This window comes from Moschus berezovskii, chromosome 23 (genome assembly GCF_049115385.1).
Source record: "Moschus berezovskii isolate FMDL1 chromosome 23, NW_MosBer_1.0, whole genome shotgun sequence".
NCBI lineage: Eukaryota > Metazoa > Chordata > Mammalia > Artiodactyla > Moschidae > Moschus > Moschus berezovskii.
The window spans coordinates 363,106-435,194 of record NC_142482.1 but is presented as its reverse complement, the minus strand read 5'-3'; positions in this window follow the sequence as shown (position 1 = coordinate 435,194).

The following is a 72,089-nucleotide window of genomic DNA, read 5'->3' as shown; positions in this document are numbered from 1 at the left end:
AATGGAGGATTTCTCTTGCTACTCTGCATGGGAAATTTTCCTCATCCCACCTTTAGTGTAGAATCTTGTGATATTTCTCGAGTTGCGGTGGGAAGCTTGGGGTCATTCTTGAGTGTGTCTGAGACCTCAGGAATTCGCTCGTGTAGTTCCTGGGAAGTCACGTCTCCTTTCGTTTTGGTAGGGGAACATCGAGATTACTCTCGAGGCATGGAATAGGAATAGGGTCTCATCTAAATCTCAGTCCATAAATTGTGTTTTCCTTTCAACTGGGGAGAGATATGTCAGTGAATATCTTGGGTCACATAAAGTGTGTGATGTACCCATTTGACTTTCAAGAGGGAATGTGGGATTTTCCTTGAGACTATGCAGGGGAAATTTTCCTCATCTCACCCTGAGTGCAGAATTTAGTGGTTTTTCTCGAGTTGCGGCGGGAAGCATGGGGTCCTTCTCGAGTTGCCGCATGGACCTCCGGAAATCGCTCCTGTATTCCCTGGGTAGTCAGGTCTCCTTTCGTTTTGCTAGGGGAAAAAGGGGATTACTCTCGAGGCGTCAAATGGGAAAAGGGACTCATTGAAAGTTGATTCCATAAATTGGAATCTCCTCTCAAATGGGGAAAGCTATGTCAGGGATTGTCTTGGGTCGTCTAAAGTTTGTGAAGTACCCGTTCGAGTTTCAATCGAGAATGTAGGATTTCTCTTGAGAATCTGCAGAGGCAATTTTCCTCATCTCACCTTGAGTGCATAATTAGGTTGTTTTTCTCGAGTTGCTGCACGAATCTTGGGGGTGATTCTCGAGTTGCGACAGGGACCTCAGGAACTCACTCAAGTAATACCTGGAAAGTCAGGTCTCCATTCGTTTAGGTAGTGGAACGTCGGCATTACTCTCAAGGGATGGAATGGGAATAGGGCCTCCTCTAAATTTGAGTCCACAAATTGTGTTCTCCTTTCAATTGGGGAGAGCTATTTCAGTGAATGTCTTGAGTCACATAAAGGGGGTGATGTACCCATTCGAGTTACAAGCGGGAATGTGGGATTTTTCTTGAGACTCTGAAGGGGAAATTTTCCTCATCTCACCCTGAGTGCTGAATTTCGAGGTTTTTCTCGAGTTGCGGCGGGAAGCAAGGGGTCTTACTCAAGTTGCGACAGGGACCTCAGGAGCTCGCTCGTGTAGTCCCCGGGAAGTCAGGTCTCCTTTCGTTTTGGTAGGGGAACATCGGAATTACTCTCTAGGCGTGGAATGTGAATAGGGCCTCATCTAAAGTTGAGTCCATAAATTGCGTTCTCCTCTGAAGTCGGGACAGCTATGTCAGGGAATGTCTTGAGTCGTCTAAAGGGTGTGAATTACCCGTTGGAGTTTCAAGAGGGAATGTGGGAATTCCCTTCAGACTCTGCAGGGGAAATTTTCCTCATCTCACCTTGAGTGCAGTATCTTGTGGTTTTTATCGAGTTGTGGCAGGAAGCTTTGGGTCCTTCTCGAGTTGCGACAAGGACTTCAGGAACTCGCTCGTGTAGTCCCTGGGAAGTCAGGTCTCCTTTCGTTTTGGTAGGGGAACATCGGAATTACTCTTTAGGCGTGGAATGTGAATAGGGCCTCATCTAAAGTTGAGTCCATAAATTGTGTTTGCCTGTCAAGTGGGACAGCTATGTCAGGGAATGTCTTGAATCGCATAAAGGGTGTGAAGTTCGCGTTCGGGTTACAAGCGGGAATGTGGGGTTTCTCTTGAGACTCTGCAGGGGAAATATTCGTCATCTCACCTTGAGTGCAGAATCTTCTGATTTTTCTCGAGTTGCTGCAAGAAGATTGGGGTCCTTGTTGAATTGCGACAGTGAACACAGTAACTCGCTAGTGTAGTCCCTGGGGAGTCAGGTTTCCTTTCATTTTGGTAGGGGAACATCGCGATTTCTCTCGAAGCATGGAATGGGAATAGGGCCACATCTTAAGTTGAGGCCATAAATAGTTTTCTCCTTTCAAGTGGCGACAGCTATGTCAGGGAAAGTCTTGAGTCGCATAAAGGTGTCAAGTACCCGTTCGAGTTTCACGCGGAAATGTGGGATTTCTCTTGAGACTTTCCCGGGGAAATTTTCCTCATCTCACCTTGAGTGCAGAATCTTGTGGTTTTTCTCGAGTTGCAGCGGGAAGCTTAGGGTCCTTTTCGAGTTGCGACAGGGACATAAGGAATTTGTTCCTGTAGTCCCTGGGAACTCAGGATTACTTTCGTTTTGGTAGGGGAGCAGCGGGAGTACACTCGAGGCATTGAATGGGAATAGGCCCTCATCTAACATTGAGTCCATAAATTGTGTTCTCCTCTTAAGTGGGAAGAGCTATGTCAGGAAAAGTCTTGAGTCGCATAAAGGGTGTTCAGTACGTGTTCGAATTTCAAGCGTGAATGTGGGATTTCTCTTGAGAATCTGTGGGTGAAATATTCGTCATCTCACCTTGAGTGCAGAATCTTGTGGTTTTTCTCGAGTTGCGGCGGGAAGCTTGGGGTCCTTCTCAAATTGCGACAGGGACCTCAGGAACTCGCTCAAGTTATACCTGGGAAGTCAGGTCTCCTTTCGTTTTGCTAGTGGTCACCGAGATTACTCTCGAGGCATGGAATGCGAATAGGGCCTCATCTAAAGTTGAGTCCATAAATTGTGTTCTCCTCCCAAGTGGGGAGAGCTGTGTCAGGGAATGTCTTGAGTCGCCTAAAGGGTGTGAAGTACCCGTTCGAGTTTCATGCGGGAATGTGGGATTTCTCTAGAGATTCTGCAGGTGAAATTTTCCTATCTCACCTTGAGTGCAGAATTAGGTTGTTTTTCTCGAGTTGCGGCAGGAACCTTGGGGTGTTCCTCGAGATGCGACAGGGACCTCAGGAACTCGCTCAAGTAATTCCTGGGAAGTCAGGTCTCCTTTCCTTTAGCTATCGGAACATCGGAATTACTCTTGAGGGATGGAATGGGAACAGGGCCTCCTCTAAATTTGAGTCCATTAATTGTGTTCTCCTTTCAATTGGGGAGAGCTATTTCAGTGAATGTCTTGAGTCGCATAAAGGGTGTGATGTACCCGTTCGAGTTACAAGTGGGAATGTGGGATTTTTCTTGAGACTCTGCAAGGGAAATTTTCCTCATCTCACACTGAGTGCAGAATTTAGTGGTTTTTCTCGAGTTGCGGCGGGAAGCATGGGGTCCTTCTCGAGTTGGGACAGGGACCTCAGGAAATCGCTCCTGTATTCCCTGGGTAGTCAGGTCTCCTTTCGTTTTGGTATGGGAACATCAGGATTTTTCTCGAGGCATGGAATGGGAATAGGGCCTCATCTAAAATTTTGTCCATAAATTGTGTTCTCCTCTGAAGTCGGGACAGCTATGTCAGGGATTGTCTTGAGTCGTCTAAAGGGTGTGAATTACCCTTTCGAGTTTCAAGAGGGAATGTGGGATTTCCCTTGAGACTCTGCAGGTGAAAATTTCTTCATCTCACCTTGAGTGCAGAATCTTGTGCTTTTTCTCGAGTTGCGGCGGGAAGTTTGCTGTCCTTCTCAAGATGCTACAGGGACCTCAGGAACTCGTTCATGTAGTCCCTTGGAAGTCGATCTCATTCCTTTTTGGTAGGGAACATCGGGATAACTCTCGAGGCCTGCAATGGGAATAGGGCCTCATCTAAAGGTGACTCCATTAATTGTGTTCTCCTCTCAAGTGGGGACAAATATGTCAGGGAATGTCTTGAGTCGCAAAAGGGGTGTGAAGTACCCGTTCGAGTTTCAAGTGGGAATGTGCGATTTTTCTTGAGTCTCTGCAGGGGATATTTTCCTCATCACACCGTGAGTGCAGAATCTTCTGGTTTCTCTTGAGTTGTGGTGGGAAGCTGGGGGTCCTTCTCCAGTGGCAACAGTGACCTAAGTTAATCGCTAGTGTCATCCCTGGTAAGTCAGGTCTCCTTTCGTTTTGGTACGGGAACATCAGGATTACTCTTAAGGCGTGGAGTGGGAATAGGGTCTCATCTAAATTTGAGAGCTAAAGTCTGTTCTCCTGCAAAGTGGTGACAGCTTGTCAGGGAATGTCTTGAGTCGCATAAAGGGTTTCTGTACCCGTTCAAGTTTCAAACGGGAATATGGGGTTTCTCTTGAGACTCTGCAGAGGAAATTTTCCTCATCTCACCTTGAGTGCACAATCTTGTGGTTTCTTTCGAGTAGCGGTGGGAAGCCTGGGGTCGTTCTCGAGTTGCGACAGGGAAATCAGGAACTCGCTAGTGTAGTCCCTGGGAAGTCAGGTCTCCTTTCTTTATTGCAGGGGAACATAGTGATTACTCTCGAGGCGAGGAATGTTAATAGGGATTCCTCTAAAGTTGAGTCCATAAATTGTGTTCTCCTCTCAAGTGGGGAGAGCTATGCCAGGGAATGTCTTGAGTCACATAAACGGTGTCAAGTACCCTTTCGAGTTTCAAACTGGAATGCGGGATTTCTCTTGAGACTCTGCAGGGGAAATTTTCTTCATCTCACCTTGAGTGCAGAATCCTGTGGTTTTTCTCGAGTTGCAGCGGGAAGATTGGGGTCCTCCTCGAGTTCTGACAGGGACCTAAGGAACTCGCTCGTTTAGTGCTGTGAAGTCAGGTCTCCTTTCGCTTTTATCAGGGGAACATCGGGATTACTCTCGAGGCGTCGAATGGGTATAGGGCCATATCTAAAGTTGAGTGCATAAACTGTGCTCTCCTCTCAAGTGGGGACAGCTATGTCAGGGAATGTCTTGAGTGGTATAAAGGGAGTCAAGTACCCTTTCGAGTTTCAAGCGGGAATGTGGGATTTTTCTTGAGACTCTGCAGGGGAAATTTTCCTCATCTCACCTTGAGTGCAGAATCTTGTGCTATTTCACGAGTTGTGGCGGTAAACTTGGAGTCCTTCTCGAGTTGCCATAGGGACCTCAGGAACTCTCTTGTGTAGTCCCTGGGAAGTCAGATCTCCGTTCATTTTGGTAGGGGAACATCGGGATTACTCTCCAGGCGTGGTGTAGGAATAGAGCCTCATGTAATTTCAATCCATAAATTGTGTTCTCCTCTCAAGTGTGGACAGCTATGTCAGGGAATGTCTTAATCGCAAAATGGATGTAAAGTACCCGTTCGCGTTTCAAGGGGGAATGTGGGATTTCCCTTGAAACTCTGCAGGGGAAATTTTCCTCATCTACCTTCAGTGCAAAACTTGTGGTTTTTCTCGAGTTGCAGCTCGAAACTTCTGGTCCTTCTCGAGTTGCGATAGGGACCTCAGGAACTTCTGATAGTACCAGGGAAGTCAGGTCTCCTTTCCTTTTGGTACGGGAACATCGGCTTTACTCTCTAGGCGTGGAATGTGAATAGGGCCTCATCTAAAGTTGAGTCCATTAATTGTGTTCTCCTCTCAAGTGGGGACAGCTATGTCAGGGAATTTCTTGATTCACATAAAGGGTATCAAGTAGCAGTTCGCGTTTCAAGTGGAAATGTGGGATTTCTCTTGATACTATACAGGGGAAAGTTTCCTCATCTCACATTGAGTGCTGAATTTTGTGGTTTTTCTCGAGTTGAGGCAGAAAGCTTGGGGTCCATCTCGAGTTGTGACAGGGAACTCAGGAACTCGCGTGTGTAGTCTCTGGGATATCAGGTCTCCTTTCGTTTTGGTAGGGGAACCTCGGGATTACTGTTGAGGCGATGAGCAGTAATAGGGCCGAATCTAAAGTTGAGTCCATAAATTGTGTTCTCCTCTCAAGTGGGGACAGCTATGTCAGGGAAAGTCTTGAGTAGCATAAAGGTGTCATGTACCCATTCGAGTTTCAAGGGGAAATGTGGGATTTCTCTTGATACTCTGCAGGGGAAATTTTTCTCACCTCACTTTGAGTGCACAAATTGTGGTTTTTAACGAGTTGCGGCAGGAAGCTTGGGGTCCTTCTCGAGTTGCAACAGGGACCTCAGGAACTCGCTCGAGTAATCCCTGGGAAGTCAGGTCTCCTTTCCTTTTGGTAGGGGAACAAGGGGATTACTCTCGAGACGTTGAATGGGAATAGGGACTCATTGAAATTTGAGTCCATAAATTGTAATCTCCTCTCAAATGGGGAAAGCTATGTCAGGGATTGTCTTGGGTCGTATAAATACTGTGAAGTACTCGTTCGAGTTTCAATCGAGAATGTAGGATTTCTCTTGCGACTCTGCATGGGAAATTTTCCTCATCTCACCCTCATCTAAAGTTTTGTCCATAAATTGTGTTCTCCTCTGAAGTCAGCACAGCTATGTCAGGGAATGTCTTGAGTCGTATAAAGGGTGTGAATTACCCATTCGAGTTTCAAGAGGGAATGTGGGGTTTCCCTTGAGACTCTGCAGGGGAAATTTTCCTCATCTCACCTTGAGTGCAGAATCTTGTGTTTTTCTAGAGTTGCAGCAGGAATTTGGGGTCCTTCTCAAGTTGCGACAGGGACCTCATGAACACGCTCGTGTAGTCCCTGGGAAGTCAGGTCTTTTTTCGTTTTGGTAGGGGAACATCGGAATTACTCTCTAGGTGTGGAATGTGAATAGGGCCTCATCTAAAGTTGAGTCCATAAATTGTGTTCTCCTCTCAAGTGGGGACAGCTATGTCAGGGAATGTTTTGAATCGCATAAAGGGTGTGAAGTTCACGTTCGGGTTTCAAGCGGGAATGTGGGGTTTCTCTTGAGACTCTGCAGGGGAAATTTTCGTCATCTCACCTTGAGTGCAGAAGCTTGTGGTTTTTCACGAGTTTTGGCAGTAAGCTTGGGGTCCTTCTCTAGTTGAAACAGGAACCTCAGGAAATCACTCGTGTAGTCCCTGGTAAGTCAGGTCTCCTTTCATTTTGGTAATGGAACATCGGGATTACTCTCGAGTCGTGGAATGAGAATAGGGCTTCATCTTTAGTTGAATCGATAAACTATTTTCTCCTCTCAAGTGGGGAGAGCTATGTCAGGGAATGTCTTTAGTCGCATAAAGGGTGTGAAGTATGTGTTCCAGTTTCAAGCGGAAATGTGGGATTTCTCTTGAGACTGTGCAGCGGAAATTTTTCTCATCTCACCTTGAGTGACGAATCTTGTGGCTTTTGTCGAGTTGCGGCGGGAAGCTTGGGGTCTTTCTCGAGTTGCGACAGGACCTCAGGAACTCGCTCGTGTAGTCCCTTGAAAGTCAGATCACCTTTCGTTTTGGTAGGGGAACATCGGGTTTACTCTCGAGGCTTGGCATGGGAATAGGGAATCATCTAAAGTTAAGTCCATAAAGTGTGTTCTCCTCTCAAGTTGGGACAGCTATGTCAGGGAATGTCTTGAGTCGCATAAAGGGTGTCAATTATCCGTTCGAGTTTGAAGCTGGAATGTGGGATTTCTCTTGAGACTATGCAGGGGAAATTTTCCTCATTTCCCCTTGAGTGCAGAATCCTGTGGTTTTCCTCGAGTTGAGGCAGGAAGCTTGCGGTCCATCTCAAGTTTCTGCAGAGACCTCAGGAACTCGCTCAAGTAGTTCCTGGGAAGTCAGGTCTCCTTTTGTTTTGGTAGGGGAATATGGGATTACTCTTGAGGTGTGGAATGGGAATAGGTCCTCATCTAATGTTGAGTCCATAAATTGTGTTCTCCTCTCAATTGGGGCGAGCTATGTCAGTGAAAGTCTTGAGTCGCATAAAGGGTGTGATGTAACCGTTCAAGTTTCAAGTGGGAATGTGGGATTTCTCTTGAGACTCTGCAGGGGAAATATTCGTCATCTCACCTTGAGTGCAGAATCTTCTGATTTTTCTCGAGTTGCGGCGGGAAGCATGGGGTCCTTCCCGAGTTGCGTCAGGGACCTCAGGGAATCGCTCCTGTATTCCTGGGGAGTCAGGTCTCCTTTCGATTTGGTATGGGAACATCAAGATTATTCTCGAGGTGTGGAATGGGAATAGGCCTCATCTTAATTTGAGTCCATAAATTGTGTTCTCCACTGAAGTGGGGACAGGTATGTCAGGGAATGTCTTGAGTTGCATAAAGGCTGTCAAGTACGCTTTCGAGTTTCAAGCGTGAATGTGGGAATTCTCTTGAGTCTCTGCAGGGGAAATTTTCCTCATCTCACCTTGAGTGCAGAATCTTGTGGTTTTAAAGGAGCTGTGGCGGTAAGCTTGGGGTCCTTCTCGAGTTGCCATAGAGTCCTCAGGAACTAGCTAGTGTAGTCCCTGGTAAGTCAGGTCTCATTTCGTTTTGTTAGAGGAACATCGGGATTACTCTTGATGCGTGGAATGGGAATAGGGTTTCATCTTAAGTTGAGTCCATAAAATGTTTTCTCCTCTCCAGTGGGGAGAGCTATGTCAGGGAATGTCTTGAGTCGCATAAAGGGTGTTCAGTACGCATTCGAGTTTCATGCATCAATTTGGGACTTCTCTTGAGACTCTGCAGGGGAAATATTCATCATTACATCTTGAGTGCAGAATCTTGTGGTTTTTATCAAGTTGCGGCGGGAAGCTTGGGGTCCTTCTCGAGTTGGACAGGTACATCAGGAATTCGCTCCTGTAGTCCCTGGGAAGTCAGGATTACTTTCGTTTTGTTAGGAGAGCAGCGGGAGTTCCCTTGAGGCATGGAATGGGAATAGGCCCTTATCTAACGTTGAGTCCATAAATTGTGTTCTCCTCTCAAGTGGGGAGAGCTATGTGAGGGAAAGTCTTGAGTCGCATAAAGGGTGTTCAGTACGCGTTCGAGTTTCAAGCGTTAATGTGGGATTTCTCTTGAGACTCTGTGGGCGAAATATTCGTCATCCCACCTTGAGTGCAGAATCTTGTGTTTTTTCTCGAATTGCGGCTGGAAGCTTGGGGTCCTTCTCGAATTGCGACAGGGACCTCAGGAACTCGTTCGTGTAGTCCCTGGGAAGTCAAGTTTCCTTTTTTTTTGGTAGGGGTCACCGGGATTACTCTCGAGGCGTGGAATGGGCATAGGGCCTCATCTAAAGTTGAGTCCGTAAATTGTGTTCTCCTCTCAAGTGGGGAGAGCTGTGTCAGGTAATGTCTTGAGTGGCCTAAAGGGTATGAAATTCCTGTTTGAGTTTCAAGCGGGAATGTGGGATTTGTCTTGAGACTCTGCAGTGGAAAATTCCTCATCTCCCATTGATGGGATAATTTTGTCGTGTTTCTCGATTTCTGGCGGGAAGCTTGGGGTCCTTCTCACATTGCGACTGGGATCTCAGGAACTCGCTCGTGTTGCCCCAGGGAAGTCAGGTCTCCTATCTTGTTGGAAGGGGAACTTCGGGATTACTCTCGAGCCATTAAATGGGAATAGGGCCTCATCTCGAGTTGAGTCCCTAAATTTTGTGTTTCTCTCCAGTGTGGACAGCTATGTTAGGGAACTTTTTGAGTCACATAAATGGTGTCATGTACCCGTTCAAGTTTCAAGCGGTAATGTGGGATTTCTCTTGAGATTCAGCAGAAGAAATGTTCCTCATCTCGTATTGATGGGGTAACATTTTCATTTTTCTCGAGTTGCAGCAGAAAGTTAGGGGATCCCCTCGAATTGCGACGGGGACCTCAGGAACTCGCTCGTGTTGCCTCAGGAAAGTCAGGTCTCCTGTCATGTTGGAAGGGGAACCTCGGGATTCCTCTCGAGGCGCAGCAGGGGAATAGGGACGCATCTAATGTTGAGTCGGTCAACTGTGTGTACCTTGTTTGTGACGACAGGGATCTCGGGGTTGGTCTCAAAATTCACCTGGGAGGTCAGGCCTCATCTCATGTTAAGATATCGAACTGCACTTTCTTCTCGAGTAGTAAAACGGGTGTTAGGTCACATTAGATTTGAATTTTTACCTGGAGATTTTATCGTGTATGCTCTGCGAGTCAGGTGTCCACTCATCCTGTGAATTGATACTCGAGGATACATTTGAATCTGTGCAGTAGAATCAGACAATATCTCGAGTTGGTGTTGACATACATAACTTTTCCATTTCTGTTTTGAAAACCTGGGGATCCTCCTGAGTTTCAACGTGGTACACGCCTCCTCGTACTCTGTGACTGGAACATCTGAATTCCATTCCAGAGAAAGCAGAGGAATCGACTCTCATCTGGAAATGAGGACTGAAAAACAGGACAAGTTGTCAGTGTGGCAGGTAACTCGGTGTTCCTCTCGATTGGGCTGTGCATGTCGGTTTAATTTTTGAGTCGTATAAAGGATGTTAAGTAATAACCTGTCGAGTTTCAAGCGGGAATGTTGAATTTCTCTTGCGAATCTGTAACGGAAATGTTCTTCATTTCGCCTTGAGGGCAGAATCTTGTGGTTTTTCTCGAGTTGCACGGGAAGCTTGGGTTCCAACTCGCGTTGGGCCATGGACGTCTGGAACTCACTCCTGTTGCTTCAGGGATGAGAGGTCTCCTTTGTGTTGGAAGGGGAACTTCAGGATTACTCTGGGGCCCTTAAAAGGGAATAGGACCTCATCTCGCGTTGAATCCATAAACTGTGTGCTCCTCTCCAGTGGGGACATCTATGTTAGGGAACTTTTTGAGTCGCATAAAGGTTGTCAAGTACCCATTCGAGTTTCAAGCGGGAATGTGTAATTTCTCTTCAGATTCTGCAGCAGAAATATTCCTCAACTCCAATTGATGGGGTATTTCTCGCTTTCCTCGAGTGGCGGCAGAAAGCTTGGGGTTCCTCTCGAGTTGCGACGGGGACCTTAGTAACTCGCTCGCGTTGTCCCAGGGAAGTTAGCTGTCCTTTACTGTTGGAAGGGGAACCTCAGGATTCCTCACGAGGCGCCGGAGAGGAATAGGGTGGCATGTAGTGTTGTGTATGTAAATTGTGTGCTCTACTTCAACGTGGACAGCTATGTCGGGGAAGTTTCTGTGTCGCATAAAGTGTGTCTAGTACCCGTTCGAGTTTCAAGTGGAATGTGGGATTTCTCTTGAGACTCTGCAGCGGAAAAGATCTTCATCTCGCATTGAGGGGAAATTTTGTGGTGTTTCTCGATTTGTGGCTGGAAGCTTGGGGCTCTTCTCGAGTTGCGACCTCAGGAACTCACTCATGTTCCCCCACAGAAGTCAGGTCTCCTATCCTGTCGGAAAGGGAACCCCGGGATTCCTCTCGAGGCGCAGCAGAGGAATAGGGCCTCATCTAGCTTTAGGTCGGACAACTGTGTGTTCCTTGACAGAGGTGACAGGGATTTCGAGGATGCTTTCAAAATTCACCTGGGGAGTCAGGCCTCGTCTTTTGTTCAGACATGTGACTGCGCTTTTTCTCGAGTTGTAAAACGGGTGTTAGGCCACGTTAGAGTTGAATGTGTACCTGGAAATTGTATGCTCGGCGTGTCAGGTCTCCACTCGTCTTGTGAGTTGATAATCGAGGACACATGTGAATCTGTTCAGGAGAATCAGACAATATCTCGAGTGGCTGGTGACATCCATTCCTTTTCCATTTGTGTTTTGAAAACCTGGGAATCCTCCCGAGTTTCAGCGTGGTACACGCTTCCTTGTACTTTGTGACTGGATCGTCTGGATTCCATTCCACAGAAAGCAGAGGAATTGACTCTCATCTGGAAAAGAGGACTGGAAAACGGGGTAATTTGTCAGTGTGGCAGGAAACTCAGGGTTCCTCTAAATTGGTACTGTGTATATCAGTTTAATTTTTGAGTCGCATAAAGGATGTTAAGTAACCTGTTGAGATTCAAGAGTTAATGTGGAATTTCACTTGCGAATCTCAAAGAAAATGTTCCTCATCTCGCCTTGAGGGCAGAATGCTGTGGTTTTACTTGAGATGCGGCGAGAAGCTTGGGCTCGCTCTTGAGTCGAGCCGGGGCCGTCAGGAACTCGCTCGTGTTGCTTCAGGGAAGTCAGGTCCCCTTTGTGTTGGAAGGGGAACTTCTGGATTACTCTCTCGAGCCATTAAATGGGAATAGGACTTCATCTCGAGTTGAATCCATAAATTGTGTGCTCCTCTCCAGTGGGGACGGCTATGTTGATGAACTTTTAGAGGCGCATAAAGGGTGTCAAGTACCCGTCGAGTTTCAAGAGGGAATGTGGAATTTCTCTTGAGATTCTGCAGCATTATTGTTCCTCATCTCTCATTGATGGGGGAACGTTGTCATTTTTCTCGAATTGTGGCTGAAAGCTTGGGGTTCCTTCGAGTTGCGTCGGGGATCTCAGGAACTCGTTTGCGTTGTGCCAGGGAAGTTAGGTCACCTTTCGTGTTGGAAGGGAAACATCGGGATTCTTCTCGAGTCACGTTAGAGGAATAGGGCCACATCTAGTGTTGTGTATGTAAATTGTGTTCTCCTCTTCAATGTGGATGGCTATGTTGGGGAAGTTTATGGGTCGCATAATGGGTATCAAGTACCCGTTCGAGTTTCAAATGGGAATGTGGGATTTCTCTTAAGACTCTGTAGCGGAAATATTCCTCATCTCGCATTGAGGGGATAATTTTGTGGTGTTTCTCGAGTTGCGGCGGGAATCTTGGGGTTCTTCTCGAGTTGCGACGGGGACCTCAGGAACTCGCTCGTGTTGCACTAGGGAAATCAGGTTCCCTATTGTGTTGGAAGGGGAACCTCGGGATTCCTCTATAAGGAACAACAGAGGAATAGGGCCACATCTAGCGTTGATTCGGTCAACGGTTTGTTATTCTCCAGTTGCGACAGGGATCTTGCTGTTGTTGCGGGTGAAATGACACAAAGACAAGACACACAAAAGACAGACAAAGACACAACTCCGGCCAGAGGAAAAATTCTGATCAAGCCCCCTTGCGGTTTATTTTTATACCCCGGTAGCTGGACACATACCAAAATCTAAGCAATGCATTTTTCTACCAAATAAGGACAAAAAGCCAAGCACATTTCAAGGACGGGAGGAAGAAAGGGAGGAAGTGACAACATCATGTTTATTACGAAGCCTGCCGAGAACTCCAGCCTCTTCCTTATTTTTAAGGAGCTCATGTTCCCTCGTATGCAAGCGGACCATTAACCTTGGATATTGTGTGCAGGCTTCCTGACAGAACATCCTGTTTCAAGCATGCTCTGCCCAAGCAGAGAGTCTTGTTTGCAGGCTTCCTTAACCATTCTTTCTCGTGGTCACTGTCGGGCTCCTACATTTCCCCCTTCTTTCTGAGAGGCAGTAGCAAGCTGTAAGGTGGCAATAATGCATTGTCTGTCCTTTTTTAGTTGTTGCCTTCTCCACCAGCACCGGAAGTCTCTAATAATAACACAGCATAATAGTATTATGAACAAAGTATTCCCAAAGTAGTTCCAATTAGAGTAGATACATACCCAAAAAGATTCAAATTTTTCATCCCTTCCTGCAAATCCTTTAACAGGTTGGACCCAGTAATATCAGGTAGCATTTTGCTAAATGTATGCAAAATTTGTTGCTCTAATTCCATAATTTCCCTGGTTAGGTTTTGATGCCCTGTTAAAGACCGTTTCACCTTTTCCCAACCCTCACTCATGTTGAAAGTCACAGGTGTTATACATAATTGAGAGGATTTCCAATCACATTTCAACACACTTCTTGTGGATAAGACAGTTAATTGATCCCCAAGCCAAGAAACAGTATGTTGAAAATTGTGCACATAATTTGCAAGTTGGGTATCCAAATCTCGTTGTTGTTGCCATAATAAATGAGAGTCTTTATGCCATTCCCACACAAAGTCTGCTGTTTGGATTCCTTGATGCAAAGCAAGTCCAGCCGTGGCAGCGGTTGTAGTAACTGAAGCCACTGCAAGAACTGAAGCTATGATTACTCCAAGCATGCGTCGGGATGAATGAAGCAAAGTCTGTACAGCAGTCACCAAATGAGATACAGCAAAAGAGTCTGACCAAGATCTTGTCAAACTTACAGGTTTGAGTTTTAACAACCACCATAGAAAACTTAGAATTGCGATTTTGTATGTCAAAATTTTTCTACCATGATTGATTTACACATTGTGTTAAATTACAATGATTACATGATATAGATCCCTCAGTTGCATTTCAAGTCCAATTCCCATACAACAATGCAAAGGTGTATTTTAAACAAGCCGTAGCAGAATAAGATTTATTACTATGCAAGTTAACATGTAAGGGACCTGAACTGTCACTTGTATCCAAAGTGTAGTTTTCCGACCATATAGTGAGATTCCCGGAAACTGCCCACAATTTCCAATATTCCCTTGGAAGTGGGGATATCCTAACAATTGCAACTGAGGGGGAATGAGTGCAAACTGCTGCCATTTTACGGTTTCATTACTGTTACCCATTAAAGTACCAATAATTCGATGCCATTTGAGAGTTTTGTTAGACCGTTTTTCCAAAATTTGGCTATGATCAGGGCTCTTATCTACAATAACAAATCCAGAATAGTTCATGATTTTGAAACGCCAATGACCTTGGCAACTTTCCCATTCCAAAGATTCTAGAGAAGAAATAAAATATTTAGAAGGGCATAATGGTATAAAAGTATCAGAATGATGACTCATTGGTGTCTTAGAGGTTTTGAATCCCCTGGTGGAAACAAGCACAGTAAAGACAGCAGGATGATAATTACTATAATATACCCTCCAGGTATTATAAGACTGATGATTGTGCTTTTTTGTAGAAAGGCAAAAGAGATGTCCTCTAATGCACAAGGGGAGGCCCTCCATTGCAACAGTAACATTATTTATGTTATTTTGATTATTATGGTGATACAAATGCTCAATTTCTCCACACGCAGGTGGTGGGAAGAATGCAGTTTCATTGGTGCATACCTATACTTCAGGTTCACCCCAAGAGACAGCTCTCACAAGAGGAGAATTAGGAACATAAGCCAAATAAGTATATTCTATCGCTTGCGCATGCATTACCTGAGAGATAACCACAGCCATCATAGCCAACAGCCAATTAGTAGGATTGAGAGGTTGACCAGCATTAACGAGGGTTTTTTTCAGCCTCCTGTGTAAGCTTCTTCAGTTGCCCCCATGTTGGAAGGGACGCAGATAGGGTAGGGAAAGTAAAGCTCCGCTGTGCAGAAAGCTCTTCAAATTTTCTCACAAAGTGGTCATCCATGATGAATCTTGATCAACCGAGTTGGTGTCCAAAACCTAAAATTATCAACAGATATGAAAGCATAACCTCGTCCTAAATATATCAGTGATGCTGGAACCCAACCTTTTTATCTTTATACCAAAGGAGTGTATTCAAGATCTTCTTATCCTCATCTTTTCTTCGAAAATGCAATTCTGCTGCTGATAGAATTTCTTTGGGTCAAATATTCAAAAAATTTAAAGTAAGTAAGGTTTTATTCAAGATATCTTTTGGTTTCATAAATCTCTCCTGTTCCCCTTTTTTTATTTTTTCAATATATTTACGTAAAATACGATTAGCTCTTTCAATGGTAGCTTGTCCTTGACTATTATAAGGGATGTCAAAAGTATGAGTTATATGATATTGGGATAAAAAGTGAGCTAATTTAGCCGATAAGCAAGTGCATTATCAGTTTTTAATTCAATTGGTATTCCCATAATTACAAAACAAGATAATAAATGAGTAATAGCAGCGTCATCTTTTTCAGAATGTAATGCAGTAGCCCATTGGAAATGTGTGCATGTATCTATAGTATGATGGACACATTTTTGTTGCCCAAAAGATGAAATAAGATCCATTTGCCATATCTGATTTGCTTGTAGTCTTCTTATGTTGACACCTGGTTGGGTAAATGGTAAAGTAAAAGGCGCACATTTGGGACATGAGCGAACAATATTTTCAGCTTGTTTTTGAGCAATATCATAAGATATTTTTAATACTTTAGAGTTAGTGTGTGGCAGATGATGCTCTTGTTTTGCTACTTTTATATGATAAAGTAATGCATGAATTGCAGCATTTCCCAGGGAAAATGGTCCAGGAAGGGCAGAATGAGCATGGATATGAGTAAAGAAAATTGATTTTGAATGTTGTAGAAGCAATTGCTGCACCTGATAAAACAATTTATCAATATCTGTCTTAAGAGTTATAGGCAGGGAAACTTGAGGAAGTTGAAGACAAGAGAGAACAGCATATCGAGAATTTGAAACAATGTTAACAGGAAGTTGAGGAAAATCTTGCAAAACTAAATAAATAGCCCACAACTCAGCAGGCTGTGCAGAGGAGAATGAATGGGGAAGAACTTTAGAACGTTCAAAAGTAAAATGTCCAGCGGTGTTTTTATTTGCATCAGTAAAAACAGTGGGTCTTTTAACTGGAACATCTGAAATCGGAGATTTCATGGCGTTGGCTCGAAGAAAATCAATCAGTTTACATGACGGATAATGATTCGAAAATGAACCAGGAAATGAAGCAAGGGAGATTTGCCAATTTTTATTAAATTGTAAACATAAAGATATCTGAGCATTTGTTAATTGAATGAAAATTTGGTGTTTTTTTTTTTCTGATAATTGTAAAATACGATTGTGACCCTTTTGTATAAGAAAGGCTAATTTATCCATATATATATAGTTAATTTTTTAGAGAAACTATTAGGTAAAAAAAACCATTTTATTAATCCTTTTCCTTGAGCAATTGCACCAGATGGAGAATGAGTGGTATGAAATATTACGAATGCAATAGGTTGAGACGCAGAAATATATGTTAAAAAACCACCATTTAATCTTTTTTCAACAAACTGAAGCTCTTGCAAAGCCAAGGGGGTTAAGATTAGGGGACTATCTAAAGCTGTGTCTCCTTTTAAAGTAGAAAATAAGTGTTGTAATTGATAAGTAGGAATCCCAAGTACCGAGTGAAGCCAATTAATATCTCCTCATAATTTCTGGAAGTCATTTAAAGTTTTTAAATGGTATCTTTTAATTTGCAAATTTTGAGGCCAAATTTGGTATTGTTCTAATATGGTCCTTAAATAAAAAATGGGAAAATCCTTTTGAATTTTCTCTGGCGCTATCAGCAAGTTATATTATTTCAAAGCCTCCTGTACTTTTCAGAAGAGTTTATCACGTTCAGCGATACCGGGAACTGCCAATAAGTGATCATCCATATGATGATAGAGAATATAATTAGGATATTCTTGACGGATAGATTTTAAGGAATGAGCTACAAACTCTTGATATAAGGTAGGACTATATATCATTCCCTGTGGCAAGACTGTCCAATGGTAGTGCTTAACAGGCTGAGCGTGATTAAGAACAGGAACCGTGAAAGCAAATTTATCTCTATCTTGTAATTGTAAGGGAATAGTAAAAGAAAAAAACAATCTTTAAGATCTAATACCATTAAAGACCAATTTTGTGGAAAAAGAGCAGGAGAAGGAAAGCCGAACTGTAAGGCTCCCATGGGTTCAATACATTTATTAACTTCTCTTTAATCAGTCAACATTTTCCATTTTTCAGATTTCTTTTTTATAACAAATACAGGAGAATTCCAAGGGGAAGTAGAAGGCTCTGTATGGCCAAGTTGAAGTTGTTTGTTATTAATTACTCTAAGGCCTCGAGCATCATTTTTGGTAATGGCCACTGCTCAACGCATTTAGGAGTATTAAATATCCATTTTAATGAGAGTGCTCGAGGAGTTTGAGCAGTGGCGATTAGTTTCCCGACAGAATGCTTACAGAGGCTCCCATGGGAGAGAGAATATCTCTTCCCCATATATTAATAGGTATACTAACAATATAAAAAGTGACAAAAACTGATTTTCCATTATGGAACTGGCATTGTAAAGGACGAGTACTTTTTCAAACATCTGCAATGGAGCCTATTCTGGTCAACATTAGAGGACTCTTTTCTTTGCTCCAGTCTTGGGGCCGTTGCTGGGAGGATATGACTGAAACATCTGCCCCAGTGTCTATTAGCCCTTCGAAGTTCTTTCCTTGTATGGTCAAGGAAAGGACAGGATGAGAATCCTTGATGAGCATCTCCCAAAATATATGTTGCCCAGTACTTCTAAAACCTCCTGACCTTTCATAAGGAAGAGCAGAAAATGGTAGATAAGATAAAAGAAGTACTTGTGCTATACGTTCTGCAGCCAATAGTGAAATCGTAACAGAAGTAGAGTCCAAAATTAAAGTTTCTTCAACAAAATCAGAGTCTATTACTCAAGGAATTATGGTTAGGCCTCTTAGAGCGGCACTATTGCGGCCCAATATTAAGCCAAATGTGCCTTTAGAAAATGAGTCAAATACGTTTGTTCTTAATTTATAAATGCCACAGCCCAGAGACAAAAGAATATTTTCAGCGAGAGGCAAATCAGCAGCAGCTCTTCTTGAAGTTGCAGAGCGTAAATCTGACACCATTAGAGGTTTGGTTTTTCCTATTGTAGTGGTCATCTCTAAGGGTTGTTGGGAAACAAAGGAGTTACTTGAGGAGCAGGAGGCATGGTTAATTGCATCCCCGGCATTGATCCTGGGACCCAGGGACTGAGGCACGCTAAGTAGTTTCTGAATGTGGGTTACCAATATGATTGCCATATTTATTAGTTTTAGAGAGGCATTCATTGGTTCAATGAAGCCCTTTACCACATTGGCGGCAAAGCCCATGGGGCTTATTTTGTTTTGTATATCCTTGTTTTTGCCTTAATTTTTTTGCTATCCTTTTTCATATGTCCAGGTTTCCCACAATGGTAACAATTTTTGCCCTTAGAGGGCTTCATAGCTTGAGCAAAGGCAGTAGCAAAAACAGTAGCACTATGTTCAGTTCCTCCGACTCCCGAACAAGCTCTAATATATTTAGCTATAGAAGCCCCCTATCCCCTTAAAGGACCTAAAACACGTTTACATTCCGGGTTTGCATTTTCGAAAGCAAGTGTTTGTAAAAGTATCTCTGAAATTTCATCACGTCCAACAGCCCCTCAACAGCCACCCACAATCTAGCAAGAAAATCAGTATAAGGTTCATTGGGTCCTTGTAAAGTTTTTGTGAAAGAAGGCTGAGCTTGGCCAATAGGTACAATATGGCGCCAAGCCCTAAGAAATACTTGGCACACCTGTTGTAAATCCTGGTCAGAATATTGAGCCTGATCTCTTAAGTCTCGAAATTGTTGTTCTCCCATCAATTTATCTTCTAAAGGACCAGGAGGGTTCTGTCCCTCATTAATTTGAGCCTGTGTTTGGGCTTTTTCTTCGCACCAACTCTTTAATTGCAACCACTGGGATCCTTTAAGCAGACCCTGGGCTATGGACTCCAAATCGAAGGGAAGAATCAATTTTGTCTTCTCTGCAGAATCTAACATAGCTAATACAAAACGGGATTGGGGACCATATTGAGTAACAGCAGCTTTAAGATCCTTGAAAAATTTATATTTAAAAGGCGAATATTGAACATTAATCATACTGCTGGGAGCTATTTGCCATTGAATTGGAAATAAATGTGGAGGATCTGTAAAACCACCAGAGGGCACAGGGATATCATCATCATAAAACATGGACTCGGGAAATGAGAAAGAGGGCCCCTCTTGGCCTACACCTGGAGAACTATGCGATACCGGAAAAAGAGAATCATAGGGAGGGGCTATAGGAGTAGGAACCCTCTTTGTTCCTTCATTCTGTGTTTTCCACCACTGTTGAAAATTTCGGGTCACTTTATCAACATCGTCGTTCCCTTTGTACGACGCGGAGAAATCACTAGCACTATCAGATTTGGTGTCTGATTCCCCATCCCTGGAATGCAAAGCAGTGGCCACAGAAGTGTCATTTAAAGCGGCACCATTTGATTTTTTGTTTGTTTGTTTCTCAATAGGACTTCCTCATAAATTATCTCAGATTTTATAGATTTAGTTTCACTATCGGTGGAAAGCAATGCAAGTGCTTGAGTGATAGCACTACATAGAGTCCACAATTTCAAAAGAATTATGTTACCCTTCTGATGCTGTTGCCGTAATTCTTTCTGTATTAATTTCCATTCCTTTAAGCTTAATTGTACTTTAGGTTGGCACTTAAACCAATAACAATGCTGCTCCACAAGGGGAAATAACTCTGATAAACGACGACTAGATGCCTTTACCCCGATGGAGTGGAGAAGTCCTTTGACTAGCTCCATGTATTGTGCCTTTCCTGATGGGGAATTCCCCATAATTTTCCCGAAAGTTCCCCTGCCTTGGACCTACAATGCCCGAGGGGGTACTCACGCTTTCGGTTTCGCTTGGGCCCCACGTTGGGCGCCAGATGTTGTGGGCTAAATGACACAAAGACAAGACACACAAAAGACAGACAAAGACACAACTCCGGCCAGAGGTAAAATTCTGCGCAAGCCCCCTTGAGGTTTAATTTTATACCCCGGTAGCTGGGCACATAGCAAAATCGAAGCAATGCATTCTTCTCCCAAATAAGGACAAAAAACTAAGCACATTTCAAGGACAGGAGGAACAAAGGGAAGAAGTGACCACATCATGTTTACTGCAAACCTGCCCAGAACTCCAGACTCTTCCTTTTTTTTAAGGAGGGCATGTTCCCTCGTATGCGAGAGGAACATTAACCTTGGATATTGTGTGCAGGCTTCCTGGAAGAACATCCTGTTTGCAAGCATACTCTGCCCAAGCAGAGAGTCTTGTTTGCAGGCACATTTCTGCTTCCTTAACCATTCTCTCTCGTGGTCACTGTCGGGCTCCTAAACGCGGTTGTTCTCAAAATTTTCCAGGGGATTCATCCCTTGTCTCTTGTTCAAACATGGAACTGCGCTTTCTTCTCGAGTTGTAAAACGCGTGTTAGACCCCATGAGAGTTGATTTATTAACTGAAGATTGTATCAAGTGTGCTCAGGGAGTCAGGTCTCCACTCGTCTTCTGAGTTGATACTCAAGGCTACATTTGAATCTGTGCAGTAGAATCAGACAATATTTCCAGTGGGTGGTGACATCCGTACCTTTTCCATTTGTGTGTTGAAAACCTGGGGATCCTCCCGAGTTTCAAATTAGTACCTGCCTCCTCGTACTGTGCGACCAGAACATCCGGATTCCATTCCAGAGAAAGCAGAGGAATTGACTCTCTCATTTGGGAAAAGAGGACTGGAAAACGGGGTAATTTGTCACTGTGGCAGGAAACTCGGTATTCCGCTGGATTGGGGCTGTGTATGTCGGTTTAATTTTTGAGTCGCATAAAGGATGTTCAGTAACCTGTCGAGTTTCAAGTGTGAATGTGGAATTTCTCTTGCAAAGCTGCAACGGAAATGTTCCTCATCTCGCCTTGAGTGCAGAATCTTGTGGTTTTTCTTGAGATGTGGCAGGAAGCTTGGGGTCCCTCTTGAGTTGGGCTGGGGACCTCAGGAACTCTCTTGTGTTTCTTCAGGGAAGTCTGGTCCCCTTTTGTGTTGGAAGGGGAACTTTGGGATTACTCTCGAGCCATTAAATGGGCTTAGGGCCTCATCTTGAGTTGAGTCCGTAAATTGTGTGCTCCTCTCCAGTGCGGACGGCTATGTAAAGGAGATTTTTTTATTCGCATAACGGGTGTCAAATACCTCTTCGAGTTTCAACTGGAAATGTGGGATTTCTCTTGAGATTCTGCAGCAGAAAATTTCCTCATCTCGCATAGATGGGGGAACTTTGTCGTTTTCCACGAGTTGAGGCAGAAAGCTTTGGGTTCCTCTCGAGTTGCTATGGGAACGTCAGGAACTCACTCGCGTTGTCCCAGGGAAGTTGGGTCTCTTTGCTGTTGGAAGGGGAACCTCAGGATTCATCAAGAGGCGCGGGAGAAGAATAGGGTCGTTATCTAGTGTTGTGCAGGAAAACTGTGTGCTCCACATCAATGTGGATGGCTATGTTGGGGAATTTTTTGAGTCGCATAAAGGGTTTCAAGTACCCGTTCGAATTTCAAGTGTGAATGTGGGATTTCTCTTGAGATTCTGCAGCGGAAAATTTCCTCATCTCGCATTGAGGGCATAATTTTTTGGTGTATCACGAGTGCGGCGGGAAGCATTGGGTTCTTCTCGAGTTGTGACGGGGACCTCAGGAAATCCCTCGTGTTGCCCCAGGGAAGTCAGGTTTCCTATCTGTTGGAAGGTGAACCTCCGGATTCCTCTCGAGGCACAGCAGAGGAATAGGGCGGCATTTAGTGTTGATTCGTTCAACTGTGTGTTCCTTGCCAGTGGCAACAAGTATCTCGGGGTTGCTCTCAAAATTCACCTGGGGAATCAGGCCTCGTCTATTGTTCAGACACCGAACTGCACTTTCTTCTCGAGTTGTAAAATGGGTGTTAGGCCACATTAGAGTTGAATTTGTACATGGAGATTGTATCGAGTATGCTCGGGGAGTCAGGTCTCCACTCGTCTTATGAGTTGATACTCGAGGATACATTTGAATCTATGCAGTAGAATCAGACAGTATCTCAAGTGGGTTTTGACATCCGTATCTTTTCCATTTGTGTTTTGAAAACCTGGGGATCCTCCTGAGTTTCAAGGCGGTACCCACCTCCTCGTGCAGTGAGACCTGAATGTCCAGATTCCATTCCAGAGAAAGCAGAGGAATCTACTCTCATCTGGAAAAGATGACTGGAAAACGGGATAATTTGTCAATGTGGCACAAAATTTGGTGTTCCTCTCGACTGGAGCTGTGTATGTCGGTTTAATTTTTGAGTCGCATAAAGGATGTTCAGTAACCTGTCGACTTTCAAGTGGGAATGTGGATTTCTCTGGTGAATCTGCTACGGAAATATTCCTCATCTTGCCTTGAGGGCAGAATCTTGGTTTTTCTCCAGTTGAGGCGGGAAGCTTGGGTTCCCTCTCGAGTTGCGCCGTGGACCTCAGGAACTCGCTCGTGTTGCTTCAGGGATGTCTTGTCCCCTTTTGGGTTGGAAGGGGAATTCCGAGGTTACTCTTGAGCCGTTAAATGGGAATAGGCCCTCATCTCGTGTTGAGTCCCTTAATTGTGTACTCCTCTCCAGTGGGGACGGCTATGTTAGGGAACTTTTTGAGTTCCATAAATTGTGTCAAGTACCCTTTCGAATTTCAAGCAGGAATTTGGGATTTCTCTTGATATTCTGCAGCAGAAAATTTCCTCATCTCACATTGATGGGGGAACACTGTCGTTTTTCTTGAGTTGCGGCGGAAAGCTACGGGTTCCCGGCGAGTTGCGACGGGGAACTCAGGAACTCGTTCACGTTGTCCCAGGGAAGTTAGTGCTCATTTGCTGTTGGAAGGGGAACCTCAGTATTCCTCTCGGGGCGCGTGGGAGGAAAAGGGCCGCATCCAGTGTTGTGTACGTAAATTGTGTGCTCCAATTCAATGTGGACGGCTATGCCCGGGAAGTTTTTGAGTCGCATAAAGGGTATCAACTACCCGTTCGAATTTCAAGCGGGAATGTGGGATTTCTCTTGAGACTCTGCAGTGGAAATATTCCTCATCTCTCTTTGAGGGCAGATTTTTATGGTTATTCTCTTGTTGTGGCAAGAAGCTTGGGCTCCCTCTCGATTTGCGACGGGGACCTCTGGAACTCAATGGTGTTGCTTCAGGGAAGTCAGGTCTCCTTTCATGTTGAAGGGAAACCACGGGATTCCCCTCGAGGTGCGGCAGAGAAATAGGGCCGCATCTAGCGTTGTGTACCTAAACTGTGTGCTCCTCTTCAGTGGGGACAGCTCTGTTGGGGAAGTTTTGATTCGCATAAAGGGTGTCAAGTACTTGTTCGATTTTAAAACGGGAATGTAGGATTTCTCTTGAGACCCTGAAATGACAAAATTTCTCATCTCGCATTGAGGGGAAAATCTGATGGTTTTTCTCTAGTTGCAGCGGTAAGCTTGGGGTTCTTCTCCAGTTGTGACGGGGACCATATGAAATCGCTCGTGTTGCCCCAGGGAAGTCAGGTCTCCTTTCGTGTTGGAAGGGGAACCTCGGGATTTCTCTCGAGGTGCAGCAGAGCAATAGGGCCACATCTAGCGTTGAGTCTGTCAACTCTGTGTTCTTTTCCAGTGGCGACAGGGATCTCGGGGCTGCTATGAAGGTTCTACTGGGGAGTCAGGCTTCATCTCGATTTGAAGCATGGAATTCTGCTTTCCTTTCTAGTTGTAAAAGGGGAATCATTCTTCATGTCTTGATCAGGAGGTTCATTAGGGCTTTTTCTCTCGGCTGAGCATGGGTGTCAGGTTTCTCATCATGTTGTGAGGGGATAGTCGGTGTTCCATTGGATCTTTGCTAGATCATCAGGACTTACCTCGATTGGAAGTGGATCTCAGAGTCCTCAGCAGCTTCTGCGGGAGGGCACTTGAGTTTCAATAGGAGACAGAGTCCTCCTCTTGTGGTTGGAGAAGAAGAAAGGATACATCTAGAGTTGAAGCAGGGTTTGAATGCTCATATCGTGAGGACGTGGGGAATACAGAGCTCTTCTAGAGCTGTGCACGGAAACTGGGCTTTTCTCTCAATTGAAGATGGATATTCTGGGAGCCCCTTCAATTGTACATAGGGATTCAAGTCTCCTGTGGTCTCTTGAGAGAGAACTCGGGATTGCTCTCCAGGCACTGTAGGAAAAAAGGGCCTCAAGTGACGTTGCCTGGGGCTTCTCATGGTATATGTCGATTGCAAAGGGAAGTATGGCTTTCATTTCGAGTTATGCCAGGGAACTCAGGGAGACACTCATATTGCCTCAGGGAAGAAAAGTTGTGAGGGGAAGCTCGTGATTGATCTCGAGTCAATGCAGAGGAATCGGGCTTCAATTCACATTGAAAGTGGGTAATCCCAAAGTGTTTCTCGAATTTGGGCAGGAATCTTTTGAATCCCTCGAGTTGCAAAAGGGGCCTCACGGATGCTCTCAAATTGTCTCTGGGAAGTCCAGAAACCTTTTGTAGTGTGGAGAGCCTTTGGGATGCCTTTCGAGACAGTGCAGGGGAATAGGGTCTCATCTGGAGTTGAGGCGCTTACCTCAGTGTGCCTCTCCAGTTCTTACATGGATCACAGTGTTCCTACGAAGTTTCAAAAGGGGAGTCATGCCAAGTCTCTTGTTGAGGCATGGAACTCCACTAACTTTTCGAGTTGTAAAAGGGGTGGTCGGCCTCCTGTTGAGTTAATTTTCTGTCCTGGGGCTTTTTCTCTATGATGCACCTGGGAAATCAGGCCTCCCTGAGTGGTGTTACTTGATCCTGGGAGTTCCCTTTGAATTGGGACGGTGGAATCAGTCCTTATATTGAGCGGATGGTTAAATTGGTGTCTTTTTGAATTGCGGCACGACTCCCCGGGGTCCTCTCGAGTTTTAAGAGGACATAGGCCTCCTCTTCAGATTTGACAGAAACATCGGGATTAATTTCCATACGAAGCAGGGCAATCGATCCTCACCTTGAGATGACGAGTGGAAAACGGGTCTCTTCTTGAGCTTTGGCAGGAACCTCGCTGCTCCTCTTGAGTTTAGCCGGGTATCTCGGGGAAACTCTTCAGTTGCCTATAGTGGGCCGAGTATCCTTTCGAGTTTGAAGAGGGAATGTGGGACTTCTCTTAAGACGCTGCAGCAGAAAAGGGCGTCCTGTCTCGTGGAGTGGAGAATTTCATGGTTTATCTGGAGTTGCGGCTTGAAGCTTGGAGGTATTCTCGCATTATGAAGGGAACCACTTGGACTTGCTAGTTTTGCCTCAGGGAAGTCAGGTCTCCTTTCCTGTTGAGAGTGGAACTTTGCAATTCCGTTGGAGTCGCTGCAGGGCATGAGGGCCACATTTAGACTTGATTGGGTAAACTCAGTTATTCCTTTCAAGTGACCACATGGATCTTGGTGTTGCTCTGATGGTTGCACTGGGGAATCAAGCCTGGTCTTTACTGAGGAGGGAGCTCTACTTTACCCCCGAGTTGTAAAAGGACTATCAGGTCTGCTTTCTGTTTAGCGGGAAATTTGCGCTTTTCCACGAGTCTCAGCAGGGAATTCATGCCTCCGATCATGTTGCGAGTTGATACTCCGTGTTCCACTGGAGCTGCTGCAAGCACAACACGACTCATCTCTAGTTGAGTGTGAACTCGGAGTCCTTTGAACATGCTGCAGTATCTACAGTGTTGCCCTCAAGTGTAAATAGATGTGACAGGACGCGTCCTGTGGTACGAGGTGAAATTGGGATTCCTCTTCAGTTGAACGTGGAACGCTCATTATCTTCAGCTGAGGTGTGATCACTGGCCTTTTCTTAAATTGTGATGGGGAAAATCGGTTTTCTTCTCTCATTGGGACTGGTAGCTCTGGGAGACCCTTAAGTGGCATCAAGGAACTCAAGCCTAATCGAATTTGGAGAAGGAACTTGGGACTTTTGTCTACGTGCTGTAGGAAAAAAAAAAGGGGGCATCATCTTGCTTTGGGAGAGGAATTTCGAGGTTATTCTCGAGTTGTGGCGGGAAATGTGGTGATCCTCTCGAGTGACGATGGCTATATAAGGGAGCCTCCTTTGTTGTTTCTGGGAAGTCAGAACGCCTTTTCATTTGCAAGGGGAACCTCGGGATTCCTTTGGAGTCACTGCAGAGAAGTAGGTCTGCATCTAGATTTGAGTCCATTTAACTCAGAATTCCTCTCCAGTAGCGAAAGGGTTGCTCTCAAAATTGACTTGGGGAGTCAGGCCTCGTCTCGTGTTCAGACATGGTAATCCACTTTCTTCTTGAGTTGTAAAAGGAGTGTTAGGCCACAATTGAGTTAAATTTTACCTGGAGATTTTGTTGAAAATTCTCAGGAGACAGGTCTCCACTCGTCTTGTGAGTTGATATTCGAGGATACATTTGAATCTGTGCAGTGGAATCAGACAATATCTCGAGTGGGTGCGGACATTGGTAACTTTTCCAATTGTGTTTTGAAACCAGGAATTCTCCCGAGTTTCAAATTGTTACCGGTCTCCTCGTACTGTGCGACAGCAACGTCCTGATTCCATTCCAGACAAAGCGGGGGAATCGACTTTCATCTGCAAAAGAGGACTGGAAGACGGGACACTTTGTCAGCTGTGGCAGGAAATTCGGTGTTCCTCTCGGTTCAGTTCAGTTCAGTCGCTCAGTCCTCTCCCACTCTTTGCGACCCCATGATTCACAGCACGCCAGTCCTCTCTGTCCATCACCCTTTCCCACAGTTCATTCAATCTCATGTCCATCCAGTCGGTGATGCCATCCAGCCATCTCATTCTCTGTCGTCTACGTCTCCTCCCACCCCCAATCCCTCCCAGCATCAGACTCCTTTCCAGTGAGTCAACTCGTCGCATGAGGTGGCCAAAGTATTGGAGTTTCGGCTTTAGCATCAGTCCTTCCAATGAACACTCAGGATTGATTTCCTTTAGAATGGACTGGATGGATCTCCCTGCAGTCCAAGGGACTCTCAAGAGTCTTCTCCAGCATGACAGTTCAAAAGCATCAGTTCTTCGGTGATCAGCTTTCTTCACAGTCCAACTCTCAAATCCATACATGACGACGGGAAAAATCATAACCTTGACTAGACGGAACTTGGTTGCCAAAGTAATGTCTCTGCTTTTTGATATGCTATCTAGGGTGGTTATAAATTTCCTTCCAAGGAGTAAGCGTCTTTTAATTTCCTGGCTGCAATCAGCATCTGCAGTTTTTTTGGAGCCCCCCAAAAATGAAAGTCTGACGGTTTCCAAGGATTCCTCATCTATTTCCCATGAAGTGATGGGACCAGATGCCATGATATTCGATCTCTGAATGTTGAGCTTCAAGCCAAATTTTCACTCTCCTCTTTCACTTTCATCAAGAGGCCTTTGAATTCCTCTTTACTTTCTGCCATAAGGGTGGCGTCATATGCATATCTGAGGTTATTGATATATCTCCCAGCAATCTTGATTCCAGCTTGTGCTTCTTCCAGTCCAGTGTTCCTCATGAGGTCCTTTGCATATAAATTAAATAAGCAGGGTGACAATATACAACCTTGACGTACTCCTTTTCCTATTTGGAACCAATCTGTTGTTCCATGTCCAATTCTAACTGTTGCTTTTTGACCTGCATAAAGGTTCCTCAAGAGGTAGGTCAGGTGGTCTGGTATTCCCATCTCTTTCAGAATCTTCCACAGTTTATTGTGATCCACACAGTCAAAGGCTTTGGCATAGTCAGTGAAGCAGAAATAGATGGTATTCTGGAACTCTCTTGCTTTCTCCATGATTCAGCGGATGTTGGCAATTTGATCTCTGGTGCCTCTGCCTTTTCTAAAACCTTCTTGAACATCTGGGAGTTCACGGTTCACATATTGCTGAAGCCTGGCTTGGAGAATTTTGAGCATGACTTAAGTAGCGTGTGAGATGAGTGCGATTGTGCGGTAGTTTGGGCATTCTTTGGCATTGCCTTTTTTTGGGATTGGAATGAAGACTGACCTTTTCCAGTTCTGTCGCCACTGCAGAGTTTTCCAAATTTGCTGGCATATTGAGCGAAGCACTTTCACAGCATCATCTTTCAGGATTTGAAATAGCTCAATTGGAATTCCATCACCTCCACTAGCTTTGTTCATAGTGATGCTCTCTAAGGCCCACTTAACTTCACATTTCAAGATATCTGGTTCCAGGTGAGTAATCACGCCATCGTGATTATCTTTGTCCTGAAGATCATTTTTGTACAGTTCCTCTGTGTATTCTTTCCACCTCTTCTTAAAATCTTCTGCTTCTGTTAGGTCCATACCATTTCTGTCCTTTATCGAGCCCATCTTTGCATGAAATATTCCATTGATATCTCTAATTTTCTAGAATGGTTATGTCAGTGTCACTTTTGAGTCGCCTAAAGATGTTAAGTAACCTGTCGAGTTTTAAGCGGGAATGTGGGATTTTTCCTGAGAGTCGGCAACGGAAAAGTTGAACATCTCGCCTTGAGGGCAGAATCTTGCGATTTTTCTCATGTTGTGGCGGGAACTTTGGGTTCCTCTTGAGCTGCGACGGCGAATTCAGGAACTCGCTCGTGTCGTTCCAGGGAAGTCAGGTCTCATTTTGTGTTGGAAGGGGAACCTCGGGATTTCTCTCGAGGTGTGGCAGAGGAATAGGGCCGCATCTAGCGTTGTGTACATAAACTGTGTGCTCCTCTTCAGTGGGGACGACTATGTCGGGGAAGTTTTGAGTTGTATAAAGGGTGTCAAGAACCCATTCAAATTTCAAGCGGGAACTTGGGATTTCTCTTGAAACTCTGCAGTGGAAATATTCCTCATCACGCATTGCGTGGAGAATCAGGTTGATTTTCTCAGGTTGCGACGGGAAGCTTGGTATTCTTCTCAAATTGTGACGGGGACCTTATGAACTCGCTCGTGTTGCCCCAGGTAAGTCAGGATTCCTCTCGTGTTGAAAGAGGAACCTCGGGATTTCCCTCGAGGCACAGTAGAGCAATAGGGCCCCATCTTGCATTGAGTCGGTCAACTGTGTTTTCCTATCCAGTGGTGACAGGGATCTCAGGGTTGCTATGAAGGTTCTGCTGGGGAGTCAGGTTTCGTCTCGATTTGAGGCATGGAATTCTGCTTTCCTTTCGAGTTGTAAAATGGGAACCAGTACTCTTGTCGTGATCAAGCTGTTCATTAGGGCTTTTTTTAGAGGCTCAGCATGGGTGTCAGGATTCCCATCACATTGTGAGGGGATCGTCGGTTTTCCATTGGAGCTTTGCTAGATCATCAGGACCTACTTTGATTGGAGGTGGAACACAGAGTCCTTTATCCTTGCATCAGGACCCTCGGGAGTGCCCTCGAGTTTCAATAGGAGACAGAGGCCTTATCTTGTGGTGGGAGAGGAAGAAAGGATTCCTCTAAATTTGAAACAGGGTTTTAACGATCATATCGTGAGGAGGTGGGGAATACAGAGCTCTTCTTGAACAGTGGATGGAAACTCATGGTTTCACTCGACTGAATATGGGTATTCTGTGAGCCACTTGAATTGTAAATAGGGTTTCAAGCCTCCTGTGTTATCTTGATAATCAACTCTGGATTGCTCTCCAGGCGCTGCAGGAAAAAAAGGGCCTCATGTGAAGTTGCCTGGGGCTTCTCGTGGTTTTTGGCGAGTTGCGAAGTGAAGTTTGGATTTCCTTTCGAGTTACGCCAGGAACTCAGGCAGACACTCGTGTTGCCTCAAGGAAGTCAATTTGCAAGTGGAAGGTCGTGATTGTTCTCGAGTCAATGCAGAGGAATCAGGCTTCAATTCACATTGAAAGGGGTAATGCCAGAGTGTTTCTAGGTTGGGGGCAGGAAACTTTCGGATCCCTCGAGTTGCAAAAGAGGCCTCATGGAGCATCTCAAGTTGTCTCTGAGAAGTCCGGAATCCTTTTGATCTCTGAGAAGCCTTTGGGATGTCTTTCGAGTCAGTGCAGGGGAATAGGGTCTGATCTGGAGTTGAGGCACTAACCTCAGGGTGTCTCTCCAGTTCTGACATGGGTCTCAGTCTTCCTATGAAGTTTCAACAGGGGAGTCATGCCACGTCTCTTGTTGAGGCTTGAAACTCCGCTATCTTTTCGAGTTGTCCAAGGGGTGGGAGGCCTCCTGTTGAGTTCAATTTCTGTCCTGGGGCTTTTCCTCCATGATGCACCTGCGACGTCAGGCCTCCCTTATTGGTGTTACTTGATCCCGGGAGTTCTCTTTGAATCAGCACAGTGGAATCAGTCCTTATTCGAGCGGAAGGGATAATCCGTGTCTTTTTGAATTGCGACACGACTCGCCAGGGTCCTCTCGAGTTTCAAGGGGACATAGGCCTCCTCTTCACATTCAACAGGAACATCGGGATTAATTTCCAGACAAAGAAGGGGAATCGATCCTCACCTCGACATGACGAGTGGAAAACTGGTCTCTTCTTGAGTTGTGGCAGGAACCTCACTGCTCCTCTCGAGGTTGGTCGGGTATCTCGGGGAACTCTTTGAGTTGCATAAAGGGTGCTGAGTATTCTTTCAAGTTTGAAGAGGGAATGTGGGATTTCTCTTAAGATGTTAAGCAATTAGACTATCCCTGCTGCTAGAGCTACTGCATTCATTCAACTGTGGAAATGCAGGCTATAAAAAACTCGCATCTTTCAGAGAAGTTCTCCAAATGGGTTTAGGAACAACACGTTTACAAACCAGATTTGATGACATGCATGTCCATGGAAACTTGAGACCTCTCAACAAATGCACGACAAAAGATTCCTAGACATATGTTCCATGGAAAACGGATCATAAATCCAGAAGGAAATGGAGCAGACATTAGACATGAGCTCTGAGTCTTCACACACAATACAGAATGGCACTACACAAAGAGTAACCAGGGAACAGTGACCTTTGTCAAATCCAAGATTAGGACTCTGGGAAAGACCTTCTGAAAAATGTAAACGAGACATCCCATGTTGGGAGACAACTGTTTGCATACACAGAACTTAGGTAGGATTTGGCTCTTAATACACAAAACACATGATCACAAACGAGCCTGAAGGAGGGGTCTGAAGGGACAGCAGGTGAAGGAAGGGACACGGAAAGTACACCGAATGATGCCCAGCACTGAGGGCCTGAGAAATAAGATCTTGCTGCACTTCCCGAGATGCATGTTACCCTGGACTAGGCCTGTTCTACCTGGAGGCTCAGAGAGATGGACAGTGATGAAAGGATAGAGAAATCCTTGGCATTTTTATCACTTACAGCAAACAGAAGGATAAGGCAAGTATCAACCCCACCGACGGTGACATTCCCTGAAAGGCAATAGCTAAGATTCCATCTAACCCGGGAGGGAAGCCCCTCTTCTCAGAGAACTGCAAGAGATGGATGAAAGAAGGTGAAGCCCACCAATCCAGTGGAAAATAAGCTGTGCTCACGGATCAAAAGAATTCCTCCTAGTAAGATGATGTCGGTTCCCCCTCCCCCGACCACCACCGTAGGGCAATCCAGAGTTTCCACGCTATTCCTCTCAAAATACCAACAGCTGTTCTCAGGGTAATATAACCAAAGAATTCCAAAATGTCTATGGAAATATTAGGAGTCAAAGGAGTCAATGCAATCTGCCACAAAGTCGTGAAATGGACATCACAGGCTGCCTGATAGTCAGTCTGATTATCACACTAGGTTCATCAGGAGAGCATGGTACTGGGAAGCAATGAAACACGCAGAACCAGATCCATGGAATGCAACTGAGGGTCCAGAAATAAACCCAAGCTTCTAGGGTCAATTCCTCGATGCCAAAGGAGGGTACACAATACGAATGGGAACAAGAGCCTCTGCAACGAAAGACAATGGGAATTGGAGATGGTTCCATCTGAAAAATCACATTGGCTTTTGGTCTCATAACACCTCAGATTCAGTGAAACACATCAACGCAAAACTGAAGAGATGAAAGTCCTGGAAATAAACAAGGGACATTGGCTCCTTAATGTCAGGGACTTCTCAACATGTGTGGGGGGTGAGGCAAAATTGGGTGTCTTCAAGTCAAGGAAACAGGAAACCAAAGGACAACAATGGGCTTGCATCCATTTGAACAGCTATGCAACAGAAAAGCTAAGCATTCACAAATCAAAATGGTAACAAACTGAACACAAAAGAATATTTGCAAGCAGAATATCGGCGAAGGGGTTCCTTCGTAAAAGAGAGTGAGAAATCCCACCACTAAGTCTCCCAGAATTGACCACAGACGAATCCCTTCCCCTCACACAAACTTCAGTCCCAAATCATTATCTCACTCGAAAGGAAAAACTATAGCCTCACCCTAGGTCAAGATTATACATGTGTAGATGCATTCACAGTTTGTGAGCATCCACAGGAGAGACACAGAGAAGAAGAGACAGACTGAATTTGGACAGGTCATAAAAGAGACGGAACGAGGGACAGAGACTGAACAATGGAGAGAGGAAATGAGTCAATTTCACAGAATTTGCATGAATCTCTCCTGAGGATGGAAACAATGACAGTGCCTATTCCCCCTCGATGATTAGACTCACAGACAAGGATGTGGGGTGCCACTGTTGGAACAGCCTCCCCCACCCCTCGAGGCTGAGAGGGACACTTGAGTAGGACGAGGAAGGTTGATATCAGAAGGGGCGATGTCTGAATATGACCTTCCGATCCTCCCAATGCAGGGGTCAAGAAATAGGCAGGAAGGGGACTGCCTTCGCCCAGGTCCCAGAGCCCATCCAGGCCTGATTCTGCCCCATTCTGTGCTAGGTCAGCCCTGTGTGGAATCCTTCCATTGGGAAGTTTGTGTCCAAGCTCCCTTTGACGGAGGCCCAAAGTTTGAACAGGCACTGGAGCTCTTCGTAAGCTGACAGACCTAGGCAGTAGATGGGAGAGGGACCCCCACTCTGCACATGGAGAGACTGGGGAAACCCTGCGGGGCACATGTCTTGCCCAGGGCCACAACACTCCTGAGAAGAAGGAGCCTGGGTTGAAAGCAGCTCTGTCCTCAGAGCTCAGGCTCTGGCTGCACCAAGTTCTCCCCAAGGCTGTTGGATGGGGTGTGTAGGTGTCACTTTGCCTGCACGTGGACTAAGGGCCTTGGGGAACAGCCAGAAACCAGAGGTTCCCTTTGGGAGCTTGTGGAAGGGACCTCAGCCACGAACCCAGGAAATGATGTCACTTCCTGGCAACAGAACCCAACAGAACCCGCAACCCATGTATCCAGGCCTCCCCAGTGGAGAGGAGCCCCAAGCCAGATCACTTGCTGTCAAGATGTTCTGCTGCTTGCCCCTGCTAAGAGGCCGGGGCCTCAGGAGAGCTCACAGGCAGAGTGTGTGGGAATGCGGTCGACACTGGCTCAGCCAACCCCCTCCTCGAGAGGCCTCTGGCCCTTTGCCCGAAGGAACAGAAAGGTACCAGGGGAGCCCCAGACCGGGTCCAGCCACATCTCCCGTCCCACGCGGGTAAGACTGAGTCCTTTTGCTGTGTGTGGATGGGGGTTTCTCCGGGTGTGTCGACCTCAAGCAAGCCCAGCCACATGAGGGTCAGGAGTCCATGGGCTGCTTGTGGCTACACCCCAGGGGAGAGCAGGCTGGGTGGCATGAGGAGAGTCCGGGCAGTGCCAGCTGCCCATGCTGGCCGCACACCCTCATAGTGTTCTCCGTCCTTCTGGGTGGGTATCTGAGCAGACACTTGTGTCTCTGGTCTTTCTTGGAGCAGAAGGGCAGGCAGGCAGAAGCAGCAGCCATCCTGGCCAGGCACAGCTCAGAAATATTGAAGCAGGGCTGGCTGATGTTCACTATCATTGCAGATCGTCCCAACTGAGGTGCCCCTGAGGGGCACACCCTATCCACCTCCCAGAGGGAGGGCTCAGCGCACCAGCCCCCTGCCCTGGAGGCTAAGTACAGGCTCCAGGTGAGAGTGGCCTCGGAGGGCTCAGTCCAAATGGCGTTGAAGAGGAAGAGGACAAGGCCTGCTGCTCAGACACCACCCAGCACACAACCCGGGGCTCAGTCTCAGGCTGCCACGGAACTCAGCACAGCTGACTCTGACCCAGAGCTCTGAGAAGCCCTGCCTCAGTGGCAGCTGGAGGACCTGGAGCCCAGCAGGGCAGAGCAGAGAGGTGAGGCGGCTGGGGCTGCTCCATGTGACGTGGGCAGGTGGTGCTGAGCCACATAAAGAGGAGTCTCCCAGAGCTGGGGCTGGGCGTGGACCAAAGGCTGGCCTCACACCACCCATCTTGGAGACTGCAGAGAAGACTCCGATGGTGGTCTTTCTTATAGAATCTCTAGGAAGCTTTCTGTCCCACTTAGGCACATGGCAAGGCTGGCCTGTGGCAAACTCTTCTTCTCCCCCAGCTCTAGCTCTGGCCGTCAAACTCAGCCAGCCTCCAAGTCAAAGACCTGTCACTAAGGAGGAGGAGAGAGGTCCAAGTGCAGGACCCAGGGATCCAGTGAAGGGAGACCGAGACCTGAGACGTCCCCTCCCAATGACACGGGGCCAGCCGGGTACTGGCCAGCACCCTCAGCACATCGGATTTCTGTGCCAGGATGACCCCCAGCCCCAGGCCCCGATGTCCCACCCGGCCTTCCAGGAACTCCACCTCCACGTGCACTTGCTCCTACTCAGGCTTTGGCAGCAGAACCCCAGTCAAGGCCTGAGTGACCACATGTGCAGAGGCAGCCTGCCCTGGCTCCTGCAAAAGACTCAGATGCCCACCATGACTGTCCCACCCCTACAGGGAGAACAGGCACCTGTTCTGGACAGAGATCCAGAGCCCTTCGGTAAACAAATCATCCAGGGTTGCGGTTGGCGCTGCAGCCTCCATCCCTGTATGTTCTCCATGGATGTTGTCCACTCCCTCCCCACCCAGGGGAGACTGACTTTCCTTAACCTGAGCTGATTTTCATCAGGGATTTAGGCATTTTTCTCCTCCTCTTTATTTTCTTTTATAGCTTTCTGTATATTTTGCTCCTAAGTGTGTGTCAATAAAGCTTCCGTCGTTGATGCCAGTTGGGAATATGGAGGCCTTCACAATGCTATTTAAGCATGACCACTGTCTACATTGGGACGCCCTCATTCTATTCACCCTCACTTCAAAAAAGAAAAAAAAAAAGCCTCGATTCATGGCAAGCAGTCCCCATCCAACTCTCGTCCGCCTGACAACATTGAGTCGTATTCTCTCTGCATTTCTTCCCATCCTTTCGGGGTTCCCAGTCAATGCCAATCACTAAAATGAGAGGAAACTGGATTTTGCTCTGACTAAAGGTGAATATTATAGTCTCTCAGTATGGTTAGTCTTGGCATTCCCGTGAATTCTACAGTCCATGGAATTCTCTAGATCAGAATCCTGGAGTCGGTAGCTTTTCCTTTCTCCAGGGGATTGTGCTGATTCCCCACATTTTGGAAGACCAAACTAGAGAATTCTGGTTTCTATGTCATTTGAAGGATGCTTTGGGCATCTGATAGGACCAGGTAGATCCTTTCAAGATGTCATCTGCCAAACGAAGCCCTCTCGGCAAATGTGTTCAGAATCTCCAGGTAGCATTGCTGTTGCAAGTGGGACACCTCAGGCACAAGAGAAAGGCTGAGTTCTTCCGCCGGCACAAACAAACTCACAACAATAAACCAGGCAGGAGAAATGGAAAGATAAAGCCACACCAACAAAGGGACAAGTATTCCTCAGAACACAAGGCCAGAGAAAGACCCACCATTCTTGTGGCCCCCACACGCTGGAGAAAATCAGTGATCGGGAAGGAAACAGAAGAAACATGTGCAGGTCCAATGAGAGGCAATGCACATGGCTAGTGTAGCTCAGAGACAGCCTGACGCTTCGCATGGACATGCGGGCAAAGGGAAACACAGTGCAAGTGGTACTGGTCATCATCTCAGAGCTAGGTGCTCAGGATGGTGACAACCAAGCTTCAGGACCACGAGAGGGAGTGGAGGGCCTAGCAGAGCCCATAGACATTTCTCTCGCTCTCTGGCAGAAGAGTGTGTCAGACCCATCAAAGTCCCACAGGAGCATCTCTTGACGATAAGTGCCCACCCTCAGGGTGGATCCCACTCCACTTCTGGCACGGTTGTTCCTCTCCTCTGAAATGCTCACCTCTGGCGGTCCGAAACCGCAGGCCTGCTGGGCGCCTGTGGAGTCGAAACTCACTTCAACTACTCACACAGCCAAGGACACTCAAGGATACTTGTGGCCTCTGGCTCAAAGATGGAAGATCAGCACCCTGTCAACCCGACCTGGGGATCGGTGCTGAAAGGGAGGCCGCACCCGACTCCCTTTTCACTGGACACAGCGTCCCTGCTGCTAGAGCTGCTGAATCCATTCATCTGCGGAAATGGAAGCTGAAAAACCCCCATCTTTCCAAGAAGGTCGACAAAAGAGTTTATGAGCAACGCATTTGGAAACCAGAGGGGATGACATGCATGTCCATGGAAACTTGACACCTCTCAACAAATGCACTTCAAATGATTCCTAGACATACATTCCATGCAAAACGGTTCACAAATGCAGAAGGAAATGGAGCAGACATTAGACATGAGCTCTTAGTCTCCACACACAATACAGTAAGGCACTACACAAAGAGTAACCAGGGAACACAGTGAACGTTGTCTAACCAAGATTTGGACTCTGGGAAATACGGTCTGTAAAACACAAATGACACCTCCCAAGCTGGGAGACAACTGTTTACAGACACAGAACTTAGGCAGGATTTGGCTCCTAATACACAAATGACATGAACACAAAGGAGCCTGAAGGAGAGGACTGTGAAGGGACACCAGGCGAAGGAAAGGACACAGAGAGTACACCGAGTGATGCCCAGCATCGAGGGCCTGAGAAACACGGTCTAGCTGCACTCCCCGAGACTCGTGGACCCTGGACTTGGCCTGTTCTACAAAGAAGCTCAGAGAGATGGACAGTGAGGATGGGAAAGAGAAATCTTTGGCATTTCTAACACTCACTGCAAACGCTTAGAAGGACAAGCTAAGGATCAACCCCACCGACAGTGACATTCCCTGAAAGGCAATAGCTAGGAGTGCATCTAACCCAGGAGGGAAGTCCCTCTTCTCACAGAACTGCAAGAGATGGATGAAAGAAGGTGAAGCCCACAAATTCAATGGAAAATAAGCTGTGCTCACGGAGCAGAAGAATTCCTCCTGGTAAGATGATGTCAGTTCCCCATCCGCCCGATCCCCACAGTGGGGCATTACAGAGGTTTCACGCTATTCCTCTCAAAATACCAACTGCTGCTCTCAGGGCATTATAACCAAAGAATTCCAAAAGGTCTATGGAAACACAAAGGAGACAAAAGAGCCAAAGCAATCTGCCAAAAAGCCCTGAAATGGACATAGCAGGCAGCCTGATAGACAATTTGATTATCACACCAGGATAACAGGACAGCATGGTACTGGGAAGAAACGAAACACGCAGAACCAGATCCATGGAATGGAATTGAGGGTCCAGAATAAACCCAAGCTTCTATGGTCAATTCATTGACGCCAAAGGAGGGGAGGCGATGAGAATGGGAACAAGAGCCTCTGCAACGAAAGGACGTGGGAAATGGAGATGGTTCCATCTAAACAATCACATTGGCTTTTGGTCTCAGAATACGTCAGATTCAGTGAAACACATCAACGCAAAGCCTGAAGTGATGAAACTCCTGGAAATAAGCAGGGGCCATAGGGTCCTCCTTGTCAGGGATTTCTCAACATGTGTGTGTGTGGGGGGGGAAGCAAAATTGGGTCTCTTCAATTCAAGGAAACAGGAAACCAAGGGACACCCACCAGCTTCCATCCACTTGAGCAGCTTTGCAACAGAAAAGCTAAGCATTCACAAATCAAAATGGTAACAAAGTGAACACACAAGCATATTTGCAAGCAGAATATCGGAGAACTCACACCACTAAGTCTCCCAGAACAAACCCCAGACCTAACCCTTCCCCTAACACCAACTCCAACCCCAAACCTTTACCTCACTCAAAATGAAACCCTAAAGCCTCAGCCTAGGCCAAAAATATACATGCGTACATGCCTTCACAGGCATGCGAGCATCCACAGGAGAGACACAGAGTGGAAGAGACAGACTGAATTTCGAAAGGTCAAGAAAGAGAGGAAACGAGGGAGAGAGACTGAACAATGCAGAGAGGAAATGAGTCGATTTCACAGAATTTGAATGAATCCTTCTGAATTTGGAAAAAATGACTGTGCCTATTCTCTTGCAAGTGGTAAAATGACCCACGATGATGGGACTCAAAGACAAGGATACGGGGAGCCACTGTTGGGAGGCCTCCCCTCCCCTCGAATCTGAGTGGGACACTTAAGTAGGACGAGAAAGTTGATATCAGAGGGGGCGATGTCTGAATATGACTTTCTGGTCCTCCCAATCAGGAGGTCAAGAAATAGGCAGGAAGGGAACTGCCTTTTCCCAGGAGACATAGCCCATCCAGGCCTGATTCTGCCTTTTTCTGTGTTAGGTCAACCCTGTGTTGAATCCATCCTTTGGGAAGTCTCAGTGTCCAAGCTCCATGTGAGAGCGGCCCAAAGTTTAAACAGGCACTGGAGCTGTTTGTAGGTTTTCAGACGTAGGCAGGAAATGGGAGGGTGAGCTCCACTCTGCAGATGGACAGACAGGAAACCCTGCAGGGCACTTGGCTTGCCCAGGGCCACATCCCTTCTGAGAAGAAGAAGCCTGGGCTGAAAGCATCTGTGTCCTCAGAGCTCAGGCCCTGGCTGCACCCAGGTTTCCCCAAGGCTGTGGGGTGGGCTGTGTGGGTGGCACTGTGCCTGCACGTGGCCTAAGGAACTGGGGGAACAGCCAGAAACACAGAGGTTCCCTTGGGGAGCTTTGTGGAAGGGACCTCAGCCACGAACCAGGAAATGATGTCATTTCCTGGCAACAGAACCCAACAGAACCCGCAACCCGTGTATCCAGTCCTGGCCAGTGGAGAGGAGCCCCTGGCAAGATAGCTTACTATCAAGATATTTTGCTGTTTGCCCCTGCCCAGAGGCCGGGTCCTCAGGCGAGCTCACAGGCCGAGTGTGTGGGAATGCAGTCGACGCTGGCTCAGGGGTCCCCCGAGAGTCCTCTGGCCCTTTGCCCGACGGGACAGAAATGTAACAGGGGAGGCCCAGGCCAGGTCCAGCCACCTCTCCCATCCCACCCGGGGAAGCCTGAGGCCTTTCCCTGTGTGTGGATGGGGGTTTCTTGGGGTGTGTCTGCCTCAAGCACACCCAGCCGCATATGGTTCAGGAGCCCATGGGATGCTTGTGTCCACACCCCAGGGGAGCGCAGGCTGGGTGACATGGGCAGAGTCCGGGCAGAGCTGGCTGCCCAGGCTGACCTCACGCCCTCATGGGGGTCTCCGACTTCCCGGGTGCGTATCTGAGACACACGTCTCTCTGGTCTTTCTGGGAGTAGAAGGTCAGGCGAGCAAAAGCAGTAGCCATCCTGGCCAGGCTCAGCTCAGAAATATTGAAGCGGGGCTGGCTGATGGTTACTATAATTGCAGATCGTCCGAGGGGCACACCACCTCCACCTCCCAGAGGGAGGGCTCAGAGCACCAGCCCCCTGCCTGGGTGGCCCAGTGCAGGCTCCAGGTGAGCGTGGTCACGGAGGGCTCAGCCCACCTGGCGATTAGGAGGAGGTGGGCAAGACTTGCTGCCCAGACGCCACCCAGCACACACCCCGGGACCCAGTCTCAGGCTGCCATGGAGCTCAGCACAGCCGGCTGTGACCCAGAGCTCCGAGATGCCCTGCCTCGGATGCAGCAGAAAGACCTGGAACTCAGTACGGCAGAGCATGGAGGTGAGTTGGCTGGGGCTAATGCCTGTGAGCGTGGGGATGCGGTGCTGAGCCACACAGGGAGGAGTCCCACAGAGCTGAGGCTGGGCCTGGATCAAAGGCTGGTCTCACACCACCCATCTTGGAGACTTCAGAGAAGACTCCGATGCTGTGACTTCTTAGCGAATCTCTAGGCAGCTTTCATGCCCACTTAGGCACATGGCAAGGCTGGCCTGTGGCAAATATTTCTTCTCCCACAGCTCTAGCTCTGGACATCAAACTCAGTCAGCCTCCACGTCCAAGACCTGTCCCTAAGGAGGTGGGAGCTCAAGGAGCAGGACCCAGGGATCCACTGAGGGGAGATCGAGACCTGAGACGTCCCCTCCCAAAGTCATGGGGCCAGTCGGGTACTGGCCAGCACCCTCAGCACATCCGAAATCTGTGCCTGCACGACGGCCAACCCCAGGCACCAATGTCCCACTCCACCTTCCAGAAACTCCACTTCCATGTGCAATTGCACCTGCTCGGACTTTAGTGGCAGAACCCGAGTCAGGGCCTGAGTGCCTACTTTTGCAGAGGCAGCCTGACCTGCCTCCTACCAAGGATTGAGATGCCCACCATGACTGTCCCAACCTTGCAGGGAGAACAGGCCCTTGCTCTGGACAGAAGCCCAGAGCCCTTTGGCAACCACCTCACCCAGGGGAGCGGTTGGCTCTGCAGGCTCCATCCCTGTGTGTTCCCCATGGACGCCATCCACTCCCTCCCCACCCAGGGGAGATTTACATTCCTTACCCTGAGCTGATTTTCATCAGGGTGCTAGGCATTTTTCTCGTCCGAAATGCAGTACTTGGATGCAATCTTAAAAATGACAGAATGATTTCTGTTCGTTTCCAAGGCAAAACATTCAATATTACAGTAATCCAGTCCTATGCCCCAACCAGTGACGCTGAAGAAGCCGAAGTTGAACGGTTCTATGAAGACCTACAAGACCTTTTAGAACTAACACCCAAAAAAGATGTCCTTTTCATTATAGGGGACTGGAATGCAAAAGTAGGAAGTCAAGAAACACCTGGAATAACAGGCAAATTTGGCCTTGGAGCATGGAATGAAGCAGGGCAAAGGCTAATACAGTTTTGTCAAGAAAACGCAATGGTCATAGCAAACACCCTCTTCCAACAATACAAGAGAAGACTCTACACGTGGACATCACCAGATGGTCAACCCCGAAATCAGATTGATTATATTCTTTGCAGCCAAAGATGGAGAAGCTCTATACAGTTAGCAAAAACAAGACCAGGAGCTGACTGTGGCTCAGATCATGAACTCCTTATTGACAAATTCAGACTTAAATTAAAGAAAGTAGGGAAAACCCCTAGACCATTCAGGTATGACTTAAATCAAATCCCTTATGATTATACAGTGGAAGTGAGAAATAGATTTAAGGGACTAGATCTGATACATAGAGTGCCTGATGAACTCTGGACGGAGGTTCGTGACATTGTACAGGAGACAGGGACCAAGAGCATCCCCATGGAAAAGAAATGCAAAAAAGCCAAATGACTGTCTGAGGAGGCCTTACAAATAGCTGTGAAAAGAAGAGAAGCAAAAAGCAAAGGAGAAAAGGAAAGATATAAGCATCTGAATGCAGAGCTCCAAAGAATAGCAAGGAGAGATAAGAAAGCCTTCCTCAGTGATCAATGCAAAGAAATAGAGGAAAACAACAGAATAGGAAAAACAAAATATCTCTTCAAGAAAATTAGAGATTCCAAGGGAACATTTCACGCAAAGATGGGCTCGATAAAGGACAGAAATGGTAAGGACCTAAGAGAAGCAAAAGATATTAAGAAGAGTTGGCAAGAATACACAGAAGAACTGTACAAAAAAGATCTTCAAGAGCAAGATAGTCACGATAACGTGATCACTGACCTAGAGCCAGACATCTTGGAATGTGAAGTCAAGTGGGCCTTAGAAAGCATCACTACAAATAAAGCTAGTGGTGGTGATGGAATTCCAGTTGAGCTATTTCAAATCTTGAAAGATGATGCTGTGAAAGTGCTGCACTCAATATGCCAGAATATTTGGAAAACTCAGCAGTTCGCTACTAAAGTCATGCTCAAAATTCTCCAAGCCAGGCTTCAGCAATATGTGAACTGTGAACTCCCAGATGTTCAAGCGGGTTTTAGAAAAGGCAGAGGCACCAGAGATCAAATTGACAACATCCGCTGGATTATGGAGAAAGCAAGTGAGTTCCAGAAAAACATCTCTTTATGCTTCATTGACTATGCCAAACCCTCTGACTGTGTGGATCATAATAAAGTGTGGAAAATTCTGAAAGAAAAGGGAATACCAAACCAACTGACCTGCCTCTTGAGAAACCTGTATGCAGGTCAGGAAGCAACAGTCAGAACTGTACATGGAACAACCGACTGGTTCCAAATAGAAAAAGGAGTTCATCAAGGCTGTATATTGTCACCTTGTTTATTTAACTTATATGCAGAATACATCATGAGGAATGTTGGGCTGGAAGAAGCACAAGCTGGAATCAAGACTTCTGGAGAGAAATATCAGTAATCACAGATATGCAGATGACACTACCCTTATGGCAGAAAGTGAAGAGGAACTCAAAAGCCTCTCGATGAAAGTGAAAGAGGAGAGTGAAAAGGTTGGCTTGAAGCTCAACATTCAGAAAACAAAGATCATGGCATCTGGTCCCATCACTTCATGCGAAATAGATGGAAAAACAGTGGAAACAGTGTCAGACTTTATTTTTTGGGCTCCAAAATCACTGCAGATGCTGATTGCAGTCATGAAATTAAAAGACGCTTACTACTTTGAAGGAAAGTTATGACCAACCTTGATAGTATATTGAAAAGCAGAGACATTACTTTGCCAACAAAGGTCCATTTAGTCAAGGCTATGGTTTTTCCCGTGGTCATGTATGGATGTGAGAGTTGGACTGTGAAGAAAGCTGATCACCCAATAATTGATGTTTTTGAACTGTGGTGTTGGAGAAGACTCTTGAGAGTCCCTTGTAACGCACAGAGATCCAACCAGTCCATTCTAAGGGTGATCGATCCTGGGTGTTCATTGGAAGGACTGATGCTAAAGCTGAAACTGCAATACTTTGGCCACCTCATGCGACGAGTTGACTCACTGGAAAAGACTCTGATGCTGGGAAAGTTTGGGGGCGGGAGGAGAATGGGACGACCGAGAATGAGATGGCTGGATGGCATCACCGACTCTGTGGACATGAGTTTGAGTGTACTCCGGGAGTTACTGATGGATAGGGAGGCCTGGCGTGCTGTGATTCATGAGGTCACGGGGAGTCGGACACTACTGAGCGACTGAACTGAACTGAACTGACTGATAGCTTTCTGTATATTTTGCTCGTAAGTTTATGTCAATAAAGTTTTCTTCCTTGATGCCAGTTGGGAATATGAAGGCCTTCACAATGCTGTGTAAGCATCAACACTGTCTACATTTGGACACCCTCATTCTATCCCCCCCCCCCGACTTCCAGCAAAGCCTGTATTCATTGCAAGCAGTCCCCGTTCCACTCTCCCCCGCCTGACAACATTGAGTCTTCTTCTCTCTGCATTTCTTCCCATTTTGGGGGGTTCAACAATCAATGCCAATCACTAAAATGAGAGGAAACTGGATTTTGCTCTGACTGAAGGTGAACGTTTTAGTCTCTCAGTATTGTTCGTCTTGGCATCCCCATGCATTCAGCCATCCATGGAAATCTCTAGGCCAGAATCCGTGAGTTGGTAGCTTTTCCCTCCTCCAGGGGATTGTGCTGATTCCCCACATATTGGAAGACCAAACTGGAGAATTCTGGTTTCTATGTCATTTGAAGGATACTTTGGGTATCTGAAAGGACCGCGTAGGTCCTTTCAAAATGTCATCGGCCAAACGAAGCCCTCTCAGCAAATGTGTTCAGAATCTCCAGGTAGGCATTGCTGTTGTAAGTGGGACACCTCAGGCACAAGAGAAAGGCTGAGTTCTTCCACCGGCACAAACGAACTCACAGCAATAAACCAGGAAGGAGAAATGGAAAGATAAACCCACACCAACAAAGGGACAAGTGTTCCTCAGAACACAAGGTCAGAGAAAGACCCATCATCCTTGTGGCCCCCATATGCTCAAGAAAATCAGTGATTGGGAAGGAAACAGAAGAAACACGCACAAGTCCAATGAGAGGCAATACACATGGCTAGTGTAGCTCACAGACAGCCTGACGCTTCTCAGGTGTATGCGGGCAAAGGGAAACACAGTGCAGGTGGCGGTGGTCATCATCTCAGAGCTAGGTGCTCAGGATGGTGATAACCAGCCTTTGGGACCCAAAGAGGGAGCGGAGTGCCTAGCAGAGCCCACAGACATCTCTCTCACTCTCTAGCAGAAGAGTGTGCCAGACCCATCAAAGTCCCTCGGAAGCATCTCTTGATGATCAGTGCCCAACCTCAGGGTGGATCCCACTCCACATCTGGCACAGTTGTTCCTCTCCTGTAAGATGCTCACCTCTGTCGTTCCGAAGCTGCAGGCAAGCTGGGCGCCTGTGGAGACGAAACTCCCTTCAGCTGCTCACACAGACAAGGGCACACAAGGATGCCTGTGGCCTCTGGCTCACGGATGGAAGATCAGTGCCCTGTCAACCGGAAATGGGGATCGGTGCTGAAAGGGAGGCCGCACCTGATTCCCCTTTCACTGGACACAGCGTCCCTGCTGCTAGAGCTGCTGAATCCAATCATCTGTGGAAATGCAAGCTGAAAAACACCCATCTTTCCAAGAAGGTCTCCAAAAGAGTTTAGGAACAATGCATTTGGAAACCAGAGGGGATGACATGCATGTCCATGAAAACTTGACACCTCTCAATAATTGAACTTCAAATGATTCCTAGACATATGTTCCATTCCAAACGGTTCACAAATCCAGAAGGAAATGGAACAGACATTAGACATGAGCTCTTAGTTTTCACACACAATACAGAAAGTCACTACATAAAGAGTAACCGGGGAACACAGTGAAATTTTTAAAATCCAAGATTTTTTTTTTTGGCCCATTTTTTGATTGGGTCACTTATTTTTCTGGAATTGAGCTGCAGGAGATGCTTGTATATTTTGGAGATTAATCCTTTATCAGTTGCTTCATTTGCTATTATTTTCTCCCATTTTGAAGGCTGTCTTTTCACCTTGCTTATAGTTTCCTTTGCTGTACAGAAACTTTTGATTTTATTTAAGTCCCATTTGTTTATTTTTGCTTTTATTTCCAATATTCTGGGAGGTGGGTCATGGAGGATCCTGCTGTGATTTATGTCGGAGAGGGTTTTGCCTACATTCTCCTCTAAGAGTTTTATAGAATCTGGTCTTACATTTAGCTCTCTAATCTATTTTGAGTTTATTTTGTTGTGTGGAGTTAGGAAGTGTTTTAGTTTAATTCTTTTACAAGTGGCTGACCTGTTTTCCCAGCAACACTTGTTAAAGAGACTGTCTTTTCTCCATTTTATATTCTTGCCTCCTTTGTCAAAGATAAGGTGTCCATAGGTGCGTGGATTTATCTCTGGGCTTTCTATTTTATTCCATTGATCAATGTTTCTGTCTTTATGCCAGTACCATACTGTCTTGATGACTGTGGCTTTATAGTAGAGCCTGAAGTCCAGCAGGCTAATTCCTCCAGTTCCATTCTTCTTCTTCAAGATTGCTTTGGCTATTCGAGGTTTTTTGTATTTCCATACAAATTGTGAGATTATTTGTTCTAGTTCTGTGAAAAATATCATTGGTAGCTTGATAGGGATTGCATTGAAAGTATAAATTACTTTGGATATTATACTTATTTTCACAATATTTATTCTTCCAATCCACGAACACGGTATATTTCTCCATCTATTAGTGTCCTCTTTGGTTCCTTTCACTAGTGTTTTATAGTTTTCTATGTACAAGTCTTTTGTATACTTAGGTAGATATATACCAAAGTATTTAATTCTTTTCGTTGCAACAGTGAATGGAATAGATTTCTTAATTTCTCTATTTTCTCATTATTAGTAATGCAATGGATTTCTGTGTGTTGATTTTATATCCTGCAACGTTACTGTATTCATTGATTACCTCTAGTAGTTTTCTGGTAGAGTCTTTAGGGTTTTCTGGATCCTCTGATCATGTCATCAGCGAACAGTGAAAGTTTTACTTCTTCTTTTCCAATTTGTATTCTTTTTATGTCTTTTTCTGCTCTGATTGCTGTAGCCAAAACTTCCAGAACTATGTTGAATAGTAGTGGTGAGAGTGGGCACCCTTGTCTTGTTCCTGAATTTAGGGGAAATGGTTTCAGTTTTTCACCGTTGAAGATAATGTTTGCTGTGTGTTTGTCATACATAGCTTTTATTATGCTGAGATATGTCCATTCTATTCCCACTTTCTGGAGGGTTTTTATCATAAATGGATGTTGTATTTTGTCAAAGGCTTTCTCTGCATCTATTGAGATAATCATATGATTTTTATTTTTCAGTTTGCTAATGTGGTGTATTACGTTGATTGATTTGCGGATATTGAAGAATCCTTGCATTCCTGGGATAAAGCCCACTTGGTCATGATGTATGATCTTCTTAATGTGTTGTTGGATTCTGATTGTTAGAATTTTGGTAAGGATTTTTGCATCTATGTTCATCAGTGATATTGGCCTGTAGTTTTCTTTTTTTGTGGGATCTTTACCAGGTTTTGGGATTACGGTGATGGTGGCCTCAAAGAATGAGTTTGGAAGTTTCCCTTCCTCAGCAATTTTCTGGAAGAGTTTGAGTAGAATAGGTCTTAGCTCTTCTCTAAATTTTTGGTAGAATTCAGCTGTGAAGCCGTCTGGACCTGGGCTTTTGTTTGCTGGAAGATTTCCTATTACTTCCTCTAAATCCGTGCTTGTGATGGGTCTGTTCAGATTTGCTATTTCTTCCTGGTTCAGTTTTGGCAAGGTGTACTTTCCTAGGAATTTGTCCGTTACTTACAGGTTATTCATTTTATTGCCATATAATTGCTAATAGTATTCTCTAATAATCCTTTGTATTTCTGTGTTGTCGGTTGTGATCTCTTCATTTTCATTTCTAATTTTATTGATCTGGTTCTTCCTCCTTTGTTTCTTGATGAGTCTGGCTAGTGGTTTGTCAATTTTATTTACCTTCTCAAAGAACCAGCTTTTGGCTTTGTTGATTTTTGCTATGGTCTCTTTTGTTTCTTTTGCATTTATCTCTGCCCTAATTTTTACGATTTCTTTTCTTGTACTAACCCTGGGGTTCTTCATTTCTTCCTTTTCTAGTTGCTTTAGATGTAGAGTTAGGTTATTTAGTTGACTTTTTTCTTGTTTCTTGATGTGTGCCTCTATTACTGTGAACTTCCCCCTTAGCACTGCTTTTGCAGTGTCCCAGAGGTTTGGAGTTGTTGTGTTTTCATTTTCATTCATTTCTATGCTTATTTTGATTTCTCTTTTGATTTCTTCTATTATTTGTTTATTATTCAGCAGCGTGTTGTTCAGCCTCCATATGTTGGCATTTTTAATAGTTTTTCTCCCGTAATTGAGATCTAATCTTACTGCATTGTGGTCAGAAAAGATGCTTGGAATTATTTCAATTTTTTTGAATTTACCAAGGCTAGATTTATGGTCCAGGATGTGATCTATACTGGAAAAGGTTCCGTGTGTGCTTGAGAAAAAGATGAAATTCATCGTTTTAGGGTGAAATGTCCTATAGAGACGTATTAGGTCTAACTGGTCTATTGTATCATTTAAAGTTTGTGTTTCCTTGTTAATTTTCTGTTTAGTTGATATATCCATAGTTGTAAGTGGTGTATTAAAGTCTCCCACTCTTATTGTGTTATTGTTAATTTCCCCTTTCATACTTGTTAGTAATTGTCTTACATATTGTGGTGCTCCTATGCTGGGTGCATAAATATTTATAATTGTTATATCTTCTTCTTGGATTGATCCTTTGATCATTATGTAGTTTCCTTCTTTGTCTCTTTTCAAAGTCTTTGTTTTAAAATCTATTTTATCTGATGTGAGTATTGCAACTCCTGCTTTCTTTTGGTCTCTATTTGTGTGGAATATCTTCCTCCAGCCCTTCACTTTCAGTCTGTATGTGTCCCTCGTTTTGAGGTGGGTCTCTTGTAGACAACATATATGGGGGTCTTGTTTTTGTATCCATTCAGCCAACATTTGTCTTTTGGTTGGGGCATTCAACCCATTTATGTTTAAGGTGATTATTGATAAGTATGATCCCGTTGCCATTTTCTTTATTGTTTTGGATTCTAGTTCGTATACCCTTTCTTTGTTTCCTGTCTAGAGAAGATCCTTTAGTATTGGTTGGAGAGCTGGTTTGGTGATGCTGAATTCTCTCAGCTTTTGCTTGTCTGTAAAGCTTTTGATTTCTCCTTCATATTTGAATGAGATCCTTGCTGGGTTTGGTAATCTGGGCTGTAAGTTACTTTCTTTCATCACTTTAAGTATGTCTTGCCATTCCCTCCTGGCCTGAAGGTTTTCTGCTGAGAGATCAGCAGTTATACTTATGGGGATCCCCTTGTGTGTTATTTGTTGTTTTTCCCTTGCTGCTTTTAATATTTGTTCAAAGACATAAAGATGGCTAACAAACACATGAAAAAATGCTCAACATCCCTCATAATCAGAGAAATGCAAATCAAAACCACAAGGAGATACCATTTCACACCAGTCAGAATGGCTGCTATCCAAAAGTCTACATGCAATAAATGCTGGTGAGGGTGTGGAGAAAAGGGAACCGTCTTACACTGTTGGTGGGAATGCAAACTAGTACAGCCACTATGGAGAACAGTGTGGAGATTCCTCAAAAAACTGGAAATAGAACTACCATATGATCCAGCAATTGCACTCCTGGGCATACACATGGAGGAAACCAGAATTGAAAGAAACACATGTACTCCAATTTTCATCGCTGCACTGTTTATAATAGCCAGGACATGGAAGCAACCTAGATGTCCATCTGCAGATGAATGGATAAGAAATCTTTGGTACATATACACAATGGAATATTTTTCAGCCATCAAAAAGAATGCATTTGAATCAGTTTTAATGAGGTGGATGAAATTGGAGCCTATTATACAGAGTGAAGTAAGCCAGAAAGAAAAACACCAATACAGTATACTAATACATATATATGGAATTTAGAAAGATGGTAACATTAACCCCGTATACGACACTGGAAAAGCGACATAGGTATATAAAACAGTCTTTGGGACTCTATGGGAGAGGGTGAGGTGGGATGATTGGAGAGAATGACATTGCAGCACATATATTATCATATGTGAAATGAATCACCAGTCCAGATTCGACACATGATACAGGATGCTTGGGGCTGGTGCATGGGGATGAACTGGAGGGAGGATATGGGGAAGAGGGAAGTGGGAGGGGCTTTCAAGAAAGGGAACACATGTACACCCGGAGCAGATTCATCTCAATATATGGTGAAACCAACCAATATATTAATGTAAGGTAATTTGCCTCCAATAAAATAAATTTAAAAAAATAAAATCCAAGATTTGGACTCTGGGAAAGACCTTCTGAAAAATGCAAATGATACATCCAAAGCTGGGAGACAACAGTTTACAGACACAGAGCTTTGGCAGGATTTGGCTCCTACTACACAAACGACATGAATAGAAACGAGCCTGAAGGAAAGGTCTGAAGGGACACCAAGTGAAGGTAGGGACACGGAGAGTACACTGAATGATGCCTAGCACTGAGGGCCTTAGAAACACGGTCTAGTTCCACTCCCCGAGCCCCATGATTCCCTGAACTAGGCCTCTTCTACCTGGAGGCTCAGAGAGATGGACAGTGAGGAAGGGGAAGAGAAATCTTTGGCATTTCTAACACTCAGAGCAAGTGCTTTGAAGGAGAAGTCAAGGAACAACCCCACTGACACTGGCATACCCAGAAAGACAATAGCTAGGAGTCCATCTAACCCAGGAAGGAAGTCCGTCGTCTCAGAGAACTGCAAGAAATGGATGAAAGAAAGTGAAGCCCACAAATCCAATGGAAAATAAGCTGTGCTCACGGAGCAGAAGAATTCCTCCTGGTAAGATGATGTCAGTTCCCCATCCCCCTTATCCCCACCGTGGGTCAATCCAGAGGTTCCACGCTATTCCTCTCAAAATACCAACTGCTGCTCTCAGGGCATTATAACCAAAGAAATCCAAAATGTCTATGGAAACACAAAGGAGACAAAAGGGTCAATGCAATCTGCTGCAAAGCCCTGAAATGGACATAGCAGGCAGCCTGATAGCCAATTTGATTATCACACCAGGATAACAGGACAGCATGGTACTGGGAAGAAACGAAACACGCAGAACCAGATCCATGGAATGGAATTGAGGGTCCAGAACTAAACCCAACCTTCTATGGTCAATTCATTGACGCCAAAGGAGGGGAGGCGATGAGAATGGGAACAAGAGCCTCTGCAACGAAAGGACGTTGGAAATGGAGATGGTCCCATCTAAACAATCACATTGGATTTTGGTCTCAGAACACGTCAGATTCAGTGAAACACATCAACACAAAGCCTGAAGTGATGAAACTCCTGGAAATAAGCAGGGGCCATAGGGTCCTCCTTGTCAGGGATTTCTCAACATGTGTGTGTGGGGGGAAGCAAAATTGGGTCTCTTCAATTCAAGGAAACAGGAAACCAAGGGACACCCACCAGCTTCCATCCACTTGAGCAGCTTTGCAACAGAAAAGCTAAGCATTCACAAATCAAAGTGGTAACAAAGTGAACACACAAGCATATTTGCAAGCAGAATATCGGAGAAGGGGTTATTATGTAAGAGAATGAGAACTCACACCACTAAGTCTCCCAGAACAAACCCCAGACCTAACCCTTCCCCTAACACCAACTCCAACCCCAAACCTTTACCTCACTCAAAATGAAACCCTAAAGCCTCAGCCTAGGCCAAAAATATACATGCGTACATGCCTTCACAGGCATGCGAACATCCACAGGAGAGACACAGAGTGGAAGAGATAGACTGAATTTGGAAAGGTCAAGAAAGAGAGGAAACGAGGGTGAGAGACTGAAGAATGCAGAGAGGAAATGAGTCGATTTCACAGAATTTGCATGAATCTCTTTTGAGGTTGGAAACAGTGACAGTGAATATTCCCCTGCAAGGGGGAAAATGACCCACGATGATGAGACTGAAAGACAAGATTGTGGCGAGCCACTGTTGGGGCAGACTCCCCAAAACCTCGAGGCTGAGTGGGACATTTGAGTAGGACAGGGAAGGTTGATATCAGAGGGGGCGATGTGTGAATATGACCTTCCGGTCCTCCCAAATCGGGGGCCATAAATAGGCAGGAAGGGGACTGCCTTTTCCCAGGTTCCAGAGCAAATCCAGGCCTGATTCTGCCCATTGTGTGCTAGGTCAGCCCTGTGTGGAATCCATCCTTTGGGAAGTCTGTGTCCAAGCTCCAAGGGAAAGTGGTCCAAATTTTGAACAGGCACTGGAGCTCCTCGTAGGCTGACAGACCTAGTCAGGAGACGGGAGATTGTGACCCAATCTGCAGATGGAGAGACGGGAAACCCTGTGGGGCACATGGCTTGCCCAGGGCCACAACACTTCTGAGAAGAAGGAGCCTGTTCTGAAAGGAGCTGTGTCCTCAGAACTCAGGCCCTGGCTGCACGCAGATTTCCCCAAGGTTGTGGGATGGGCTCTGTGGGTGTCACTGTGCCTGCACATGGCCTAAGGGCATGGGGAAACAGCCAGAAAACCAGAAGTTCCGTTTGGGAGCTTTGTGGAAGGGACCTCAGCCACGAACCAGGAAATGATGTCACTTCCTGGCAACAGAACCCAACAGAACCCGCAACCTGTGTATCCAGGCCTGGCCAGCGGAGAGGAGACCCTGGCCAGATTGCTAGCTGTGAAGCTATTCTGCTGTTTGCCCCTGCACAGAGGACGGGGTCTCAGGCTAGCTAACAGGCAGAATGCTTGGGAACGCGGTCAACACTGGCTCAGGGCTCCCGCCGAGAGCCCACTTGCCCTTTGCTGAAGGAAAAGAAAGGTAACAGGGGAGCCCCAGACTGGGTCCGGCCACCTCTCCTGTCCCAGACGGGGAAGCCTGAGGCCTTTCCCTGTGTGTGGATGGGGTTTTCTTGGGTTGTGTCTGCCTCAAGCAAGCCCAGCCACATTTCAGTCAGGAGCCCATGTGCTTCTTGTGTCCACACCCCAGGGGAGAGCAGGCTGTGTGGCATGGGGAGTGTCCGGGCAGAGCCAAATGCCCAGGCTGACCTCATGCCCTCAGGGGATTCTCCATCCTCCCGGGTGGGCATCTGAGCAGACACTTGTGTCTCTGGTCTTTCTTGGAGCAGAAGGGCAGGCAGGCAGAAGCAGCAGCCATCTTGCCAAGCTAACCTCAGAAATATTGAAGGAGGGCTGGCTGATGGTCACTGACATTGCAGACCGTCCCACCCAAAGTGGCCTCTGAGGGGCACACCCCATCCACCTCCCAAAGGGAGGGTTCAGAGCACCAGCCCCCTGCTCGGGAGGCCCAGTGCAGGCTCCAGGTGAGGGTGGCCACGGAAGGCTCAGCCCAACTGGCGATGAAGAGGAAGTGGGCAAGGTCTGCTGTCCAGACTCCACCCAGCACTCACCCAGGGACCCAGTCTCAGGCTGCCACGGAGCTCAGCACAGCCGGCTCTGATGCAGAACTCCGAGAAGCCCTGCCTCGGAGGCAGCAGGAAGACCTGGAGCCCAGCACTGAAGAGCACAGAGGTGAGTTGGCTGGGGCTACTGCCTGTGAGTGTGGGGAGGTGGTGCTGAGCCACACAGGGAGGTGTCCCCCAGAGCTGGGGCTGGGCCTGGAACGAAGGCTAGCCTCACACTACCCATCTTGGAGACTGCAGAGAAGACTCTGATGCCGGGCCTTATTAGCAAATCTCTTGGAAGCTTTCGTACCCACTTAGGCACATGGCAAGGCTGGCCTGTGGCAAACTTTTCTTCTCCCACAGCTCTAGCTCTGGCCGTCAAACTCAGCCAGCCTCCATGTCTAAGATCTGTCCCTACGGAGGTGGGAGCTCCTGGTGCAGGACTCACGGATCCCCTGAAGGGATGTCGAGACCTGAGACATCCCCTCCCAATGACACGGGACCAGCCGGGTATTGGCCACCACCCTCAGCACATCAGATCTCTGTGCCTGCACAACACCCAGCGCCAGGCCAAGATGTCCCACCCCGCCTTCGAGAAACTCCACCTCCATGTGCACTTGCACCTGCTCAGGCTTTGGCGGCAGAAACCGAGTCAGGGCCTGAGTGACCAACTTTGGACCGGCAGCCTGCCCTGCCTCCTACCAAGGACTCAGAACCCCAACATGACTATCCAACACTTGAAGGGAGAACAGGACCCTGCTCTGGATACAAGCCCAGAACCCTTTGGCAACCACATCATCCAGGGGCGCAGTTGTCTCTGCAGCCTCCATCCCTATGTGTCCCCCGTGGTCGCCGTCCACTCCCTCCACACCGAGGGGAGATTGACTTTCCTTCCCCAGAGCTCATTTTCATCAGGCTCCTAGGCATCTTTCTTCTCATCTTTTATGTCTTTAATGGCTTTCTCTATATTTTGCTCACAAGTGTGTGTCAATAAATTTTCCTTCCTTGGGAATATGGAGGCCTTTACAATGCTGTGTAAGCGTCACCGCTGTCTACATTCAGACACCCTCATTCTATCCCCCCCCACTTCGCAGCAAAGCCTGGATTCATGGCAAGCATTCCCCGTTCCACTCTCCCCCGCCTCTCAACATTGAGTCCACTTCTCTCTGCATTTCTTCCCATCATTTCGTGGTTCCCAATCAACGCTATTCACTGAAATGATAAGAAACTGGATTTTGCTCTTATTGAAGGCGAAAGTTATAGTCTCTAAGTGTCGTTAGAGTCTTGGCATCCCTATGAATTCTACAGTCCATGGAATTCTCTAGCCCAGAATCTTGGGTGGGTAGCTTTTCCCTTCTCCAGAGGATTGTTCTGACTCCCCACATATTGGAAGACCAAAGTTTGAAGTAGCCTTTGGGGATCTGAAAGGACTTGTAGGTCCTTTTATAATGTTATCTTCCAAATGAAGCCCTCTTGGCTAATATGCTCAGAATCTCCAGGTAGGCAGTGCTGTTGTAAGTGGGACACCTCAGGCACAAGGGAAAGTGAGTTCTTCCGCCGACACAAACAAACTCATAAGAATAAACCAGGCAGGAGAAATGGAAAGATATACCCACACCAACAAAGGACCAAGTGTTCCTCAGAACACAAGGCCAGAGAAAGACCCACCATCCTTGTGGCCCCCACATGCTTGAGAAAATCAGTGATCAGGAATTAAAAAGAAGAAACATGTGCAGGTCCAATGAGAGGCAATGCCCATAGCTAGTGTAGCTCAGAGATGTCCTGACTCTTCGCATGGTCACATGGGCAAAGGGAAACACAGTGCAGGTGGCGGTGGTCATCATCTCACAGCTAGGTGTACAGGATGATGACAACCAGCCTTCGGGACCCAAAGAAGGAGCGGAGGGCCTAGCAGAGCCCATAGATATCTCTCTCGCTCTCTGGCAGAAGAGATTGCCGGACCAATCAAAGTCCCACAGTAGCATCACTTAATGATCAATGCCAACCCTCAAGGTGAATTCCACTTACCTCTGGCACGGTTGCTCCTGTCCTCTTAGATGTTCACCTGTAGCGATCCAAAGCTGCAGACCTGCTGGGCGCCTGTGGAGTAGAACCTCACTTCAGCTGCTCACACAGACAAGGACACACAAGGATGCCTGTGGCCTCTGGCTCACAGATGGAAGATCAAAGCCCTGTCAACCTGAATTGGGGACCAGTGTTGAAAGGGAGGATGCACCCGACACCCTTTCACTGGACAAAGCGTCCCTGATGCTAGAGCTGCTGAATCCATTCAACTGTGGAAATTCATGCTGAAAAACAACCATCTTTCCAACAAGGGCTCTAAAAGGGTTTACGAGCAACGCATTTGGAAACCAGAGGCGATGACATGCATGTCCATGAAAATTGACACCTCTCAACAAATGCACTTCAAATGATTCCTAGACATATATACCATGCAAAACGGTTCATAAATCCAGAAGTAATTGGAGCATACATTAGACATGAACTCTGAGTCTTTACACACAATACAGAAAGGCACTACACAAAGAGAACACAGTGAACTTTGTCAAATCGAAGATTAAGACTCTGGGAAAGACCGTCTGAAAAACGCATAAGACACCTCCCACGCTGGGAGACAACTCTTTGCATACACAGAGTTTAGGACAGATTTGGCTCCTAATATGCAAACGACATGAACACAAACTAGCCTGAAGGAGAAGTCTGAAGGGACACCAGGCGAAGGAAGGGACACAGAGAGTATACCGAATGATGCCCAGCACTGAGGTCCTGAGAAACATGGTCTAGCGGCACTCCCCGAGCCCCGTGGGACCCTGAACTAGGCCTCTTCCACCTGGAGGCTCAGAGAGATGCACAGTGAGGAAGGGGAAGAGAAATCCTCGTCATTTCTTACACTCACAGCAAACGCTTAGAAGGAGAAGGCAAGTATCAACCCCACCGACAGTAAATTCCCTGAAAGGCAATAGCTAAGAATCCATCTAACCCAGGAGGGGTGCCCCTCTTCTCAGAGAACGGCAAGAGATGGATGAAAGAAGGTGAAGCCCACCAATCCAATGGAAAATAAGATGTGCTCATGGATCAGAAGAATTACTCATGATAAGGTGATGTTACTTCCCCCTCCCCCGGACCCACACCGTGGGGCAATCAAGAGGTTCCACGCTATTCCTCTCAAAATTAAAATGGCTGCTCTCAGGGCATAAAAACCAAAAAATTCCTAAATGTCTATGGAAACACTACGGTGTCAAAAGAGTCAATGCAATCGGCCGCAAAAACCTGAAATGTATATAGCAGGCTGCTGATAGCCAATTAGATTATCACACTAGGATCTTCAGGACAGCATGGTACTGGGAAGAAATCAAACTTGCAGAACCAGATCCATGGAATGGAATTGAGGGTCCAGACATAAACCCAAGCTTCTACGGTCAATTCCTCGATGCCAATGGAGGGGAGGCGATAAGAATGGGAACAAGAATCTGTGCAACGAAAGACCGTGGGAATTGCAGATGGTTCCACCTGAACAATCACGTTGGCTTTTGGCCTCAGAACACGTCAGATTCAGTGAAACACATCAAAACAAAGCCTGAAGTGAAGAAACTCCTGGAAATAAGCAGAGGATAAGCTTTTAATGTCAGGGACTTCTCAACATATGTGGGTGGAAAAGCAAAGTAGGGTCTCTTCAAGTTAAGGAAACAGGAAACGAAAGGACACCCACGAGTTTCCGTCCACTTGAACAGCTTTGCAAAAGAAAACCTAAGCATTCACAAATCAAAATGGTAACAAACTGAACACAAAAGGATATTTGCAAACAGAATATCGGAGAAGGGGTTCCTACGTAAAAGAGACTGAGAACTCACACAACTAAGTCTCCCAGAAAAAAACCCAGACCTATCCCTTCCCCCTAACACCAACTCCAACCCGATACCATTATCTCACTCGACACGAAACCATAAAGCCTCACCCTAGGTCAACACTATACATGTTTACATGCATTCACAGACATGCGAGCATCCACAGGAGAGACACAGAAAGGAAGATACAGAATGAATTTGGAAAGATCAAGAAAGAGACGGAAAGAGGGAGAGAGACTGAACAATAGAGAGAGGAAATGAGTCAATTTCACAGAACTTGCATGAATCTCTCTTGAGGATGGAAACAATGACAGTGCCTATTCCCCCTGCAAGGGGGAAAATGACCCAAGTTGATGAGTCTCAAAGACAAGGATTCGGGGGGCAGTCTCCCCCAGGCCTCGAGGCTGAGTGGGACACTTGAATAGGACGAGGAAGGTTGATATCAGAGGTCGCGATGTGTGAATATGATTTTCTGGTCCTCCCAATGAAGGGGTCAAGAAATAGGCAGAAAGGGGACTGACTTTTCCCAGTCCCAGAGCCCATCCAGGCCTGATTCTGCCCATTCTGTGCTAGGTCAGCCCTGTGTGGAATCCGTCCTTTGGGAAGTCTCAGTGTCTAAGTTCCATGTGATAGCAGCCGAAAGTCTGAACAGGCACTGGAGCTGTTTGTAGGATGACAGACCTAGGGAGGAGATGGAAGAGTGACCCCCACTCTGCAGATGCAGAGACTGGGGAAACCAAGGGGGGCACATGTCTTGCCCAGGACCACATCACTTCTGAGAAGAGGGAACCTGGGCTGAAAGCAGCTGTGTCCTCAGAGCTCAGGCCCTGGCCGCATCCAGGTCTCCCAAAGGCTGTAGGGTGGGCTGAATGTGTGTCACTGTGCCTGCACGTGGCATAAGGGCATGGGAGAACAGCCAGAAACCCAGAGGTTCCCTTGGGGAACTTTGTGGAAGGGACCTAGGCCACGAACGAGGAAATGTTGTCATTTCCTGGCAACAGAAGCCAACAGAACCCACAACCCGTGTATCTAGGCCTCCCCAGCGGAGAGGAGCCCCCAGCCAGATCGCTTGCTGTCAAGATGTTCTGCTGTTTGCCCCTGCCCAGAGGTCGGGTCCTCAGGCGAGATCACAGGCAGAGAGTGTGGGAAGGCCGTCGACGCTGGCCCAGGGCCCCTCCGAGAGTCCTCTGGCCCTTTGCCCGAAGGAACCGAAAGGTAACAGGGGAGCCCCAGGCCGGGTCCGCCCACCTCTCGCGTCCCACCCGTGGAAGCCTGAGGCCTTTCGCTGTGTGTGGATGGGGGTTTCTCAGGCTGTGTCTGCCTCAAGCAAGCCCAGCCACAGGTGGGTCAGGAGCCTGTGGACCGCTTGTGTCCACACCCCAGGGGAGAGCACGCTTGGTGGCATGGTGAGCATCCAGGCAGAGCCGTGTGCCTAGGCTGACCTCAAGCCCTTGGTGGGGGGTCTCCATCCTCCCTGGTGGGTATCTGAGCAGGCATTCATCTCTGTTCTTTCTGGGAGCAGAAGGGCAGACGGGCAGAAACATTAGACATCCTGGCCAGGCTCAGCTCAGAAATATTGAAGCAGGGCTGGCTGATGGTCCCTATCATTGCATAGCATCCCATCCGAGGTGGCCTCTGAGGGGCACACCCCATGCACCTCACAGAGGTAGGGTTCAGAGCACCACCCCGTGACCAGGAGGCCCAGTGCAGGTTCCAGGTGAGCATGGCCATGGAGGGCTCAGCCCAACTGGCAATGAAGAGGAGGCGGGCAAGTCCTGATGTGAGACACCACCCAGCTCACAAAACGGGGCCCAGTCTAAGGCTGTCACGGAGCTCAGCACAGCTGGCTCTGACACAGAGCTCCAAGAAGCCCTGCCTCAGAGGCAACAGTAGGACCTGGAGCCCAGCACGGCAGAGCTCAGAGGTGAGGCGGCTGGGCTTCTGCATGTGAGTGTGGGGAGGCGGTGCTGAGCCACACAGGGAGGAGCCCTACAGAGCTGGGGCTGGACCTGGACCAAAGGCTGGCCTCAAACTACCCATCTTGGAGACTGCAGAGAAGACTCCGATGCTGGGCCTTCTTAGAGAATCTCTAGGAAGCTTTCGTGCCCACTTAGGCACATGGCAAGGCTGGCCTGTGGCAAACTTTTCTTCTCCCCCATCTCTAGCTCTGGCCGTCAAACTCAGCCAGCCTCCATGTCTAAGACTTGTCCCTACAGAGATGAGAACTCCAAGTGCAGAACCCAGGGATCCACTGAGGGGAGATCGAGACCTGAGACGTCCCCACCCAAAGATACGGGGCCAGCCATGTACTGGCCAGCACCCTCAGCACATCCGATCTCTGCATGCATGACGCCCAGCCCCAGGCCCTGATGTCGCACCACGCCTTCCAGAGCCTCTACCTCCACCGGCACTTGCACCTGCTCAGGCTTTGGCGGCAGGACTATAGTCAGGGCCTGATTGAACACCTGCACAAAGAGAGCCTCTCCTGGCTCCTGCCCAGGACTCAGATGCCCACCATGACTGTCCAACCCCTGCAGGAAGAACAGGCCCGTGCTCTGGACAGAGGCCCAGAGCCCGTTCGGCAAATACCTTATCCAGGGGTGCAGTTGGCTCTGCAGCCACCATTCCTGTGTGTTCCCCTTGGACGCCGTCCACTCCCTCCCCACCCAGGGGAGATTGACTTCCCGTCCCCTGAGCTCATTTTCATCAGGCTTCTAGGAATCTTTCTTCTCATCTTTTATGTCTTTTATGGCTTTGTGTATATTTTGCTCACAAGTGTGTGTCAATAAATTTTCCTTCCTTGATGCCATTGGGAATATGGAGGTCTTCAATGCTGTGTAAGGATCACCACTGTCTACATTCGGACACCCTCATTCTCCCCCCTCCCCAACTTCACAGCAAAGCCTGGATTCATAGCAAGCACTTCCCGTTCCTCTCTCCCCCGCCTGACAACATTGAGTCTATTTCTTTCTGCATTTCTTCCCATTCTTTCGGGGTCCCCAATCAATGCCAATCAATGAAAAGATAGGAAACTTTATTTTGGTCTGTCTGAAGGTGAAAGTTATAGTCTCTCAGTATCGTTCGAGTCTTGGCATTCCCATGAATTCTACAGTCCATGGAATTCTCTAGGCCAGAATCCTGGAGTTGGTAGCTTTTCCCTTCTCTAGGCAATTGTTCTGACTCCCCACATGTTGGAAGACCAAACTGGATTATTCTGGTTTCTATTTCATTTGAAGTAGCCTTTGGGTATCTGAAAGGACAGTGTAGGTCTTTTCAAGAAGTCATCTGCCAAATGAAGCCCTCTCGGCAAATGTGCTCAGAATCTCCAGGTAGGCAGTGCTATTTCAGTGGGAAACTGCAGGCATAAGGGAAAGTCTGAGTTCTTCCGCCGGCACAAACAAGAGCTGACCTAGCACAGAATGGGGCAGAATCAGGCCTAGATGGGCTCTGGGACCTGGGAAAAGGCAGTCCCCTTCCTGCCTATTTCTTGACCCCCTCATTGGGAGGACCGGAAGGTCACATTCGGCCATCACTCCCTCTGATATCAACTTTCATCCTCCTGCTCAAGTGTCCCACTCATCTTCGAGGGGTGGGGGAGGCTGCCCCAAAAGTGGCTCCCCGCATCCTTGTCTTTGATCCTCATCAACTTGGGTCATTTTCCACTTTGCAGGGGGAATCGGCATTGTCATTGTTTCAAACTCAAGAGAGATTCATGCAAATTTTGTGGAATCGACTCATTTCCTCTCTCCATTGTTCAGTCTTTCTCCCTCCTTCTGTCTTTCTTGAGCTTTCCAAATTCATTCTGTATCTTCCTTTCTGTGTCTCTGCTGCGGATGCTTGCATGCTTGTGAATGAATGTAAGCATGTATATTGTTGACCTAGGTGAGGCTTCAAGGTTTCCTTTCCAGTGAGGTAAATGTTTGGGGATGGAGTTGAGGTTAGGGGAAGGGATAGGTCTGGGGTTTGTTCTGTGAGACTTAGTCGTGTGAGTTCTTGTCTTTTTTACTTAGGAAACCCTTCTTCTATATTCTGCTTGCAAATATTCCTTTGTGTTCAGTTTGTTACCACTTTGATTTGTGAATGCTAAGCTTTTCTGTTTCAAATCTGTTCAAGTGGATGGAAGCTAGTTGATGTTGTTTGGTTTCCTGTTTCCTTGACTTGAAGAGACGCAATTTTGCTTCCGCCACCACACACATGTCGTGAAGTCCCTGACATTAAGGAACCTATGGCCCGTGCTTATTTCCAGGAGTTTCATCACTTCAGGCTTTGCGTTGATGTGTTTCACTGAATCTGAGGTGTTATGCGACCAAAAGCCAATGTGATTATTCAGATGCAACCATCTCCAATACCCACAGCTTTTCGTTGCAGAGGCTCTTGTTCCCATTCATATCGCCTCCCCTCCTTTGGCGTCCATGAAGTGACTATAGAAGCTTGCGGTTATTTCTGGACCCTCAATTCCATTCCATGGATCTGGTTCTTCATGTTTGTACCATGCTGTCCTGATGATCCTAGTGTGATAGTCTAATTGGCTATCCGGCAGCCTGCTATGTACATTTCAGGGCTTTGTGGCAGATTGCAATGACTATTTTGACTCCTTTCTGTTTCCATAGACATTTTGGAATTCTTTGGTTATAATGCCCTGAGAACAGCCATTGGTATTTTGAGAGAAATAGCATGCAACCTCTGGATTGCCCCACGGTGGGGGTTGGGGGGAAGGGGAAGGGACATCATCTTACCAGGAGGAATTCTTCTGATCCGGGAGCACAGCTTATATTCCATTGGATTGGTGGGCTTCACCTTCTTTCATCCATCTCTTGCAGTTCTCTGAGAAGAGGGGCTTCCCTCCTGGGTTAGATGGACTCCAAGCTATTGCCTTTCAGGAAATGTCACTGTCGGTGGGGTGGATCCTTGCCTTCTCCTTCTAAGCGTTTGCTGTAAATGTTAGAAATGCCAACGATTTCTCTTCCCCTTCCTCACTGTCCATCTCTCTGAGCCTCCAGGTAGAACAGGCCTAGTCCAGGGTCCCCAGGGGCTCGGGGAGTGCAGCTAGATCATGTTTCTCCGGTGCTTAGTGCTGGGCATCATTCGGTGTACTCTCCAGGTCCCTTCCTTCGCCTGGTGTCCCTTCAGACCTCTCCCTCAGTCTCCTTTGTGTTCATCTCACTGTGTATTAGAAGCTAAATCTGCCTAAGCTCTGTGTATGAAAACAGTTGTCTCTCAGCTTGGGATGTGTCGTTTGCATTTTACAGACCATTTTTCCCAGAGTCCAATTCTTGGTTAGACATGTTCACTGTGTTCCCTGGTTACTCTTTGTGTAGTGTCTTTCTGTATTGTGTGTGAAGACACAGAGCTCATGTCTAATGTCTGCTTCATTTCCTTCTGGTTTTGTGAACCATTTTCCATGGAACGTATGTCTAGGAATCATTTGAAGTGCATTTGTTGAGAGGTGTCAATTTTCCATGGATATGCATGTCATCCCCTCTGGGTTCTAAATGCGTTGCTCCTAAACTTTTTAGGAGAACTTCTTGGAAAGATGGGTGTTTTTCACCTTGCGTTTTCACAGTTGAATGGATTCATCAGCTCTAGCCAAAGGGGTGCTGACTCCAATGAAGGGAGTCGGGTGCGGCCTCCCTTTCAGCACAAATACCCAGGTCGGATTGTCAGGGGGCAGATCTTCCATCTGTGAGCCACAGGCCACTGGCATCCTTGTGTGCCCTTGGCTGTGTGAGCACCTGAAGGGAGTTTCATCTCAGCAGGCGCCCAGCAGGCCTGTGGCTTCGGACCGCCAGAGATAAGCATCTCAGAAGACAGGAGCCACTGTGCCAGAAGTGGAGTGGGATCCACCCTGAGGGTGGGCACTGATCGTCAATAGATGCTCCTATGGGACTTTGATGGGTCCGGCACACTCTTCTCCCAGATAGCGAGAGAGATGACTATGGGCTCTGTTAGGCCCTCCACTCCCTCTTGTGGTCCCGAAGGCTGGTTGTCACCACGATGAGCACTTACTTCTAGATGATGACCACTACCACCTGCACTGTATTTCCTTTTGACCGCATGTCCACCCAAAGCGTCAGGCTGTCTCTGAGCTACACTAGCCATGTCCATTGCCTCTCATTGGACCTGCATATGTTTCTTCTGTTTCCTTCCCGATCATACATTTTCTCGAGCATGTGGGGACCACAAGGATGGTGGGTCTTTTTCTGGCCTTGTGTTCTGAGGAAGAGTTTTCCCTTTGTTGTTGTGGATTTATCTTTCCATTTCTCCTGCCTGGTTTATTGTTGTGAGTTTGTTTGAGCCGGGAGAAGAACTCAGCATTTCCTTGTGTCTGAGGTGTCCCACTTACAACAGCACTGCCTACCTGGAGATTCTGAGCAGTTATCGAGAGGGCTTCGATGGGCAGATGACATCTTGAAAGGACCTACACTGTCCTTTCATATACCCAAACGCTCATTCAAATGACATAGAAACCAGAATTCTCCAGTTTGGTCTTCCAATATGTGGGGACTGAGAACAATCCCCCGGAGAAGGGAAAAGCTACCCACTCCAGGATTCTGGCCTAGAGAATTCCATGCACTGTAGAATTCATGGGCATGTCAAGACTCTAACAATACTGAGAGACTATAACGTTCACCTTCAGTCACAGGAAAATCTAGTTTCCTTTCATTTCAGTGATTGCATTGATTGGGGACCCCGAAAGATTGGGAAGAAATGCAGAAAGAAGTAGACTCAATGTTGTCAGGGGGGAGAGAAGAATGGGCAGTGCTTGCCATGAATCCAGGCTTTGCTGGGAAGTGGATGGGGGGATAGAGTGAGGGTGTCCGAATGTAGACAGTGGTGATGCTTACACAGCATTGTGAAGGCCTATATATTCCCAAATGGCATCAAGGAAGGAAAATTTATTGACACATACTTGTGAGCAAAATATACAGAAAGCCATAAAAGACATAAAAGATGAGAAGAAAGATGCCTAGGAGCCTGATGAAAATCAGCTCAGGGGAAAGGAAGTCAGTCTCCCCTGGGTGGGGAGGGAGTGGACGGCATCCACAGGGAACACACAGGGATGGAGCCTGCAGAGTCAAACGCGCTCCTGGACGAGGTGTTTGCTGAACGGGCTCTAGGTCTCTGTCCAGAGCAGGGGCCTTTTCTCCCTGCAGGGGTGGGACCGTCATGGTGGGTGTCTGAGTCCTTGGCAGGAGCCAGGGCAGGCTGCCCTCGTGCAGGTGGTCACTCAGACCCTGACTCAGGTTCTGCCACCAACGCCTGAGCAGGTGTAAGTGCACGTTGAGGTGGAGGATCTGGAAACGGGGTGGGACATCGAGTCCTGGGGCTGTGGGTCGTGCAGGCACAGAGATCCAATGTGCTGAGTGTGCCTGCCAATACCCGGTTGGCCACATGTCTTTGGGAGGGTACGTCTCAGGTCTCGAACCCCCCTCAGTGGATCCCTGGGTCCTGCACGTGGTGCTCCCACCTCCGTAGGGACAGGTGTTGGAGGTGTAGGCTCTCTGAGTTTGACGGCCGGAGCTAGAGCTGGGGGAGAAGAAAAGTTTGCCACAGGCCAGCCTTGCCATGTGCCTAAGTGGGCACGAAAGTTTCCTAGAGATTCGCTAAGAAGGCCCAGCATCGGAGTCTTCTCTGCAGTCTCCAAGATGGGTGGTGTGAGGCTAGCCTTTGGTCCAGGCCCAGCCCCAGCTCTGGGGGACTCCTACCTGTGTGGCTCAGCACTGAATCCCTACACTCATGTTCAGCAGTCCCAGCCGCCTCACGTTTGTGCTATGCCGTTCTGGGTTTCAGGTCCTCCTGCTACCTCAGGTGCAGGGCTTCTCAGAGCTCTGGGTCAGGGCCGGCTCTGCGGAGCTCTGTGGCAGCCTGAGACTGGGCTCCGGGGTGCATGCTGGGTGGTGTCTGGGTAGCAGGCCTTGCCCGCTCCGTCTTCATCTTCAGTTGGGCTGAGCACTCCTTGGCCACGCTCACTTGGAGCCTGCACTGGGCCTGCCGGGCAGGGGGCTAGTGCTCTGAGCCCTCCTTCTGGGAGGTGGATGGGGTGTGCCCCTCAGGGGCCAACTTGGGTGGGACGCTCTGCAATGATAGTGACCATCAGCCAGCCCTGCTTCGATATTTCTGGGCTGAGGCTGGCCAGGATGGCTGCTGCCTCTGCCTTCTGCCCTTCTGCTCACAGAAAAAGCAAAGACAAAGACCCGGGAGGACAGAGACACCCCTGAGGCTGTGAGGCCGGGGCACGCGGCTCTGCCTGGACACTCGCCATGCCACCCATCCTTCTCTCCCCTGGGGTGTGGACACAAGCGACCCATGGTCTCCTGACCCACATGCGGTTGGGCTTGCTTGAGGCAGACACACCCCGAAAAACCCCCATCCACACACAGCGAAAGGCCTCAGGCTTCCCCGGGTGGGACAGGAGAGGTGGCCGGACCTGGCCTGGGGCTCCCCTGTTACCTTTCTGTTCCTTCGGGCAAAGGGCCAGAGGACTCTCGTGGGGGGGGGTGCTGAGCCAGTGTCAACCGCGTGCCCACACAGTCTGCCTGTGAGCTCCCCTGAGGTCCCGGCATCATCTGGGCAAGGGCAAGCAGCAGAACATCTTGACAGCAAACGATCTGGCTGGGGGCTCCTCTCCGCTGGGGAGGACTGGATACCCGGTTTGTGGGTTCTGTTGGGTTCTGTTGCCAGGAAGTGACATCATTTCCTGGTTCGTGGCCGAGGTCCCTTCCACAAAGCTCCCCAAGGGAACCTCTCGGTTTCTGGCTGTTCCCCCACCTCCTTAGACCACATGCAGGCACAGTGAAACCACACAGCCAACTCCACAACACTGGGGAGACCTGGGTGCAGCCAGGGCCTGAGCTCTGAGGACACAGATGTTTTCGGCCCAGGATCCTTCTTCTCAGAAATGATGTGGCCCTGGGCAAGGCATGTGCTCTGCAGGGTAACCCAGTCTCTTGATCTTCAGAGTGGGGAACACTCTCCCATCTCCTGCCTAGGTTTGTCAGCCTATGAACAACTCCAGTTCCTGTTCATACTTTGGGCCTCTATCACATGGAGCTTGGACACTGAGACTTCCCAATGGAAAGATTTCACACAGGGCTGACCTAGCACAGAATGGGGCAGAATCAGGCCTGGAATGGCTCTGGGACCTGGGAAAAGGCAGTCCGCTTCCTGCCTATTTCTTGACACCAGCATTGGGAGGACCGGAAGGTCATATTCAGACATCGCCCCCTCTGATATCAACCTTCCTTGTCCTACTCAAGTGTCCCACTCAGCCTCGAGGAGTGGGGGAGTCTGCCCAAACAGTGGCTCCCTGCATCCTTGTCTTTGAATCTCATCATCTTGTGTCATTTTACCACTTGCAGGGGGAATACGCACTGTCAATGTTTCCAACCTCAAGAGAGATTCATGCAAATTCTGTGAAATCAACTCATTTCCTCTCTCCCAGTTTCAGTCTCTCTTCCGCGTTCCGTTTCTTTCTTGACCTTTCCAAATTCAGTCTGTCTTCCTCTTTGTGTCTCTCCTGTGGATGCTTGAATGCATGTGAATGTATGTAAGCATGTAAACTGTTGACCTAGGGTGAGGCTTTAGTGTTTCGTGTAAAGTGAGTTAAAGGTTTGGGGTTGGAATTGGTGTTAGGGGTAGGGCTAGATCTGTGGTTTGTTCTGGGAGGCTTAGTGGTGTGAGTTCTCAGTCTCTTTTACGTAGGAACCCCTTCTCCGATATTCTGCTTGCTAATATTCTCTTTTGTTCAGTTTGTTACCATTTTGACTAGCAAATTCTTAGCTTTTCTGTTGCAAAGCTGTTCAAGTGGATGGAAGCTGGTGGGTGTCCTTTGGTTTACTGTTTCCTTGACTTGAAGAGACCCAATTTTCTTCCACCCCCACACACATGTTGAGAAGTACCTGACATTAAGTCGCCTATGGCCCGTGCTTATTTCCAAGAGTTTCATCACTTCAGGCTTTGCATTGATGTATTTCACTGAATCTGACCTGTTCTGAGACCAAAAGCCAATGTGATTGTTCAGATGGAACCATCTCCAATTCCCACGGCCTTTCCTTGCAGAGGTTCTTTTTCCCATTCGTATCACCTCCCCTCGTTTGGAGACGAGGAATTGACCGTAGAAGCTTGGGTTTACGTCTGGAACCTCAAATCCATTCCATGGATCTGGTTCTGCGTGTTTGATTTCTTCCCAGTACTATGCTGTCCTGATGATCCTAGTCTGAGAGTCTAATTAGCTATCAATCATCCGCTATGTCCATTTCATAGCTTTACGGCAGATTGCATTGACTATTTTGACTCCTTTGTGTTCCCATAAACATTTTGGATTCTTTGGTTATAATGCCCTGAGAAAAGCCGTTGGTATTTTGAGAGAAATAGAGTGGATCCTCTGGATTGCCCCACGGTGGGGGTCCGGGGGAGGGGGAATTGATATCATCTTACCAGGAGGAATTCTTCTGATCCTTGAGCACAGCTATTTTCCATGGGATTTGTGGGATTCACCTTCTTTTATCCATCTCTTGCAGTTCTCAGAGAAGAGGGGCTCCCCTCTTGGTTTAGATGGACTCCTAACTATTGCCTTTCAGGGAATGTAACTGTCGGTGGGGTTGATAATTGCCGTCTACGAAGCGTTTGCTGTGAGTGTTAGAAATGCCAAGTATTTCTCTTCCCCTTCCTCACTGTCCATCTCTTTGAGCCTCCAGGTAGAACAGGCCTAGTCCAGGGTGCCACGGGCCTCGGGGTGTGCACCTAGACCCTGTGGATCAGACCCTCAGTTTTGGGCATCATTTGGTGTACTCTCTTCGCCTTTGGCGTCCCTTTCTTCACCTGGTGTCCCTTCAGACCTCTCCTTCAGGCTCCTTTGTGTTCATGTCATTTGTGTATTAACAGCCAAATCCTGCCTAAGCTCAGTGTATGCATACAGGGTCCTGCCACCTCTACCATCCCACCCGGGGAAGCCTGAGGCCTTTCCCTGTGTGTGGAAGGGGTTTTCTCGGCGTGTGTCTGACTCAAGCAAGCCTAGCTGCATGTGGGTTTGGAGCCCTTTGACTGCTTGTGTCCACACCCCAGCGGAGAGCAGGCTGCCTGTCATGGGGAGCATCCAGTCAGAGCTGGTGGACCAGGCTGACCTCATGCCCTCGGGTGTGTCTCCGTCCTCCTGGGTGGGTATCTCAGCATATCTTTGTCGCTGCTCCTTTTGGGAGCAGAAGGGCAGACGGGCAGAAGCAGCAGGCATACTGGCCAGTCTCAGCTCACAAATATCAAAGCAGGGCTGGCTGATGGTCTCTATCATTGCAGAGCATCCCTCCCGAGGTGGCCCCTGAGGGGCACACCCCATCCACCTCCCAGAGGGAGGGCTCAGAGCACCAGCCCCCTTCCCGGGAGGCCCAGTCCAGGCTCCAGGTGATTGTGACCACGGAGGGCTCAGCCCAACTGGCAATGAAGACGGAGCAGGCCAGGCCTGCTACACAGACACCACCCAGCACGCACCCTGGGGCCCAGTCTCAGGCTGCCACGGAACTCAGCAGAGCCTGCCCTGACCCAGAGCTCTGAGAAGTCCTGCCTTGGAGATAGCAGTAGGACCTGGAACCCAGGAGGGCAGAGCAAATAGATGAGGCATTTGTGGCTGCTGCATGTGAGTGTGGGGAGGTAGTGCTGAGCCACACAGGGAGGTGTCCCCCAGAGCTGGGGCTGGTCCGGGACCAATGGCTGGCCAATGGTCTCCATTTTGGAGACTGCAGAGAAGACTCCAATGCTAGGCCTTCTTATAGAATCTCTAGGAAGCTTTCGTACCCACTTAGGCACATGGCAAGTCTGTCCTGTGGCAAACTCTTCTTCTTCACCAGCTCTAGCTCTGACCGTCAAACTCAGCCAGCCTCCACGTCCAAAACGAGTCCCTACAGAGATTGGAGCTCCAGGTGCAGCACCCAGGGTTCCACTGAGGGGACACTGAGACCTGAGACGTCCCCTGCCAAAGAAATGGGGCGAGCCACGTACTGGATAGCACCATCAGCACATCTGAACTCTGTGCCTGCACGAACCAGAGCCCCAGGTTCCAATGTCCCACCCCGTTTTCCAGAACCTCCACCTCCACGTAAACTTACACCTGCTCAGGATTTGGCGGCAGAACCCGAGTAAGGGCCTGAGTGACCACCTGCAGAGAGGCAGCCTGCTGTGTCTCCTGCCAAGGACTCAGATGCCCAACATGCCTGTCCCATCCCTGCAGGGAGAACAGGCCCATGCTCTGGACAGATACCCAAAGCCCTTTCATCAAAAGCCTCGTCCAGGGACACGGTTGACTCTGCAGGCTCCATCTCTGCATGTTGTCCGTGGCAGCCGTCCACTCGCTCCCCACCCAGGGGAGATTGACTTCCATTCCCTTGAGCTGATTTTCATCAGGCTCCTAGGCATCTTTCTTTTCATCTTTTATGTCTTTTATGGCTTTCTGTATATTTTTTCTCGCAACTGTGTGTCAATAAATTTTCCTTCCTTGATGCCATTTGGGAATATGGAGGCCTTCACAATGCTGTGTAAACATCACCACTGTCTATATTTGGACACCCTCATTCTATCCCCCCCACTTCCCGGCAAAGCCTGGATTCATGGCAAGCACTCCCCGTTCTTCTCTCCCCACCTGACGATATTGAGCCTACTTCTCTCTGCATTTTTTCCCATCCTTTCGAGGTCCCCAATCAATACCAGTCACTGAAATAAAAGGAAACTGGATTTTGCTCTGACTGAAGGCGAAAGTTATAGTCTCTCGGCATTGTTAGAGTCTTGGCATCCCCATGAATTCTACAATCCATGCAATTCTCTAGGTCAGAATCCTGGAGTCGGTAGCTTTTCCCTTCTCAGTGGATTGTTCTGACTCCCCACATATTGGAAGACCAAACTGGAGAATTCTGGTCCCTATGTCATTTGACGTAGCCTTTGGGTATCTGAAAGGACCATGTAGGTCTTTTCAAGATGTTATCTGCCAAACGAAGCCCTCTCGGCAAATGTGCTCAGAATATGCAGGTAGGCAATGCTGTTGTAAGTGGGACACCTCAGGCACAAGGGAAATGCTGAGTTCTTCCGCTGGCACATACAAACTCACAACAATAAACCAGGCAGGAAAAATGGAATGATAAACCCAAAGCAACAAAGGGAGAAGTCTTCCACTGAACACAAGGCCAGATCCACCATCCTCGTAGTCCCCACATGCTCGAGAAAATCAGTGATCGGGAAAGAAACAGAAGAAACATGTGCAAGTCCAATGTGAGGGAATGCACATGACTAGTGTAGCTCAGAGATGGCCTGATGCTTTGCATGGACACGCGGGCAAAGGGAAACACAGTGCAGGTGGCGGTTCTCATAATCTCAGAGCTAGGTGCTCATGTTGGTGTCAACCAGCCTTCGGGACCACAAGAGGGAATGGAGGGCCAGCAGAGCCCATTGACATCTGTCTCACTCTCTGCCAGAAGAATGTGCTGGACCCATCAAAGTCCCACTGGAACATCTCTTGGCGATCAGTGCCCACCCTCAAGGTGGATCCCATTCCACTTCTTGCACGGTTGATCCTGTCTTCTGAGATGCTCACCTCTGGTGGTCCAAAGCCGCAGGCTTGCTTGGTGCCTGCGCAGACGAAACTCCCTTAAGCCGCTCACACGTCCAAGGGCACACAAGGATGTCTGTGGCTTCTGGCTCAATGATGGAAGATCAGAGCCCTCTCAACCAGACTTGGGGATCAGTGCTGAAAGGGAGGCCGCACCTGACTCCCCCTTTCACTGGACAAAGTGTCCTTGCTTCTAGAGCTGCTGAATCCATTCAACTGTGGAAATGCAAGCTGAAAAACACCCATCTTTCCGAGAAGGTCTCCAAAAGAGTTTAGGAGTGACATATTGGAAACCAGAGGGGATGACATGCATGTCCATGGAAAATTAACACCTCGCAACAAATGCACTTCAAATGATTCCTAGACATACGTTCCATGCAAAATGGTTCACAAATCCAGAAGGAAATGGAGCAGACATTAGACATGAGCTCTGAGTTTTCACACACAATACCAAAAGGCACTACACAAAGAGTAACCAGGGAACACAGTGAACTTTCTCAAATCCAAGATATGGGCTCTGGGAAAGACCGTCTGAAAAACACAAACAACATATCTCAAGCGGGAAGACAACTGTTTGCATACAAGGAACATAGGCAGAATTTGGCTCCTAATACACAAACGACATGAACACAAGCTTGAAGGAGAGGTCTGCAGGGAAACCAGGCGAAGGAAGGGACATGCAGAGTATACCGAATGATGCCCAACAATGAAGGCCTGAGAAACACGGTCGAGCTGCACTCCCCAATAGCCGTGGGACCCTGGACTAGGCCTGTTCCACCTGGAGGCTCAGAGAGATGGACAGTGAGGAAGGGGAAGAGAAATCGTTGGCATTTCTAATACTAACAGCAAATGCTTAGAAGGAGACGGCAAGTATCAACCCCATCGACAGTGACATTTCCTGAAAGGCAATAGTTAGGGGTCCATCTAAGCCAGGAGGGAAGCCCCTCTTCTAAGAGAACTGCAAGAGATGGATGAAAGAAGGTGAAGCCCACCAATCCAATGGAAAATAAACTGTGCTCCAGAATCAGAAGAATTTCTCCTGGTAAGAAAATGTCACTTCCCCCTCCCCCCAACCCCCAACTTGGGGCAGTCCAGAGGTCGCACGCTATTCCTCTCAAAATACCAACGGCTACACAAATACAAAGGATTATTAGAGAATACTATCAGCAATTATATGGCAATAAAATGAATAACCTGGAAGAAATGGACAAATTCCAAGAAAAGTACAACTTTACAAAACTGAACCAGGAAGAAATAGAAAATCTGAACAGACCCATCACAAGCTCGTAACTAGAGGCTATAATAAAAAGTATTCCAGAAAACAAAAGCCCTGGTCCAGACGGCTTCACGGCTGAGTTCTACCAAAAATTTAGAGAAGAGCTAACACCTACTCTACTCAAAATCTTCCAGAAAATTGCTGAGGAAGAGAAACTTCCAAACTCATTCTATGAGGCCACCATCACCCTAATCCCAAAACCTCGTAAAAATCCCACAAAAAAAGAAAACTACAGGCCAATATCACTGATGAACATAGATACAAAAATCCTTAACAAAATTCTAGCAATCAGAATCCAACAACACATTCAGAAGATCATACATCATGATCAAGTGGGCTTATCCCAGGAATGCAAGGATTCTTCAATATCCACAAATCAATCAATGTAATACACCATACACCACATTCAGTTCAGTTCAGTTAAGTTCAGTCGCTCAGTCGTGTCCGACTCTCTGCGACCCCATGAATCACAGCACGCCAGGCCTCCCTGTCCATCACCAACTCCCGGAGTACACTCAAACTCATGTCCACACAGTCGGTGATGCCATCCAGCCATCTCATTCTCCGTCGTCCCCTTCTCCTCCCGCCCCCAAACCTTCCCAGCATCAGAGTCTTTTCCAGTGAGTCAACTCGTCGCATGAGGTGGCCAAAGTATTGCAGTTTCAGCTTTAGCATCAGTCCCTCCAATGAACATCCAGGATTGAGCTCCTTTAGAATGGACTGGTTGGATCGCCTTGTAGTATAAGGGACTCTCAAGAGTCTTCTCCAACACCACAATTCAAAAGCATTGATTCTTCGGCGATCAGCTTTCTTCACAGTCCAACTCTCACATCCATACATGACCACGG